Raw genomic sequence first — 72,089 nt, 5'->3', positions numbered from 1 at the left:
GAGCACGTATATACAATATCAGTGTTTCTAACATTATATTACGCAATTATTATGGCGTCATTATATTTCGGAACGTTCCACTTAATCTGTTTAATATCCACTTTGTAGTTACAACAACAACAAATAAAATAATTAATTAAAATGTTGTACAGAAGCTGAATTGTGTAGCGAAAACTAAGAAATCTACCGAAGTTAAATAATAAATAAAAATCAAACTCTTAAGCAAGATATGGCGTATAAAACATAATTTTGTTTCACATTGCATAAATTATAGATTCATAATTTTCAAGCAACATATAGAGCTTAAATAATTATTTACATTCTAAAACCAAAGACAAACACATCTCTCTCTGTCTGGTAGTATTACTGGACTACAAAATTTTAAAAGAAGCAAAATTAGTTGTGAACTAATCGAATTTCACCGCCAGCTGTACAACTGTAGATGCTTATCTCTAAGCTATACAGTAAGCTATCTTCACTCTGTCCATCATGAGGAATCGAACCTTGAATGTTGTAAGTCCATAAATCTTCCGTTAGGTCACCACGGTTAGTGAGGTCGTTTTATCTACGAACCTGGAAACGAAAGTAACTTGTGGAAGAGACATTTCTGCATTTCGTAAAATATAGATCGTAGTTAAAGTTACATTAAAAATATTAGTAATTTGGTGTTTTACAGAAGTGTGGCAGTTTCTTTATATAAATTTACTACACATATTAACTTTGGCCATCCTACTAAACCCAGCTAAAACATACAACTTGTATAACATGTTTCGAAACTTAAAGATCCAATTCGCCTTCATCATTCTACAATACCCATTAGAAATCAATGTGAACATAACATCTTACCTCAACCTTTTCACTCTTTCGCGAACTTTTGTATGGAATTACTGCTAATTCGTCATATGATATTAACAAACAAGACAGACACACATGTTGGGTAAGAATTAATCATTCAAAACCAGTAAGAGTGTAAAATTGTACTTGTAGTGTATTATTTAACAGGTTAGTAAATAGGTAATTCTGCTCAAATTCTGAAGCATCATTCATTCGCATCAGCACAAATATGAAACACAGGAAACAAATCTTACTAACGAAACTGCTGGATTAATAGTAATTTAATAATATTAGTAGAAGTGTCGAGATGACATTAAATTAGCTAAATTAGTACAAGTTCTGTAGTTACAGCACCCATTATTGGGTTGATTTCATCTTAAAAATTAAATGCATTCACTTCCTACAAAATTACAAGTTGAGAGCAATAGAACTGAAGTGTCATTTTAAAACGACGTATGTTTTCCGTATAACTTCGAAAAGCAGAAAGCCAGGAGTATATAACTCCTTTTTTTTACACGACAAGCATTTAAGATAGTTCATTTTCATTTACTTTGGACGAAAATAGGAATAAAAACTTGTCGTTATTAAGGAGTACCCCGGAGAGCCAGCGATAAATTTACGGACTTATAACGCTAAAATCTGGGGTTCAATTCCCTTTGGTAGATACATATAGCCGATTATGTGGCGTAGCATCAACTACTAAACAAAATTGGATGGTTTAATTGTTTACTATTGTGTACAACTAATATTTGTTGTACAGCTTATCTAAATGTGATGTAATTAAATATTCAAGACACGTGACTTTAATAATAATTTAAAAATTCAAGCGCTTTTATGAAATATACACCAATTTTATTTTATGGTTATCGAGTAGAACACAACATTATCTGTTTTGTCAATAGATGGCGAAACCATCTTTTCTTCTTTCAAACTTGTGCTACACGATTTCGTTGAATAATACAGACAACCTAAGGCAAGAAATCTTATGTCGTTGAAAAAGATACAAGACCTTTGGCAAAAGGGTTAATAGTGTATCTGAATACCACATAATATATTCTATTTATTAATAGGAAGTTGTACACAGCAGTACGGCTGCAGACTCACACTGCTAGAAAACGGGTTTCGATACCTGTGCTTAATTCCAAAACAAACATTAACATATTGGTTAGAATGTGTGATATATCGAGCTTTATTGATGTTTATTACTATATTGTTATTAAACAAATTGGTATGTACTAATAAAAATTCTGTAAGTTGGCCGAATCTCGTGAAAAATTATAGTTTTATCAGTCCTATACTATAACACAGCTGAAAAACAAAATTCTCACACTTCAGGTTCTAAGAAAGTTGAGTGACGATCTGAAAATTGTGGTTGTAAATAATTTCGTTGTCTATACTATTTAACCTTTTTTATAAATATAATTTAATATATCAAGAAAGGTATGCTCAATAAACATAATTATGAATATAACTCTATGCCATCTTTTATTTACTCTGTTAACCAATCATATTTCATAACAGTGTATGTAACACAACAATAAAATAAAAAAGGCTTACGACCAAATTCACTTTCATAATATACTTTCATTGTTCAGAACGTATCCTAACGGTTTTATTACATCCGCGAACGAAAGCAAGAAAATAAAAATAATTACTGATTTGATGGTTAGCCTTTTTCAGCATTACTCTTCTTTCATAAACTACATTGTTTTGACTTTTATGTAAAACATTATGAAGAAACAAAGTTACTAAAGTACATAAATACTTATTTAACAATCAAATAGAAATAAGGTGTCTATTTAAGAGAGAAAAGGAAACTGGTGTGCAGGTTGGCTGAGCAAACATGTAAAACACGTCATCGCTTTTGTGAAGCGGTTAAATGGAGTGTGCTAACTTGACCTTTTCTCGTACAAAACGTATCCTTTTTTGTAAAAACCGATAAATATACTGATCGTCAGACTGTGCTAATCGACAGGTACGGCGTCTGTCTGTAGACAAGCAAACAAAAACGTTGAAACTACATACCTACGTATTGTACTTATCCCTTTCTCACCAATACATCTATTTCTGCTACGTCATATGTTAATAACATTACAGGATCTAGTTCACTACGGATCAATCGTAAATATTTGCTTCATTATACATTTCATTTCATGCATAGCATTGACACTTTTTAACGGAAACTAATCATTGGCTGACGCCCTAGCTCAGGAAATTCACACAAAGTTTACTTGTACTTATCAGGACTAGTTATTCGATAACACATTTCATGATCACATAAATAAGAGTTCAATTACAAGTCAACAAAAGTTGAAAATTCAAACGTTAATGATCCGTTTCTAAAATTCTAAGACTGCTAATAAATATTTTCAACCACTTATTTGTAAAAAAAAGTAAAGCAAGAAAACGACCCCACTAAAAATTAATTCTAATTGAAAATATAGTTGTTGTTTTTTTTGTTGTTATTGCACGAAACTCGTCCTTGTGGCAAGAAATAGCAATAGAAATTAGATCATTTTTGCGGACTTTAATCACATATTATTAATAAGTTTCTTGCTTTGTATAGTTTGGAATTCAATACCAAAAAATTGTGGTTTAATAATAATTGGTTTTATTAAGTGTTAAGTAACTTCTGACATCAGTAAATTATTATGTAGTAGACTACGACGTAAGAAAATGTTTGTCTGAGGTATAATTTATAGAATTTTTAATCTGACTTACCAAGTGATATTTTAGTACACGTTCATGGTATATGATTTTTGTTTACCTTTTCTTTAATTATCAATATGATTTGTAAGACTTCAGTTTCGTAAGTGTGTAGTAATTATAAACAACTACGACTGATGAACACCGAGCTCCTTAGTAAAGTGCAAGTATTGAACATCAGGCAATTTCTAAAATACGTGACAGAGTTACTGACTATGTCCTTACGCTGAAGTTATGATTCAAGGTAACTAGCTCCCCCTCACGTTTAGACATGTAAAACTAATGTAAAACTATGACATTGTTTAAGGAGAAATTGCAATCGTCTTATTTTCGATAAATTAGCTCATTTCGACAGGACACCACCATTAAACAAAATCTCGTCTGAGCCAGGTGCGTTTCTTGTGTGTACTATATAATTACCAACTAAAAAATTATAAATAAACACGCAATCCGATCAGACCGACTGATTCCAAAAAGCATTAAGAATCATGAATCTCTAGTGCACGTGCACGGTTATCTGCACACGTGCAAAGGATCCGAACACTTCTGATGACAACTGATGGGTTCTTTTATTTGTGCGGGTTGTAACGTAAAAAAAAAACAACAACAACAAAAAAAAAGATACATTAGTGTATCAAAAAATAGTAAAAATGTGGGCCGCAACACTCAACTCTTCCAGTTTGTTTGTTTCTTAATTGTTACTTGACTCGAGATCAAGGTTCGTAAAATCACGACACCGACCGATTGTAAAACTACCACAGTAATGCCGGTAGAATTAGCGGGCGGTAAGACCAAAGAATCAGGCTGGGAGGTCTATACCTGGTGGGTTATATTGAGTTTCTTCTAAGCGACCCATCAAAGGTTCCGTCAGCGCCACCTGCGGAAAAAACTGGACTGTGTTAAAGGTCATATACACCGGCATTTTACAGCTCAGACATCAAGAAAAGTTCCTTGTACGCAATTGACCATAACAGTTAGGAGTTCAAGTTTTTCATCGTCTTTTCACTCGCGAGCGTCATCTATGATTCTCTTTCATTGTTCATACATATAACCTCCATGACGTTTGACTCGTTTCCACCTTTCACATTAAAAAAAACGTCAACTTAACTAGTTTTTAAACTGATCTAATTTTCACCATTCATTCATAACCTTGATTAGCTAATACTAAAATGAATCCAAAAGGCACCTTTCTCGCTTTATCTTACAAAGCATTATTGTCACTTCAGCTTTCTTTATTATCGCTACGAAACATCACGCAACTAATTTAATTTAGAACAAAATTTTGCAACTAGTTTGTCCGTTTCTTAACCTTAGAAAACAATAAAAAATTGAAATTATGAAATGTGTAAAAACCTCACCTCTAGATTAGAAATACACAGTACATATATATATAGAAATAAAGGGGGGTATGCTTCAACTTTCTATAATACATTATGAAAAATGTATTAATTACATTAAAAAACGTCAACAACTAGTTGTTAAACTTATTTAATTTTCACCATTCATTCATAACCTTGATTAGCTAATCCTAAAATGAATCCAAAAGGCACCTTTCTCGCTTTACCTTACAAAGCATTATAGTCACTTCAGCTTTCTTTATTATCGCATCCGAAAGAACGTAAATGCCGTTTTTCGAACAATATAATTATAAAACAGCAAACAGATTTCGAAAGTTCACAGCGTCTTTTCAGAATCAAAACAACATATATGTGTTGTTGTTTTCATAAAATACTTAAAAAAACGTCACAAATCACCAAATTAATAGTTTGGATATTCCCATTAACATTTTAAAATGGAGATGAAAATTTTGTTGCGTAACATGATAACCTTTCGTTTCTTTATACACTTGTGTCCAAAAGTTTTCATATTTACACACAACTACCTTTTACAATAGTAATTTCAATTTCAACGCATGCCTTCTACGATTATGTACTTAAATTAAGTATTCGATGTGGAAATGAATGGTTAAATCCGTTGAGGAATTGATCTAGGGCGTTTATTCAAGAAAAAAGATCAAGTCTAAAGACCCATCAATTAAGCTGGATATGATATTATAGTTCTGGATTCTTGTCCATATTCTGTATGTTGATTTTTCCGGAATAATTTTCACAATTTTAACTTTTTCAGATTTGAGCTCCTTGTTGGATATTTATGGAGTTATACCCTAAATTACTACTATAATAACTTTAACGCCAAACACCTATCGTGATTTGGTAGTTTCTTTATTAAGATTAAAATCTTATATAAAACAACAAGACATGTATAATTACATAACCAGAGGTTTTGTTTTTTTAAATGTTCCTCATTTTTCTATTACACTTATTAACATTTCTGAGCTTTTTTTTTTGAAGTCACTGAATCATAACTCTCCAGGTCTCTTTCCCCTTTTCTAGTGTTATTCTACGTCGCTGCCCATAATAACTTTGTCTTTACGTTATCTTTGATCGTCAGTCATTTTTCCTCCAGATTTTCATTTGCAATAGTGTCACAGCTCCAGCTCTTAAATGTCTCTCCATTTTCATTCTACGCTGTGCCACTCTTCGGCTTTTCATTTAGAGGTAAAGGAAAAGGATTGGAGCACAGTAATAAATTTAGCTGTAACTTCCGTTGTGAGATAGTATCTTTTCCTTCTCTAACTTCCATTGTTTCCGTAATCAACTGCGGTACGTTGAAAAATTATATATAGAAACCCAAGATAACTGCTTGGTTGGTTTGGTGTTTTATGGCGCAAAGCAACTAGGCTATCTGCGCCAGCTAAGATAACTGACGACTTCCGTAAAATTAGTTCCACCAGGTAAAGATGCAATGATGCTAGCTAGGGAACATGAAGTTCCCTCAGGTGTCTTTATAGTTATGATCATGGCTTCGCCTTACTCATCTTTCTCCAAGACTTGATCTTTGTATTTAGTGTCCAACGTGTAGGCTGCTGAAAGAACATTAAATAAGCGTCCCAGCGGCAAAAAAAAAAAAAAAAGTAATAAAGTAATGTTCTTTAGTAACTGACCAGGGGATTGTTGCAGATTCTATTTGTAGTGCTGCTACATCTTTGTGAAGATAAGGACCACCTTAGACAGCATTGGTTTGCTGCCTTTAAACACTGGTGGCAAGAGAATCAACAATGTACTTACTTAGTGATGTCGAGAAAACCCACTTGTAGAGAAAAATATATATGTAAAAACGGCTCGTTTGGGTTGAGAAAATTTTTTACGTAGAAGAGCGAACAACGTTTCGACCTTCTTCGGTCATCGTCAGGTTCACAAAGAAAGAAAGAAGTAACTGACCCGAAGCTGACCACATGTTTGAAAGGGGTTGTGTAATTGTGTGTCGGAATGTAGAGGGCGTGTTTAGATGTATGAATATATAATTTTATATTATTTATTTTATTATTATTTTTTATTATATTATAAAGTCTACGAAAAACCTACTTGCTGATATTTTAGTAGTTTTAATAAAGGCCTTGATACAAAAATCATTATGTAATGTCTACGTCACAATTTTTGATAACTTTATTAAAACTATTGATCTCAGCTGTAAATTTCGTCAAAGCCCTACATCTATTAAATATGACTTATGTCCTTAATTTTTTATCATGTTATCAAGGTTTATAATTTGAGTCTTAAAATTAATAAATTGAATCTGTGATTTTATACATAAAAAAGTCATTCGAGGTATGATATAAAACCTACATTTCATCAACGGCTATTAATGAAGTTTTGATCACGTTTATTACTTGTACAAACTTCTAAGTACAGTATGATAAACCTGTTTTTTGACTTTGTTCACATTATTAGTGGTGTTACTTTAAGTAGGGACGAAACATTTCATCCAGGAACTTAATATCAAACCAGTGGGGAACTTAACTATGTGTCATGACAGTTTACCAAAATATATTAAACGTTCAGTTCGGTTATTAAAAGACGATCGGTTAAACAGAATGAACGCTCTCTACTACTATCCCGTTCTAATTCTCATACGTATAGTAATCGAGTCATAATGAAGTAATACTTTAACTCGTTTTTATGTTAATACACGAACAGCAATGGATCAAAACGTCATTTGTGAATTCACCGACTCTTGCACATGTTAAGTAAGTAAAATAAAAACGACTCCATAGCATCAAACCCTATGTAAGATTTCAAGCGGTAAATGAAACAGAGTGAAGAGCACTTTCGAAGAACCCTTAATTAGCGTGGCGCCTTAAGAAATTGATGACATAATTTTACTATAGACTGTCTGAGAGAAGATTTAAGTCCACGTGGCCTACGTCACACCGAGTCCCGTTATCCAAACAGAAGCTGAAAAGCGATTTCTATCTTTGCATAAATCTATATTAATTTATTACCAAAATGTAGCAGTCGCTCCACTACACTAGTCTTTATTTACAAAATTCATCTAAGCACTAAACTCCTTAAACGTTTTATTTTTTAACATTAAAATAAATACTTTATATTATTAGTATTTCATCGTGTCAACGTTCACGAAAATAATTAAAGCTGTGAATATACTGATTGCAATGTATATCATCCAACATTTATCAGCTAACGTTGTAATGAATTTGTATAGATTATGATTTGTTTGTTTGTTTGTTTGTTTTGGAATTTCGCACAAAGCTACTCGAGGGCTATCTGTGCTAGCCGTCCCTAATTTAGCAGTGTAAGACTAGAGGGAAGGCAGCTAGTCATCACCACCCACCGCCAACTCTTGGGCTACTCTTTTACCAACTAATAGTGGGATTGACCGTCACATTATACGCCCCCACGGCTGGGAGGGCGAGCATGTTTAGCGCGACGCGGGCGATAGATTATGAAACAGCATCTATTGTTTGTATAACAGCAGTAAAAATAGCTATAATTATTCGACACTGAAGCTACTCGACTTTCAACGTAGAAAGTAAACTATACTTCAGATTTCTTTACATTATTCTTACTGGTTTATAGTTGACAAATAAAAAAAATGAATGTGGCTTTTACCACTTTTATCTCAAATACAACCCATTTTTGAAAGTTGTAAGATAAAATTCTCATGTTAAGTTTAGTTGCCCAACTTAAATGTTCAAGAATGATCAAGGATAAACAAACACAACTTTGATCGTCTGAAACTGTTCAAACTAGTCTCTGTTGTATGTGTTTTAACAATGATTCATCAACTAACAGATAAATTTACAATATGAAGCTACATAAAAGAAATGTTTGGTGTAAGTTTATCCTGGAAATGATTCATACTGTAACTGTAGGACCACAAATAATATAGAAATAAATGGTTGTGATTGATAGCAACATGGCAACAAAAGACGTAACCATAACAAAAGAAATCGTTAACAATAAACATATGAAAGCGTAAAAAAATCATATTATTTCAATATTTATTCATTTTATTGTATAAAATATTCAAATATTTAACTTCGTAAATGGTGATTTAGTTATTAAATGCAATTCACGTGTTCACTGGAAGGAATCGTGTGTGCCAGTGCATATATAAGTACATGAGCGGAAAAAAAACACATTCCGGTTTCTATAGCTACACGGTATGTAAAAATGTACGAAACCGTTTTACAGCCTCATCATTCTTATTGTTTGTTTTATTGAAAATGAAACGCAAAATGTTAGCGTTTTAAGCCTTGAATTGAAGTTTACCATTGAATCAGAGATCAGATTTACATCCATCTTTTGTTTGTTTGAATTTAAGCACAAAGCTGCATAATGGGCTACTTATGTTGCCCACCACTGGTATCGAAAACTGTTTTCTAACGTTATAAGTCTGGAGACTTACCGTCGTGGTACTGGGGGGTGGAGGTGGAGCATACACTTTTCGAAGAAATACACAACAATAAAAAATATAATTAAAATAAAGTAAAAAGGATGAGTTAGTTCCAACGAAATGGATAACAAAATTATAATACATTTCATTGTTCAACTATGCTTTTATGTTTACAAGTATTTCCAAAATGGAAAGAGAAAATTAAGGCTGCTGTTTGTAATTAAGTACAAAGATACACAATGGGTTATCTGTGCTCTGCCTACCACGGGTATCGAAACCCGGTTTCGCAAACACACCGCTGTGTCACTGGGGTTGAAAAATTGTTTGTTTGTTTTGGAATTTCGCATAAAGCTACTCGAGGACTATCTGTGCTAGCCGTCCCTAATTTAGCAGTGTAAGACTAGAGGGTAGGCAGGTAGTCATCACCACCCACCGCCAACTCTTGGGCTACTCTTTTACCAACGAATAGTGGGATTGACCGTCACATTATAACGCCCTCACGGCTGAAAAGGCGAGCATGTTTGGTGCGACCCTCGGATTACGAGTCGCACGCCTTACGCGCTTGGCCATGCCAGACCCCCGGGTTGAAAAATAAAGGATGTTATTAATAATTTATAATAAAAGCTATTGTATAGTGTCTTACATAGAATTAACTTTTTTATTAGTTCTACGCATGCAGCGACTATTTCATATAAATTTTAGATTCTTCAATGAACCTAATAAAGATGTTTATGCAATAAACATAAGAATTAAATAATTCTGACAACAGAACGTTAGGTTCACATGTTCATTCACACGAATATTCTGTCTTGACTTCAGTAATGACGCGATTAGTATAGTTTCCATAGATGTATTATATAAACGATTAATAATGTTTCCATATACTTATATAAACAATTACTAAATCTTACATAAGTCTATTATATAAACGATTAACAATGTTTCCATAAATACATTATATAAATATATATATATCTTTTCTTATAGTACGGCCCAGCATGTCCAGGTGGTTAAGGTACCTCGACTCGTAGTCCGAGGGTCGCGGGTTTGAATCCCCGTCACATCAAACATGCTCGTCCTCTCAGCGATGGGGGCGTTATAATGTTACGGTCAATCCCATATTCGTTGATAAAAGAGTAGTCCAAGAGTTGGTGGTGGGTGGTGATAACTAGCTGCCTTCCCTCTAGTCTTATACTGCTAAATTAGAGATGGCTAGCGCACATAGTCCTCGTGTAGTTTTGCGCGAATTTCGAAACAAATCACACTACTCTTTTACCAACAAATAGTGGGATTGACTGTAACATTATAACATCCCCACAACTGAAAGGACGAGCATGTTTTATGTGACAGGGATTCAAACTCGCGACCCTCAGATTAAGAGTCACGTACCTTAGCCACCTGACTATTTGTGTCACAGTGTACACGTTTATTCCAAGTCGCACCACAATTTAATTGCGATCATAAATGGAATACACTTGTACCGAGTACAAGCAACCTTTGTATTGTAATTTTGTGATCTGAGAGTTCTTACTCGTGGTTTAACTAGTTTATTTTCATTGTAATAATTACACAATTATTTGTTTGCGAAAATTCGTTGAATAAAAAGAACTGTAAGCTTCAGATTAAGAAACTGTATAACTGGTATAAAAACAGAAAATTTATGAAAGATAAATTATTAGAAGTTAATTATAGGTTTCTTAAGTGTATAAACTGAAACACGTGATAACTGGTAAACATTTAACTTTCAGATTAATTTCAATTCCTAAACGGCGTTGTTAGAAGTTAAAGCAGCATTGTTTAATGTTTAATTTGAAAGATCCATTTATTAAACTACCAGAAGAGTGAACCAATTTCATTCAGAACTTTATTTCTTATTACATGCAAGCTACACAACGGGGTATATATACTGTGCTCACCATGGGCATTGAAAGTCGGTTTTTTAGTATTATAAGTCTTCAGACTTACCGCTGAGCCACTGGTGGAGGTAAGGAATTCATTTTGTAAGTACCGTTAAGGGAAGAAAGTCTAGTATTCTTTCGTGATTGTATAAATAACAGTAAAGAAGTAGAATGAAACATACAGTAATATTATTGAAGAATACACAATACACAACGTTTTGGCGTCGAAGCCCTTATCACATTGTGAATAATAACTAAATATTTCACGAAAATGAAAAACAATAACCAAGAACAACGTATTTAAGTAGGCTTTACGAAAGAAAACTGCACGGGTTGAGGTAGAAAGACTAAACGATTTTTGGACATGGGTGTTGCATTTATAGAAATGGCCGATTTTTATAAGAACAGCAAAAATATCCGACGACGTTTGGAATTTCACATTGTTAAAGTAATTACGATTAGAAAATAGCATATATTCTTATTGTACCGTCCCATTAGTCAATATAAGAAAAAAACAACTTATAGAGCTTTAATATTTGTTTAAATCAAAAACATTTAATAAAAAATCACAGTTTCAGGGATCGACATTATTAAGACAAAGGTAGTCCATAGGGTGGTCACATTTCTTTCAAAGAGTTTTCCCCGATTGTCCAGACCTGTAAGCCATACTTTTACACCGTTCCACAATTCAACTTAATTAGCGCCACTTCGACTTGCAATCTGGTTATACATAAGACAAATGAACCTTCAGAACTCACATCATACTATTTCATTAAATATATTCAAACAACTATATTCTAGATTGACGGTAGTCAGTGGAATGCTGCATATTAAATAAATGGTTCTTAATATAATGAATTAGGTAATTATTAACAGATTATATAACATAAGAATAAGTTAAATATGCCAAACACATGCATAACTCGGCAGTATGGTTTGCGCGCATTTGCGGGTTCTAAAATAATAATAATAAAAAATAAGGAGAATTCCACAATTTCCATGGTTTTTGCAGGTTTTCAGCTAACTTTATCAGCTCCCCGCCAGTACAGAGGTATATCTCCGGATTTACAACGCTAAAATCAGGGGTTCAATTCCCCTCGGTGGGCTCGGCAGATAGCCCAATGTGGCTTTACTATAAAAAAACATACACACGTACCATTTTTCAAATTCCTTGACTTTTTCAGGTTTATCAGTTTCGTAATTATCGTGGTAGAAATCAAACTTTATACAACTTTTTTTTTGTGATCAGAATGTCTCAAAATGAATATCCAGAAATAGAAACAACAAAACTGTAATTAATAATACTATTTCGGAAGAAGAAAAAAAAGAAATATACATTATTATTTTCCCGAAAGAATCAACAACATACAATGGAACTCTAACAGAAAACGATATCTGTACAGGTAGAGCAAGAATATATGTGTGAGAGAAACAGATGTTTCTGGGTTATAAAAATAGTGAGATGGAAGTCTTTTGGAATAAACTATGGAAACAACTTTAGTGATACACATCTTTTAGTGTTAGTGTCGCAGTAATATTGATGCCAGTCACAAAATGTCAAAAAAGAATTGAAAAAATAGGCTTTTTGATTGTTTGTTTACATCCTACAACATTATGAACTGCATGGGTTAATTACGTCATTGTTTACCCCTAACCTACTCAATGTTTGTTGAAATAATTTGTTGTTTAATAGAAAAGTAAACTTTTTTATTATTGCTAATCAACAAATTTTTGGAGTGAGAATAGTCATGCATCAAAGCCACTTTTTCTTTAGTTTAAGAATTTCTTAACATTAAACATTTCACCATCTTTTCATTATTTTCTGACAAACAAAACAAGAACATACAAACCGACAGAACATTTCTTAATGTCTACAAATAGTAGCACACCCTTCAGTTAATAAAGACTGACGTCACATGTTGTACAGAAAAATTAGTAATCTGTGAAATATTAGTGTTGTGATTGTTATAAAGTTTAAGAACAGAGAATAGATAAATTAAGACAATAGGTAAATAGCTAAATTTTGCTAATAATAAATTATATTCAACTTAACTTGGTCCAGAGATAACCGTTTAAACAATTCTTATTTTAAAAAAAGGTTATAACTATTATTTAATGCTGGAAAAAAAAAACTTTTATAAATTTCAAGATTTAGACTGAAATTTATAAACGTAAAAGTGATTTTAATAGAGCTAATTCAACACTGTATAAACATATTATTATTATACAAAAATAAACAGGGTTCTTATGAAACAGTTTTTATATGAAACAAAATTATGGTATTAATTGAAATGGCTACATCCAATAAATGATTTAACCAACTGAAGAAAACCTGTTATTAAAAATGTAACTAAAACGGAATTACATTTGTTGATACTGTATTAAATCCTATGTAAAGGTTTACATGTTAATCTTGCGCTTTTATTGATTCATTTATGTATTATATTTCCTATTAATCCAGGTATTAGTCCTTTCTCATGACGACAGATACCTACGTAACTGAACTGAAAAGCATTTTTCCCTATGAGATAATTTCATTTATTTAGAGCTTCTTTTGAAAAACCAAACCAAAAACTAATACATTTGAAGATTCTTTATTTAAAAAGTTATTTTTCTGATGGTTGAAAAAACATCTTAGTAGTAGATTGTGGTGACTTATTCCAGTGTTTACATTATATAAGTTACAGAATGATAAAATAATATGTGAGAATGTTATATTGTAAGTACTGGTAGTGTTGTCTATCTGGATGTTTTATGTCTTGTAGTTTTACGCTAGCTAGTTACTGTGTTGGTGTGTATGTTATTGGTATCCTGCTACGTGAGAAGAAAATTTAGATATTAAATATCAGATAAGTTACGCAAGTGTGTATAATTCAAATGGAAATAATGTGAACATAGTTAACACAATAGTCATTGTACATAGTTCAATAATAAAGGATATTTGTTTTTTTCAGTTATGTGAGCAAATTAAAAAACAATAGGCCAAAACAACACCGAACGATAAATTCAATACTAAGACAAAAACTAATTCTCAAAAACTAACTCAAAGAAATTAAAAACCTACAATGTTCTTACCCATTAAGTGAGATTAATCATTACAAGTTCATCGCAATTAAACCGTACAAACTATGCTGTAAAGCTTACGAAATAGAAATGGGTCAATAAATGTTATATATTAAACGTTTTTAGTTTAGTTTTATTGAATTATTTCGCTGTAATATCGCCTAAAATGCTGGTTTATGAAATTATAATAAGAACAACAAATGAGCCCTTTAGTATAAAAGTCAACAGACTTTTAAGGAGACCATCGTAGTTGTTAATCAACGTATGATAGCGTACTCTACTATAGTTAAATATCTAAACTTGAAACATTTAGGCTTACCGTTCTCATATGCTAAGACATATGAAGTGTTATTCACTTGAAAATTATATTTTGAAGATAAATTTAACTTATTTTTAAAATGAATAGAACAGGTGTTTACAAATAATCATAACAATCTGCTACACCGAATAAATACTACGTTACGAGTGAATAACGTTTTGATAATATGTTTACTATTGTCAACTCTCGAGATTGTTCCCCTGTAAGACAGTGGAAAAGTTTTCGAATTTACAAAGTTACAACCAGTGAACACATCACATAGCTTGATGTGGTTTTGCTATAAGAAAAACACATACAATCCTTCGGAATTTAGGCCAGGACAACATAGAAACGACTGTCAGTTTACTGACTTTAATATTGTACCAACAATGTCAGTATCTTGTACAAAAGATACTTGATTTTATGCATATCATAATTTCACACATGATTTTAAATACAATTATACTCACAGTAAGAGTTTAGCAAATTTACATTGTTAACACACATATTTTAATAACTGCAAACTACTACTTCTTCAGTTCAAAAGTTCTCGCATGCAGTTAGTAGATAGGCGGCTTTACTCTGTCGGAATCTTGTTTTCCAATAAAGAATATTTAGGTCAATGTAATAGGCTACGATAATCTGTTTGCTTTATTAAAAGCCACTCATTGTGTAGAAGCAAATTTCTAAGGTTTTATTGTATTCTAATTACAGGGGATCAGAACATCACTGTGAAAACAACCGCCAACTCTCACGAGAGACTGAGTTATAATTAATATTTATGTTGATTACAACAGAAACAACAAAACTAATTTAAAAAGTGCGTGACTGAAAATGACTTTTTTTCAAATGAAAAAAATACATGGTGTAACAATTTAGGGCAGTTTTGAGAGTAGAAATGTGTAAATATCATGTATATTATAATTCGTAGTTTGAAACCTGAAAGGTACATAGGCTAAATGGCCTCAATGTTCACACATAAACCTCACTGATTCTGAACTGCTTACCAGACACAGGGCAATTATTCAACAGCATTCGCTGCTTATACGACTATTGTTTATCAAACAATAGGAAACGATTTTACTTCAATGTCCACACAGCTGAAAAGAACGGAATATCGCAGCTCGAACATTGGACCTTACAAGTTGCAGCCCAGCACATTAATTACTAGTCCTCCTGTAAACTATAAGAAACTACAATGTACCCATAAGTTATCATTATTAACATTATTTTATTAGGAACCCCAAGACAAATTGAAATGGAGTATTTAATGGGGCTCTTCATGGCCAGGTGGGTTAAGGCGTGCGACTCGTAATCTGAGGGTCGCGGGTTCGCACCCCCGTCACACCAAACATGCTCGCCCTTTCAGCCGTGGGGCGTTATAATATGACGATGGTAAAAGAGAAGCCCAAGAGTTGGCGATGGGTGGTGATGACTAGCTACCTTCCCTCTAATCTTACACTGCTATATTAGGGATGGCTAACGCAGATAGCCCTAGAGTAGCTCTGCGCGAAATTCAAAAAACAAACAAACAGTATTTAATAGCGTGCAATTATACGATCGTTCTATTTTCAAACTAAAGAACAAACTTCGTTTGTCTGCTAAATATCACAACATTCGAGTAACCTAATAATTAAATAATGCTTTCGTTTACTGAAATTGAAACAAAGCTATTGGGTACTAATTAAAGCATCACATTTTTAACGTGTAATTAAAAGCAAGCAATTTACAATAAACCTATTAGCGATAAGTTGTCAAAAAATTTACAAGTGTTCTACAAAATTACTATTAAATAATTTTCATAGTGAAAATAAATAATTTTCAGACTTAAAAACATAAGCATAATTTACTTGAACCAAACAATGAAGCTTGTTAATTAATCATAATATTCTGATCAAGCAAACAAATTAATGTTGAACGACGTTATATGGAAATTTAAATAATTTCATTACTAATATACACATATAATGTATATAGTAAAACGATTCTGCGGTTGCATCACGTCGTTACAATCTATGTTGACACGTCTGGTCATGCTCTTCGGCTGTGTATTCTGATAATAGCCCTACAGCGTATTTTTCATTGCAAAATGGTTCCGTCGTAAAGCTGTCTTGTCAAAAACCCACGATTGACCCCTGAAATACCTACAAACTCTGATTTTCTCCGTTTCAGACATAACTAGCTTCTACAGCTTTTACTCCGTTACAGATCTACCCGGGCACAGCCCAGGCATTCTATCTCAGCGCTTGAACTGTGGAATGGGTTTTGTCGGATCACTCCCTGCACAACTAATTCTCGGGCATTGGATCTATTAATTCTAGTCAAGGCATAGTATTTACAGGCCCTCGCCTCCCCTAAGGACCTTCCGTTTCACAGGGGCCGTTTGAATTTTAGAATGAACAGAAGAGCACCTGATAGTTTGCAATTATAATCATGTGGAGAGGTAACATTCAAGTACCACAACATCCATGGATTTCTCGGACTTCTTGAAGCCGCTTCACTCCATGAGAGATACGTCCTACTACCAGTAAAACACTTACAATGATCATTTTAAACTAATATCGGAGTAATTTTCCAAATTTTGACACCTGATCAAGCTGCTGCAGTTGACGGTGAACTGTTGAATGGGTTGAATTAAGCTTTTGTGCTAGTTTTTCAACTGTTACAGCACGATCTGCATCATGTGCAGCCAGCACCAAGTCACCATTAAACTCAACAGGACAACCTGAGCGTATCACATCACTTAAGCCGTAGTCACTTGATCTGAACTTCTGAAACCACCACCTTCGATGTTTTCTTTCATTGAGAGACTCCGCGTCATAAACATATTGAATGTTTCGTGTAGTTTCTGCTGCACTATTACCTTTTCAAACTCATAAAGCAGTATATATCTAACGTGCTCCTCAGACACATCCATCTTCATAAGGGTTTATTTGATTAATGATTTGAAAAAGTAGAATTGGGTTAGTTTGTTTTATTTGTTTGAACATTTTTATACACATACTTTAGTCGTTAAAGCCTTCTACAAATATAGAAATGATGGTGCACTTTCTGTATTGAATTTTCTGACACTACTTATGGGATGACCTGACATTAGGATTGTGGCCGAAAATGTCGTTTATACCAAGGATATCCAATTTATGATCAATTGTCCTTTATTAATTGCAGGTTTTGCTTTTGTTGCGAATTGTTTTATGATATTAAGTATCCATAGTTGGTTTATTATAAAAAATCGGTTCCATTAAAATATAGTTATGTTTAATTTTTTTATCCATGCAGTTAGTTCACTTTTTAAGAGAAGTTATTTAAGCAGTTTTGTATATATATGCTAGGGTCAAATTAAAAAAAGTACATCTTTGAAAGCATTTGTCTAATGGCCATTGAAATAATGCTACAGAGAAATACCTACAATAACAAGTTTAAGCATATTAAGTGCATATGCAATACACATATACATCTAGGGACACACTTTGCTTCAATAATTTATAATACATAAATTATGTCCATGGGAGTGCGGTTGAAGTCGGTTCGCCATGACGTACGGATACAAAAAGATTTTGAAAAAGTTAAAATTAAATTTTGTACTCCTAACCTATATAATCAGGTGAAAGTTAGTGTTTTTAACCAGATACGTAATATTGAAACACATTGTTTATGATAATGGGAAAAATCTTTCTTTTCCATTTCTTTGACTTGAGTTACCTATGAACAAAATAACATTTTATATTCCATCTAGTCACTTCATGAAGTGTAACATCACAATGACGTACTGTTTGCTGTGAGAAAGTACCGATGTTTATATTTGCGTGTAGTTAAGTACAAAACTATACAATGGGACGATATATGCTATGCTCTCCGTGTGTATCGAAACCAGGGTCTTAGCATAATAATTCTTCAGACTTATCACTGAGTCACTGCGGAACGTCTTCATACTTAATAGTAGTTTTTCACAAACCGTTATGTACCGATATTTATGCTAATATAGACGTAGTTCAAGTACGTATCTGTTTTGTCTTTTATTTTCGTTTAAAACAAACAAACGAGAAGTAATTAAACAACATTGTGTTTAGTTTGTTTTCAACATGAACTGAAGTTGGAGTTTACAAAAACCCACTTCTAGCTGAATAATTTTATCTTTACTCTAGAGTTATATAGTTTTGTACTCAATTTTGGATATTTTTTAGAACATATTCAAATATCAACATGCATAATTTACTACTATCTATCAAATTTAAATTAAAAAAAAGAAACATAAATGGCACAGAATCTGTTATATCTTTCACTATAAAAATAATACAAGTTAACTGAAAACTCCAACAATCAGTATAAGAAGTATGTCATGGTATGTTCAATGAAAAAATGTTTAAAGCTTAGAGAATCGACCCCCTCATCAGTGGTACAACAGAATGTATGCGGACTTACAACGCTAGAATCATGATTTTGATACCCGTGGCGAACAGAATACAAATAGCCCATTGTGTTGTTTTGTGCTTAACTTCAAACAAACCAGCAAATGTAGATAATGCAAAATATATGAATGACACAGATGCTGACAAAATCTAAAAGTTTTTCATTCATAATATTATATGTGATCATTAACCTACTAAGATAAGTTCCTTAGGAATTTTACTTTAACAATTTATACTAACTTTTGTGTTTATATCGTAGACGATATGACGATAATAAATCAGGTGATGTTAAATCATTACTTCAGGAGTGAAACCAAAGAAGAATATATTAGGTCGACCACACTACACCTGCCTTATCCACTGCCAACGAGGCCCTTCGTCCAATACCAGTGCAAAGAGGTAAGATGTGTTTTTATTTAAATTTAAGGATCATAGTATGGAAGGAGTCTGCTCTTGGAACTTAAAAATTCGGACAGTTTAAAATAGCAAGTTAATTGCATAATAGCAATTTTATTAATATTCTAGTAACATGAATTGCAAAAAAAAATCATATTTCGATGGGCAGATAGAAAAATAGATATTGATATAGCTGTGCGATAAGTATTAATATGAGTTACAGGAAATATATATATATATTTTAGTGATGAGAAATCTCAACATGCTTTGACAAAATTTATTCCACGAAAAGAAATAAACTGCATGGGTTAACATTAATTACAACGTTAAGTTTTCAATTTTAAGCTATTATCATTCTGCATGGCAAACGAAGCAAATTGTGAAAGAGAAAAGGAGCCTTTAAAAGTTTGGAGATTTTTTGACAATTATATCATTTTTAAGATTGTGTGCTGTTTGTAAAAACAAACAAACAACAAAAACATATATGTATATTTCTCTTTCTTTTTTTGTTCTAATGTATCAGGGCGTGGTGAGGTTTTATTGAACTAACAGTTTGTTTTATGAGTATGCCCGCAGTTTAGTTGTATGTTTTACTCATTTATTTGCATAACATTATTTCTCAAAAGTGACGACATTATTTTTTCTTACTATTGAGTTCGTTTCTAAAGTCTTAAGGAGTACATATGTCGGTTAAGCACATGGTTTGTCATGCTTTCTCACCTTTAAAACTGAATATTATATAAACGCTTTAGTGCCTTTTGTCACACGTGGGTGGTTATAATTTACACTACTCAGAAATACACAACTAAGCGCTAAATCATCACTTAACATAAACTTTCCTCGAATAGTGAATTACTAGGTTTTAGACAAGATTGACTGCTACGATTGGAAAATCCCAGATATTTTTCTGTAAATCTCTTAGTTTTTATGGGGTGAATGGTGTAATATTTGCTGAAGTAGAGCATAATAAGTAAGCTTACTTGCAAGAGTACATTTTAAATACATAATAAAAATAAAATGAATATTATATACGATGAAAGTATTGCGAGAAATGTTCATGTTGAAACATAGTCGTCAGGTTTGGTTGACACGCCTTGTGTCAACTATTCATTGCACTGACTGAAAATTTAACAAAAAAACATACTCGGATACCTTATTCTACGCATAGACGAAAGTCAGTCCACGTGAAAGACGTTAAATGAAGTTTGTCAGATCCTTTGTCCTAACTGAGGAAAATGAAGATTTAGGATTACCATATGTAACTTACATTTGAATAACAAAATTAAGCCTGAAGTCTGGATAAACAAGCATTTCTCTTGTATCTCAGAATGGCTGGTTTGGGTGTTAGCAATTTTAATGATAAGCAGAGAACAACGTTTCGACTTTCCTAGGTCATCTATTTGTTAACCTGAAGTCGTTCTGAGATACCTTTTTATTTCAAGTGGGTTTCTCGTCATCAAGAAGCATTTCTTTTAATATTAGATATTATGCTAATAAAATGTAACTCAATGGAGCAACAATTGGATGATATGTATAGCCATAATTACACGTTTTGCATTTCTTGCACATATATGTGAGATTTTGTTTTTTAATATGAGCGTATTATATAAGTAAACACCTGTGGTCATTTGTAAGGTCTGTGTTATGGCGTTTTCAACAAAATATTATAAGTGTCATACGCCATCTATGGGAAGAAAACGCGATGTTTACGACAGATTAAAAGTCGATTAAAATTACGCAGCAAAATACAGTACATTGTGGAAAGTGTGTTTAGGAATTAAATATGATAACCTTAGATGTGTCTAGAAATATGTTAGGATTCTGTACACATCGTAATTTTTATGCGGTTAACCTTAAAAATATTAAGAATTTAACCATTTAAGTTTCATATTAGTAGGTTTATTTTCAACATTTGGTCCTAACGATTTTTAGATTATGTTGTTTTGTTCGTTTAAAAGCTAAAAATATCTAAGAGACTGCACTAATTGTTTTGCTCGAATTGTATTATCTAAATTTTATGAAACGTAGTTCTTAAGTATTGTAAAATATAAATTTATTTTGATAAATATAAATTTGTACTTATTAGTATTTCTAGTTATATTTAGCGCCGTATCTCAAAATACGAGTGTTCTTAATTTCTACAACGTTGTTCTACGAATTTATGAAAACAGTCTGATCATCCTGTTTTTACTGGTGCCTTTACACAGATTCTCTTAATTCATAATGGTCCCCCACCTTCTTCCATTTTAGACTTCTTACTCCGATTTTTATCTCTATTAATTTTAAGAAATTCGATAAATAATTTTCCTGACTTTGTGTAGTAAATATATTTGAAAACTGTAGTTTAATTTATGTCTTCAACAACTTAATAGTTTATTTAATGAAGATAATACAAGTTGCCATAAGATAGGTAGCGTTATCAACGAAGGTGTACTAAATTTTGAAAGACGCTTATTCATTTACACTTGCATTACACTTTCATAAGCACAGTAAATTTATTAAAGGACAACCTACATGTTTGGTGAGAGTGTGTTCTCACCATCGCCAAGATTTAACAAAAAAACAAATACTATATTAAAAAAATTTGTCAATCTTACTTTGTTTGTAATGTTATGCACACCAATAATATCAATAATGGAAACCGTACAAATTACTTGAAGATTATTCTCTTTTTACCAAAAACAAAAACACGATATTTTAAGGTTAGCTCAGAATATAATTAACATTTCTGCTTTTTATCTAATAATTTTTAATGTTTTTCTAGAGTTTTGTTTGCATTTGTTTCTTATTAGACTGATTAACCGAATATAAGACCGGTTTATTCTATGAAATGTAGTCGTCACGTGTTCCGACAAATCAATCTATTTTTTTTTTCGTGCTATTTCAATTTAAATTTCAAAACTCTACTTTCTGTCCTATATAGTACAGCCCATATGTACATGACATTTTATAAATACCTAAAACTTAACTCCCTGATGAACTTTCTTTCAATTCATTGAAAGTGTTGTATAAGTTAGAACGTGGAGAATACATTAGTTGGGAAACAGTAAATATTTAAAAGATATTTCCTACTTAGGTAGAGATTGATTGAATAATGTCAAATAAATCATCATATTAGTCAACAGTCATTTTGTTTCGGCGTGATAGTTAGGACGCTGGTTTCGCGATATGTGGGTCACGGGCTCGGATATAGCGTTAAACATGCTTGCCCTTTCAGCCGTGAGATATTGTAATATACTATTTGTTGGTAAAAATCTAGCCCAAGAGAATGCAGTGGGTGCTGCCATTCGGCTACCTTCCTACTGGTCAGCAGTTCAGAGACAGATCCCTACAGCACCTTTTTCTTAAACAAAACCAACAATTATATATCAAACTTGTACACTGGGAAGTACTAACGATATTATGGAATTTCTATATATTGTAGTTATGATGCTGGGATTAAAACTTCTATCAGCTTCAGCGGCACAGTGGTATGTCTGCTAACTTACAACGCTAGAATCTGGATTTCGATACCTATGGCGGGCAGGTCACAAACAGCCTATTGTGTTGCCTTGGGCTTAAATTCGAAACAAAAACTCCGTAACTGCAGTGTGTCAAAAAATTTAGTCCTGGCACCGAGTCTTTAAGATAAGTAAGTACACATTGTCATGGTTCTATAAACAAATGTATAAATGGACGTTAACTTTTGTGAGAACAGATGATACACTATTTTATGGGACAAAGAAAGTGGTTTCCAGTAAACCGATGTGGTTAAAAATACTACTGTTTTTAAACATTAATATGTAAAAAGTTCAAAACATCTTCAGGTTCTAGTTTCACGATTAATTGAAGTATTATTTGTTTTCTTTTGTTTTTGAATTTCACGCAAAGCTACACGAGAGCTGTCTGCACTAGTCATTCCTAATTTAGCAGTGTAAGACTAGAGGGAAAGCAGCTAGTCATCACCACCCACCGCCGACTGTCGGGCTACTCTTGTACCAACGAATAGTGGGATTGACCGTCACATTATAACGCCTCACGGTTTAAAAGGCTGGCATGATTGGTGTGACGGGGATTTGAGCCTGGAACCTTCAGATTACGAATCGAGCGCCCTAACCACCTGGCCATGCCAGGCCTAATTGAAGTATTTAAATATTTTAAAGTTTTTGTAGAGTGTCATTGTCATGTCGCCGAATCGAAAACGCATCCTCAACATGCCTAAACCGAATTACACACATACTAGTGACACATACAGCTGAGTGTATTTGTATAGTTATCATCATTTTTTGTGTAACGTTCCTTATGCAGATAATTTTGTGTTCACGCATTAACTTCAATCCTAAAATTATGATAAATTTGCTAAAAATGTCCTTTTGAAAGCTTAACGGATTATAAGAGTTTATTTAAAATGGTTCACTTACACTAAATATTCTCACTTTCTGACACCACCAAACCTTAATAGATTAAACATCTAATACATTTCAAACGTAAAAAAATATGCATATTTCTGTAAAATGTGTTACAATATTTTTTATAGCATTACAGATATCAAGGGTTAAAACAAAGCATTAAAAACATAATCACTATTACACTACGTACTATAATGTTATGTAAAAAAGCAATTAAATTCGTAGTTCTTTGATACGGTGAATAACACTTGAAGAAGAATTGTTTCTCCAGATGTAAGAAAAATACATTTTAATTAATGTGTTTATAAACTTTTATATTTGAATTGGCTTCTGATAATCTTTAGTTTATTATTTTAATTGTATGTTTAACTTCGCTGTTGTATCATTTCAAGTAAATATAACGAAAATCGCAAGTGAAATATATTTCATCTACAATTGATTTACAGTTCCTACACATTGTTCAAATAAAGAAGTCTTAAATGGAAGTGATAATTTACATTTTTCCAAATTTATTATAATTGAAACTAGTTATTACACCCTTAATAAATATCAGGAAATTTCTGTGTACAAATATGTACAGCGATTCATCAGAAAGTTGGCTACCATAAAATATCTTACAAACACTAGAAAAATGAAGTAAGATAGTTACAACTGGTTACTCATTTGTCACTAAAACAATACAAGCAGTAGTTTGAAATTTTGTAACTGAATGAGTGAGTGTTTTGATACTACAGGTGTGTTTAATAATACAAGAATGAAGTTAAATAAGTTTAGAAGAATGTTTATGAAATTATGACATTGAACTACATATAATGTTTCCATAGGAATATTTCTTTATTAAGAGCTGTTACTTATCATATGATTAGGCACATTATCTACCACAACGAAATATACTGACAATCAATAATAGTTAGTTAAGTGTGTAAAATTGTTTTGTTTAGCTTGTATTAAAGTTTTCATCTAATTACTTAACTGTAATTTGCTAAACATTTCTGTAGATATTTTAAACTTATTTTCTTTTCTTTTGTTTCTAAATTCCAACTCTAACAAATAATCAAAAAATATTTTTGAAATCAGTAAAATCCAAAAGAGGACAGCACACGACCTACTATTTCTGCTTGTTTTATATGTTCTTTTTACTTTCTAATTTTACCATTCAAACTAGAATTGTTCAAATTTGATGCTTTTAATTTTTACAAAGAGAGAATGAAATATCTTCTGCTATGCAGACCTAAAGATTTGACTACTAAAGCTTTCTTTATGCACATAAGAGCTACTTTGTTTTTCGTCGTATATTTACCCAAAATGTTTTTTCTTTTGATAGTACATTGTAATTTTTTAAAGAACTTGGTTATTTATGGACCACAAATCATCCTTAAACATTTCCGAGAAAGAATTTATTTAACAACACTTTACATTTGAAAAGCTGATTCAAAATACCCTTATACAGAGAGTTGAAAACGTTACACTAAAACAGTTTTGAACATGCAATTCAGTGAGGCATTTGACATCTACAGCCGATATAAAGTCACAGTAAAACAGAATGTATCAGAACTTCATTTTCACATTTTTTTGGCACTGTGTAGATAGTGTTATGCCACTAAAAAGTTATTGATTTTAAGAATGTTGTATAACAATACCTTCCGACGTAAAATATTCAAACATTAAAACATAAAAACGTGTCCAGATGGGAAATTTAGAATTTCCAAGTCAGAGATATTCTATGTTATTAACGACAATACAAAGCAAAGGAATGTGGATCAACTTGGGACACCACAGCATTCAGAAAGAGACTTACAAGAAGCTGTAGTTTAGCCGTGGTAAGCAAGCGTAGCATCTTGAAACAGGTGAACTTCCACAAAGCAAATAGCAGTGACAAAGGCCGTCCACATGCTCAAGACAACAATATATAACATAATCAAGAAGAATCTCCGTCCGAAAAAGAGACAGTTTCTTCCACGATATATTCAATTAACTTTACACATCTCAAGCAGATAAAGAATGAAATGAGTATTCATGTTATTCCATGAAGAGATAATTCAAGATATACCAATTTACTAATCGCGACTTAACCAGACGCAGTGCCTATGGATATGTGTGTGACCAGACTGTTGAAACGAAGACCGGAAAATCGTCATCATCGTACACTAGATGGCTTACGGTAAGCGACAAACAAGCCACGATGCAGGGCTAATGTCAAGATACACAGTCATCAAATAGACCAAGATCGGTCGTCATGATATGGGCTTTCACGACGTAGTGAAGCACCAAAATCGTTTTAATAGAACACACTCAACCTCTGTACTCTACCTACAGGAAACTATATAAAGAACAAAGTACTCAATCACACATTTCACTCATACGCCACCATTACACAAACAAATTATTATATCAAGTGCTTCAGAACCATAATAAATTTTATGATAGCTTATTTTCAATTGCTTGAAAAAATAAGAATATTATAAAACCAGAGTTTGTTACAGTCGTAAATCATAGTAGATTTATATGTATAACAAACTTATATTCATAGCTGGGGCAAAATTGTTTTATTAGATTTTTAAGCATAATAAACGGTTTTACTGTCTTTATCTATTAAAAGGACGTTACACATTAAGTGATAGTTTTTATTTGGTCTGTAATTGAATTGGACATTGGATGTTATTTTTGCATTAATAATTGAAACTGGGTTTTACAAATAGGTTATCAATAAAGTTTTCTTTGTACTATTTTCTGACGCATAATTAAAAACTGAAATAACAGAGGCTAATCATTTTTATCAAAATGTTAGAGAAAACGACATTTAAACTCCAGATAATTATATAAGAACTTTTTATTTCAACCAACGTTTCGCCTTTTCATTAGGGTTAGTACATAAAACTGACTGATACTAGAATCTTCGTTAAATTATAAAACTGGTTGTAATGTTCCAGAGGGTAATCGTTTACACTATTATAGTTTGAGCGTTACATATTATTGATACTATTTGAAACATTATTTTTCCTTTTTTACAATATACGAGTTAAAAATTATTCTGTAACTTAATACTTGGTTTATAGACTACATAATAAGCCTATCCAAGCTTTTATTAGGCCATTTTAAATTTCTTTCATTACATAACTTAATAGTAAAATATTATTACTTTCTGCACCATTACTACCTTTAACCAGAATTTTATAACACAATCTTCTGAAGAAAATCTGTGTTTGATTTTATTCTTTATTTGAACTTCTTAAATCTATCTTATATATTTCCTATCATCTTAGTTACCTACAATTAAACTGAATATAGAACCCATATTATGTAAGATGAGAATGCACTTCAAAACTCACACCAGGTGCACCTTGCAAATATATTTGACATTGATGTCCATTGCAAATGAAAAAAAATTGCATTTTTCTTTCGGATTTACATTGTAAAATAAAAAAACAAAATATGTTTCAACTTATTATTTATTGGTGTATAAAGGACATTTTAATACTAGAGATAACATCAAATTGTTGTTTTTGTTTAGTCAGACATTCAGAGTTTCGCTTTATATCTTCCACTAAAACACAAACCTTAGCTTACAATACAAACCTTTAAACCTGAAGATCTATACTGTCAGTTTCAGTTTGTTTTAGAGGAACACTCCTGAAGAAACTGTAATGTAAAGTAAAACAGTTAGTGTCTAATGAAATAAAAACGATAATTTAATGTTATAGGGCCGTTTATTTCTAGTATTAAAATATGTTTCAACATTTTATTTGTGTGATGAATGTCTTCATGGCACTTAGGCCTAAGTTCTATATCTGGATTTATTCACAAGGTGCAGACTAATTAAATGAGGGTCGAGCAACACATTCAGTTGGCATGAACGTGCTTTATAGTCAGTATGAGAAAAAACAATAATATAATGGAAAGGTAAAGTGAAGAAAAAGAACCATTGGTCACTATTCAGTTCGTCACATCAAATAGCCGCAAAATAGCAAATGCTTTTCGTTAGTTTATCTCTCTTTGATTAACTTGTATTCAGGATCATTGATGAGAAGTGGAATTCTCCGAAACTATTATAACCCAATAACACACGTTGATCAAAGCGTAGATTAAACTGGACCTCTCTTGAAGTTAGACTTCGAGATTAAACAATTTTCAGAATATAAAGTTTATTTATTGAAAACAAACATTTAGATAAACAAAACTTTTGAACTTCTTACATTTTCTTTATACATCATAAAATAAGGTCTCTTGTAAAAAATGCACGAAAGTTTATGCAACGTTTTTTGGAAGCCTAAATTTCTTTGGTGTAAGTCTGACTACAATTATTTAAGCAAGCCTACAGGAACGCTAGGATTTATTTCAGGACCGTTATAGCTGGGGCATTTACATGAGCGACATCGTTATATCTAACTTTTTAAGAATTAACAAGGAAAAATAAAAACGTAATATGGTAAAATGTTGTTATTCTAATATAGAGGTTAAAATGCTGCAAACAGGAATACCACGAAAGGGGCATTATATTCTTCATATAAGGTTGTTTATGTCTAATGTTACTTGTATTAGGCTGTTTTAGGCCTTAGAGGGTTAAACATTGCGTCTAAGGCCTAATGCAGTAGTATCAAGTTCGTTACGTTTATTAGCCTTCATTTTAAATTTTCATGCTTTTATTCCCCCAAACATGAAATCATAAATTTTAAATCTAATTTGGTTTGGTATGTTTTAAATTTCGCGTAAAGCTACACAAGGGCTATCTGCGCTAGCCGTCCCTAATTTAGTAGTGTAAGATTAGAGAGAAGGCAGCTAGTCATCACTACCCACCGCCAACTTTTGGGCTACTTTTTACCAATGAAGAGTGGGATTGACCGTACCATTATAACGTCTTCACGGCTAAGAGAGCAATCATGTTTGGTATGACGAGGATTTGAACCCGCGACCCTCGGATTACAAGTCGAGTGCCTTAACCACCTGGCCATGTCGGGCCTAAGTCTAGTTAAAATTGTATTTTTCTTTATTTGCCTCTCTTGGTCGCAGAGAATTGGTACCAATGCAATTCTTACAGAGCATATTATAAATACTTAATAGGAATATTATGAACGATTTACTTTTTAAAAGAATGTTTGGAGTCAGCTGTTATGTGTAAAGATTAATACCACGCATATTCCAGAAGAAGTACAGTTAAGTTTAACTTAAATCAGGTCTTGTAGCTCTTTTTACACTATACTCTGACGTAGCACTTTAGAGTTACACAGTATATATCTCGTTAACGTTATGGATCTATACTGACTTTTGAATAAACATCATGGTTCCAGCTTTCTTTGTATTATACTTTATCTGGAGGCAATATTCGAAGGCAAAGCTGTCTAAAACCAACTTCAAAAAGTTGAAGTAATTAATAACTGTTTGTACATGAACTATACTAGACCATCTTGTTAATTGTCATTTAAATCGTGTCCTGACAAAAAGTGATAAAACCCTATCAAAGCCTAAATTCGTTAGGTTTTCACAGTTTTATTTCGAAAACAAACCTATCATAGGTACAAACAGATGGTGATGAACTGTTATTTTGTTAAAAACACAATTCTCAAACTTTTAGAAGCAAAAGTAGGAATATTAGAAAAACATTTAGCAATTAAGAACAGTAAAATTCCAGTAGGAATCTCTGCAGGTTTAGAAGTAAAACTCTAGTAGCAATCTCTGCACGCTTAGAAGTAAAATTCCATTAGGATTCTGTGCAGGTTTAGGACTGAAACTCTAGTAGTAATCTCTGTATGTTTAGAAGTAAAAACTCTAGTAGTGATATCTGTATGTTTAGAAGTAAAACTCTAGTTGGACTCTGTGCAGGTTTAGAAAGTCATTTACTCTTCTGTAAACTAGCACCGTTTAATACTGAATAGCAAGAATGTTCTATGAAAATTAATATTAGTTGACAGGTGTGAATGTGTAACCTATAAGCGTGTAAACGTCACTCAATCAAGTCATCACATTTTATACTTACTGATACCATTATTAACAATACTTGTACTAACAAAATCTCCTCAAAACATATTAAACCATTAAAGGAATCTCTTTACACGAATAACCGATCCAAGTAACCTTGTTCTGCATGTGTAAAATATCAGAGCCACTAGTATACTACCAGTTCTAAACACATGCAAAACAAACTGCAAAGCTAAATGTGGGCAGATTTCATCGGTTGTTTTGTAGTGTTATCTCATTCATCACAAAATTACATAAAAGTTTCAGTGATGTCGAGAAACCCACTTGTTGAGAAATTTATATGAAAAAACGGCTCGTTTGGGTTGAGAAAATATTTTACATAGAAGAGCGAACAACGTATCGACCTTCTTCGGTCATCGTCAGGTTCACGATGACCGAAGAAGGTCGAAACGTTGTTCGCTCTTCTATGTAAAATATTTTCTCAACCCAAACGAGCCGTTTTTGCATATAAATTACATAAAAGTTTGCCCACTTCTGAGTGATTTTTCCTCACAAAGAAAGGTTTAACACGTAACAACAATGGAAACAAAATGAAATAAATTCATTTGTACCATTATGCATGCAGTTTTACATAGGTGTTAATAATCACAGTTTCTACGAACGATTTCTATATGGTAATACAGCATCGTGGCACTCACTAACGAAAGGTTTGGTACTTAGGGGTTTGGTTCACGGCGAATTTCCGACTATTCGGAAGTGCGTTGTCGCCATCATTAGATAATATCTAATTTTTACAGGCTATAAAATCAAAAGTCACCAAATTTCTAGAAAAAAGCCTTTAATTATCTCCTTAGAAGAGGAAAAAAACTCTCACAGTATCACGTTTAAAACAACACTCCAACCGGAGCAACATTCTCATTTACAAATTGAAGACTATGAGTACAAATGAGAACTATCCAACCAAACTATGCTATTGCGATAAAATTGAATATATCTTATGCTATTGTAAAAAACAAACAAAATAACTAACTAAAGAAAGTCAAACGTCACTATTCACAAGTTTCCAGTCCCTCGAAAAAATCATTTAGAATGACAACAATTCCGTTACACTACATACTTATTAAATACTAACAATGTAGATTCAGTGGATTTTAGTAACACTGACATGCTTAAACGTCGCCTTAAAGCAGACATACACATAAAATGAAGGGCTTGTAGAAATTATACTGAGATGTGAGATCTAATATCGAATTCGCTGCTCTTCCAAGGTTAGTACAGAACGTGGAATATCGTTCTTATAAAGCACAATTAACCCCAATAAAACAGTTACTGCTTAAGCGGTGTTTGTGGTAGTAGTGCCTTTTTCATATTGAACATATACAAACAACAATATTGCTCTCATCAATAAAACATCCAAACCGATTTTGTGGTGATTTTATATATATATATAAATATATTAGAAAATCACTACGGTTCACAATATATATATAAATATATATATATATATATTAGAAAATCACTACGGCTCACAATATATATATATATATATATTGTGAACTGTAGTATCTGTCCTAGCGTTCGTCTGTCTCCCCTTTAAAAAGCTTCGCATGCAGGCAAAGGTCAACATTCACTTCTGAAATGAGGGTTTGGTGAATTGGTTTGGGGTTTTATGGCGAGAAGAAACTAGGCTATATGCGCCATACATCCGGTAAAATTATTAAAAATGTTTGTTTTGAATTTCGTGCAAAGCTACACGAGGGTTATCTGCGCTAGCCGTCCCTAATTTAGCAGTGTAAGACTAGGGGAAAGGCAACTAGTCATCACTGCCCACTGCCAACTCTGGGGCTACACCTATACCAACGAATAGTGGGGTTGACCGTCACATTATAATGCCCCGACGGCTGAAAGGGCGAGAATGTTGGATACGACGGTCCGGCATAGCTAGATGGCTAAGGCACTCGACTCGTAATTCGAGGGTCTGTTTTCTTTTACAATTAAAAACTTAAATAGCGTTAAATCCAACTTTTATATCTAGTTTACAACAGTGAGAGAGAAAGTACAGTTATACAAGTTTTATAACTTTCTGTAGCATAATTTAAATTATTATAACTCGCCAGAATGACTAACGTAACAGGTAAGTTCAAACATCAGCGTCAGTCACCTGAAGTTGGTTTTTCCAGTTCTAATTTCGAGTTATTTGACGTAACGGTCATTTTCTAATTTCATATCGAACTAGTTATACTTTAATTCGTAAAAAGGAATCACATTAAAAAGGGTCTAATTTAAGAATTAAAAACCTAAACAGCAATAAGAACGTCAATGGCCTTTAAACAATTAAAAAGATTTGTAAGGTGGACAGTGTTACCATCACCAATGACACTATCCTGCGTTATGGATAAATCTTGGGACAAAACATGTATAAAATGGTGCCGTCGTTGAGAGTCATAACGACAGCAAGACAGTAAAATTTGGCTTATTGTGACACTCAGGTCAGTCTAGTTAGGACAACGTCCTCTTTCAGACACTTACGGAAACAAGATGGCCAAAGTCCAATAGATGATTTTATTTGAAAAAGCTTGTTTTCACGTTGCTCACTCCAAGTTGACTGCCAACTAGCACAGAGCCGAGTCTTGAATACAGGACCACAGTCCATGCATGGAACAGGCACAGCAGTGATAGTGACAGACCAGACAGACTTAGCTGCGGCGTCGATGATCTCGTTTCCACGATTATCAACGTGGCCTGGTATCCATAAAAACTGGATAGAAGTAGATGTTAAAGAGAAATGGGCCAGTCAGTTTTAAATATCCGCGAGACCAGAATGAGAACTAACGTGAAACGATTCCAAGGCCAATAGAGAACTAAGCGAGTCAGTATAAATAGTGCAATTCGAGTACTGCTTAGCTTCTACATGATCCAGGACAAGAGAAATGGCATACGGTTCAGCAGTGGACACAGATGCTGTAGAGGTGATTCTAGGTGCAACCACAGAACCACAACAAACCATGACAGAGCCCACACAGTCACCTGATTTCGAACCATCCATATAAATGGGAATTGCTGGATGGTTCGAAAGGTATTCAGCAAACAAAAGATGGTACTTTCAATCGGGAGTGTCTGCTTTTCTCAGATGACTTAAAGAAAGGTTATATTTGGGGATTGTAATAAGCGACGGTGGGATAAGGTGAGCAGTGGATACAACAGCGATATCCAAGGATAGACCCAATTCATCCATCCATGCCTGGTTACAAAGGCCAAAAGGAACTATGACAGATCGTCTGTTTTGAAAAAGCATGACCCACTGAGGAAAGAAAACACAACCCCAGGTTGGATGCCAGAGCCAATGTCCCTGATAATCAATGGGGTCCAGCATCTTCAAGGCCAAGGCTCTAACAGAGCCATAGACCAGTGATAAATAGTGTAGTTTTGATCAATTAAGAGCATGATATCTTTAGCACAGAACATTGATCTGCTCCCCAAGTGGTGGAAGAGAGAACATGGAGGATGTTCAGTGCTCTTGTACATTTGAGTCTTGGATGGTTCATGTGTGATATAAAGGTCAGCTTACGGTCAAAGATAATCCTCAAGAACTTTGTATCAGAGACTACGAGTAGCATAACTTCACCGACACGAAGCTGAACGTGAATACACCGCTGGCGACAACAATGCATGCAAACGGTTTCAGAAAGAGAGAGAAATTAAAACCATTTGCTGTGGGTCCACTTCAGTGAACGATTGAGGACAGTCTGTAGCTGCTGCTCAATATGCCTCATGTTCGACAGCTGACATGAGATGTCAAAGTCGTCAATGTAGAGCCCGTTTGCAATAGTAAGAGGAAGTTGTTAAGTTAAATGGCATTAATCTTTATACTGAAAAGTGTGACACTCAAAACACATCCCTGAGTTACACCAAGTTCCTGTAGAAAAGAACGGGAAAGTGTTGAATCCACATGAACTTGAAACTGCCTGTCCATTAAAAACGTTTTAATAAAAATGGGCAAATGACCACATAACCCATATAAATGGAAGTCTCGCAAAATGTCATGCCTCCATGTGGTATCATAAGCCTTCTCAAGGTCAAATAATATTGTCGTTTGAGAAAGGCTTCTCTGATTGACGTTTCAAGTCGAATCAGGTGGTCCATAGTGGAGCAGTCATCAGAACCCACACTAGGTGAATGAGAGGAAGTTATTTGATTTGAAGAACCAAACAAGACGAGCATTAACCACCCTCTCTAAGGTCTTACAATGACAGCTCATAAAAGCAGTTGGACGGTAGTTTGAAGGAATATTGAGATCCTTCCCAGGCTTAGAGAAAGGTAGGACAATAGCCTAGTGACAGGCGTCTGGAAAAACATTCTCCTACCAGATCCACTTAAAACAATCAGAAGAACAGAAAGAGAAGCAGGAGATATATGGTGCAGCATCTCATAGTGTATATCATCAGGTCCAACCGATGTACTACCAGCCAGATGAAGGGTCAAGTTTGAGTTCCACCAGCGTAAAGGGGCAATTTTAATCATAGAGACAATCAGCTTGAAAGAAAGAGATGATCGCTCTGCCCGAGTCTTGTTGACTAAGAAATTGGAGGATGAAGCAGAAGTGCTACAAACTCAGCAAAAGCTTTCACCTGGGGTATCGGCGATGCTCCGTGTATCAGCTACTTCCTGGCCATCAGAGAGCAAGATCGAGAGGGAGACAAAATTATACTGCTTACTGACCTTTCGAATCTTGCACTATATGACTCTGGAACTGGTGGTTGAAAATATGCTGGTTGTGAACTTTTTCAAAGATTTCTTCTGGTTTTGTCGTCTCACCTGCAGAGCATGTGCATGGACCTGCTGGATAGAGATGCAGTTCGAGAGTGTAGGATACCTACCGTTTTGAGCCATCCGTGCCATGTGGCAAGGATGATTCCACCACGGGCGAGGATATCGTAGAAAACGTGTTGAAGTTTCAGGAATACACTGAGCCTGTATAATACAGTCAGTCAGTGCTGCCACGCAGTCGTCTATTGATGGCTTACAGACGATGGTAATATCAAGTTCTGCAAGAGCAGTAAAAAGAGCCAGTTGGCTTGATCCAGCTTCTACCGGGGTTCGCGGGTCGGTGGCATCGACTACGACCAGTCTCTCTCAAAATGATAAGAAAGCTTCGTGGGTTACTGTCAATCCTCCATGAAAAGTGGGAGAATAGTGAAGAGGAGCAAATTAAGATATCAATAGCAGCAAAGGACTGACTAGATGCATGAAAATAAGTATAAGAACCAGTATTAAAAAAGAAAGTTTGTGATCTGAGAGCATACGCTCTACAGAGCGTCCTTTCCCATCAATATTAGTACCTCCCTAGAGGAGATTGTGTCCATTAATGTCCCCCAGGATTAAAAATGGAGATGAAAACTATTCAATGAGAGCATCAAGGTGTGATTGATCACAGGTTTCTTCAGGAAACAGGTAGAGAGAACAAACAGTCATGGTACGACCGAAGGAAACACGGATGGCTACGGCTTCCAAGGATGTGCTGAGTGGTAAAGACAGTATGGGTACATGCTGATCAACCAACAGTGCCACCCTTCCATGCACTCGTCCATCGCATAACCTGTCTTTTCTGTACAAATAAAACTGCCGAAAGGTGACTGTACTGGAAGGTTTCAGAAATATTTCTTATAAGTAAAAACATACAGGAGGTAAAGAAGCAATCAATGCTTTAATGTCTTCCAGATTAGAACGTAAACCTCTATGGTTCCATTGTATCAAAGTGTCCATTTTTATTTATGTGTAGGAGAATTGAGTGGAGCGCCCTTCTGTTTTCGACCACATCTTTTTCTTTATTTTCTTTATCCGAGGGAGGTCTGTTGACCTCCATTGATCCTGCCCTGGGTCAACTAGGCTGGTTTCTATCGTTGGAAGAGGATTCCAGCGATTGAGGACGTGAACGAATAATCATTTTGCATCTTGGGACGGGAGAATAAGATGCAGCCAAGGAAATGCCCGTGCCCAGAATCAGAGGAAGTGGATCTTGGGATTTACTGGAATGAATGTTACGGACAGAGAAGGGTGTTGATGTTGATTCATCAACTTTTTTAACCATGGAAGTAAAAAATGATTTGATATATATATAATGATTACTTTAAAGGCACAGAGAGATCCGTCTGCATCCTACTGTAGTAGTGGAACGAAGTACAGCAGCATACGTTCAAGATTAAGTGGTGGACAATAACTTTCGATCGCCAGGTTAAGTAATATTTTGAATCGTTTTGAAACACTTTACCTCTGTTTCTTCCAACCACTTAAGGCAGGAACGAAAGTAGAATGGGTGACAGCCATTACCATTAACGCAATAAAGATCTATTTCACACTTACAGGTATCGTGGTCCTTGCTACCGCAATGAGCACTCGTGATGGAACCACTATATGATGTCTTAGTGTGACTAAACCGCTGACGTTAGAAACATCAGAAGATTTGGAATATATGGCCGTACCTTGCAATAAGATAACATGCCTGGATGGTGGAAGGTGGACGTGGTGATGTAAATGTTAAAATGAGGATATTGGTCAGCATCATAATTTCATCTTTGCGAGTGGAGATACGCCTCACTGCAAAAACCCCTTAGGTGAGAGACCAGCGAGAATCTCCGACTCGGGGATGTTCTACAAATCCCTCTAAACATTTTCTCGTGACGAATTCAAAGTAACATAGGGAGTAACCTCAATGGGTATAACCCCAATCTCTTTCTACTGTAAGAGGAGTTCACTGTGTTGAGGTATGGATGTTTCCACCAATATGTCACCAGAGCGAAGCTTTTTGACTAACTTTGGAGAGCCAGCAAGTCCCTCTAATCCCTTCTGAATAAAAAGGGAGACATTTGCCCTAAAAGTTTGTCTGAAAAAGGATGTAATATAATAAAATGAGGTACAGGTGTTACGTATGTTGAAAATTGTTGCTCAGAATCTTCTAGAAGTGGTCATTTACCTGTGGTCTGTTTTTTCACTGTTTTATTTAAGTTTTTATTTTGGGAATCAATAATAAAGAAAAAATGTATCTGTGCCCACTGACTTCACCCACCATGGAACCCTACGAAGGGATGCACTATAATCCCAAACAAGAACATTGCAGCAACGCCAGTTTCGTGAGAACTATACCCAAATACTAGCATCAGTTGAGAACATCCAACACTGGTACTTGGTTGACTCTAGCCCAAGTGGACCAGCCTACTGACCCTAGGGGGCTATCAGATGGTCGCCCGTCTACAGAAATTCAAGGCCAAAGTGGTGTGTTAGGGTTGGACCCCTCAACCACCAGGATCTTCTCCACCCCTTCACGGGTCGCCACGCACGGCAAACACGTGGGTGGATGTTTAGATCGTAGAGGAGGTAAACTGAAAAATCAGAACTTTCTCTGGGAGGTCCCCTCACGAAGTACAGGAATCCATACCGAGGGGAAATCACGGAAGAACAGGCATGAATATATATAATGTTGATGTCAAATTTTATTTCACTATCAGGATATTGCACACTAAATTGTTATGTATTAATCACACAATGATTCATATTTCAAAATGTGACGCAACTTAAATAATAAAAATGTAGATTTACTATATATTATAGATGAGCGGTTCTTAGCGTGACTGAAATTCTCAACAATTACTTATCACAATGGGCAATATAAGTTACTCAGAGCTTTAATTCTGAGGAAACAAAGAGTGCAACACAATTATTTTCTTTAAAGTCCATGAATATTTAAACTGATAGATTGATTTAAACTTTTCTCGTCAGTGGGGGCAGGAACATTTGCTTGTTATCTATAGGTTGAAGTAGGTGGACATTGTTTCCCAAGGCGTTCAGCATAATTGTGTAATACCAGTTCAGTTTGGTTGCGAGTAAAAATCCCTCATGGTGAAATGATGTTTGAACACAATGAGACGTAAATGTAACATACTTCAACGCTGTGATATCTTATTGTTATAAGCAGCCCAAAGAATACACCAGTCAACTCTGATGGTTCAGTTTTCAGTCTAAGGTTTCACTCTGTTATGTTTGTTTGCTTTTAATTTCGCGAAAAGCTACACGAGAGCTGTCTGCGCTAGCCGTTTATAATTTAACAGTGATAGACTAAAGAGAAGGAAGGTTGCTAGTGATAGTTCCACTCACCCCCAACACTTGGGATACTCTTTTACCAACGAGTGGCCTTCACATTATAATGCCCCACGGGTAAAAGGAAAAGCATATTCGACGAGGAGGATGCAAACTCGTACATTGCGAGTCGAGTGTCCTAACCATCAGGCTATGCCAGGCCTTTGAAAGGTATGTGCGCTAGTTCTATTTACTAAAAACTTACGGAGATACAAAAGAGAACTACCTCATTCTCTGGTAGTTAATCCTTTCAAAAGTTAAATAATTTTATAAATATTTTTAAACAGAGTAAACTTACAATTTACTTCAAGTCATGTAGTATTAGTTCAAACCGAAAACAATTTGCTTTAGACAAATGTAGAATATTTTTAATCAATTACATTTTAAAATTATAAATAGCAGTAAATTCAGTCTAGCTGCGGTTGAGAATGTCTCTACTGGAGTTTCTTTTACGGATATTACACATTGTTTGATGTGCTATTGTGATAATTCTTGATCCCCATTTCGTCTAACGGTTTCCTAGATTCTGCAGACACACAAAAGGAAAGTGACACCAACTAACCACTTGTCAGTCCCATTTAAAGTTCTTTTACAGGTGCTGGATGAGGCAATCAAGTTTAATAAAGGGTAGAATTGTTACACAATGACGTTTCTATGAGGAACTTCTCACTCCTTTGTAACAAAGTATGAGAGCCACTTAAGTCAACCCTTCAAGAAAACATCTGCACCATAAGACTCTTTGAATAGCCTTACGTCACTGATGTTTGTTGCATTAAAAAAAGCTTATTGAACTTAGCCGACCTTTCAGAATTACCCAATGCTACAGTTTATTAGGACACCTGTGCAACCACAACAATAAAGCAATTCAATGTTTTGAAAACAAAACGTATTATCAATTTTTTTTTTTTACTTTTTTATTTATAATACGTACACTGGCAATGCATAAGTATTACTTCTGGGCGTAATGTAGAATGTGCTTCTGAAAGAAAAGAACGTCTGTTTACTCATTAAGTTCCCAATTGTCTTGAAAAACATGCCGGTTTAGACAACGTGACAAGAAAAAAGTATTTTGGTCGTATTTGGGCTTTCCTGAGAAGCCCAGATAAACAAAAGTTTGTAAAGGCACGGTAATATTTCCGGTAATTAAAGTAAAAGATCAAAGTTGCCATAAAACACTAAAGAAGATGAATTCTCTTTTACAACTGATCGTAATGATAAGTTTGCACAATAATAGTAGTTGAAGAAACAGGTGCAAAACATTTTTTTTCAGTGTTTCCTTCGGGTATAGTGGCATATCTTTCAAGTTCATGTGCGCGTGCACAAATTCGGAACTTGCATGCCCCTCTTTTCTCTCAGGTGACAAAATCAACCATTTTATGATATAAACTTACAATTCGTAATAATTATTAAGATAATAGGAAAGCAAAAATGCATGAAGAAAATACATTAACAACTTGAAGATTAAATTTAAAGAAAGTAATAACGAATATTTCTCCTAATACTGTGTGTATAATGAGCAGAACCGTTCTGGTTTTTTTTTCGTATTTTTACAATGTAAATGTCCAAAGATATGCAAGAATAATATAAAATAATGCATTTAATTTTAACTAACTTTCTAAAAGGCGACTAAAAATACGCAATTTCAATGAAATGAATAATATTCATACAAACTGGTGATTTTTATTAATGTTTGTTGAGTATCAAGTCACTAAATTAATTCTTGTCACATTTTTACTTTTGAGAGCAAAATATGACGCCAAATTTGTCCATCTTTTTGTATATCTGTATACTTAATCAACCGAAGTTTTTTTTTTTTTTTGATGTAGGGTCTGATAGCAACACTATATCTATTTAGGTAAATTTATTGTGGATAACTTTAACGCAGCTTACAGTAAGGAATTATGAGTATCTGGTACAAATCAGCAAAAGTATCAAATGTTTTATTCTATGTATTTGGATAACGAGTTTTCTTTTTCCTTTCTTGATGCCTGAAATTACATACGGCGTTTTTGGGCAAATTTGAATTATTAGAAATTCAATAGAAAACTCACCAGAAATGTCTAAATATATGAGAAGTAACTACAGATTACAGGAGTCTATTGAGGTCTGTAAGATTTTTAACGTTATTGTATGAGCTTTAAATTTAAGAATACCAATAATTAGAAATTGAGAAGGCTCATAATATAAACAATTCTACGAACGTCCAATATACAGATTGATTTAGAGACACGTTATGAATTCAGCAATATTCCAACTAGAATCTAACTTTCATTAGCTTTTATTCAATTACTATTTGCATACAAAAATCAAGAAACAAACAAAGAAATATTCTCTATCAAATGAAGATACGGAAATACAGAAATGGGAGATTTACTTTTCAACAACATTTTTCTTACATTAAACAGCCAGTTATGCTTTTGGGAAAGGTGTTAACATAGAAATTAAACGATAAACAATGTACAATATAATTAACAAGTAACGTTCTGGTTTATGAACATTTCAGTTTTTTTATTAAGCATATTTCCATAAGTTGGAAGACTGGTAGAGTTAGCATGTAAAAAAATAATAAAATATATACGTGACGTTCATACTGAAATAGCCAAGCCTAAATTACTGCATATAAAATGTAAGCTTCCATTTCGGGATTCGTAAGTACGTGTTTCTCTATTTCTTCAGCAACCTTTTGTGACGTAGGGGAAAAAAATCTTATTTATGTAGATGAATGAACCTCAGACATAATATGAGCCTAAGGCATAAACTGTAGTACTGTATGCGTGATGAAAATATTCAATTGATAATAAAAAGAATACCCTCTAAACATCTAATAACCTCATCAAGGTCAGTCATTTAAACCACTTATAAGTTGCTTGAAACACCAACGAAACGACAATAGGTAATATAAAAACAGCATTTATCTATCAGTGAATTTGAATCAAATCATTAACAAACTGAAACATTGTTTATTTTAAACACAAAATAGTTAGTACTCTTTCTTAACTAACGTAACAAAATTTCTGGTTCAAATAATACGAACAGCTCATAGGGAAGCTTGAAAAACACAGAAGTAACGAATTACTTTATTCCTTAAAAAATGTTTAGAGGATTATTACTTGTACACGTAATTATATAAAAAAGCACCGGCTTCTTTAATGAAAGGTTCTTCAAGGTGAGAACGATTGATGAAGGCCTAGAGTGAAGGAATAATTATGACAGCGTCGAAAAGTCGTTATAAAAGTATTTAAACACTTCTTTTTATTACAACAGCAGTTAAAAGTTTGTGGAAATACTGAACATGTAAACTTGTACGGAGACGCGGAAAACAATTGTAAACAGTAATCAAAAACGTACAAGAAAGTAAAAATAGCTGCAGACCACAAAGCTTCAAGGTAATACTTAATACGAATTTATTTATGGTTACTCTTGTTATTGAGGTGTAGAAGATAGTTCGAGAGTTGGGTTTCAATGTTTCTTACAAAACGCATTGCAACAGGTACAGAACAGCATCCAAAATCTCCCGAAGAATGTACTCAAGGTAAGAACGAGGTATACACACGATTTTTAGTCTCTAGGAGATTCTAAAAGAGATCGTCTTTCAAAATTCGCTCAGTAACCTTTAAATAATACATCTGACTTACTTTTCTGTCACAGAAACCTTCCTTTGAGTAATGTCAAAAAATAAAAGAATAATTTTCTTCAGGGGTACCGTTTAATTCAACCATGATTTACTGATGTGAGATCAGAATTACCATTCATTTTTTTGTTAAACATAAACCGTAACTAATCATTTCATAATCTTTTAAATTTTAAGAACAATCAAACAAAAGCTGGGAATGAAAAATGTAGTAGGCAAAATATATTTTCACTTCTTGCGTTCGTTTAAAAACATATCTTTCTAATTAGAGAAATATGATTTATAATACTTATCACCGCTATTTAACTAACGTATACAGCACGAGACAAAATTATTTTTATTAATTTAAAAGGGTTCAAACTAATTCAACTTCACAGTTTATCGTTTTCATATGCATGATGAATATGTTATAAAAGTTAGTAACACTTCCAAATAAGAGCAACTACATACGGGTGTAAGCTACTTCATTCCTTGCACACTGTCTACTTTTTCCTTTATATTAATAACAAATCAAATATTGCTTCGAAATAAACCTAATTGATGTTTGATTAAGTGGAGCAGTGATGGGACACTGGAGACTCCCCACATTATGTATTTTAGCTAAACGCTTACATTGGTTAAAGAATAGGAAAATATTGTGATAAAAACGTACTAAGTTTTATACCGTAGAACATGTCGTGAATTGTGTATCACAGTTGCTAAAAATTATTTCATTGATCTGGAATTAATACGCTTGTAAACGTGTAAGTACAGGAATGACTAATAGAAAATTATATTATTAAGGTGTTACATGTGTTAGACCATGTTTTGCTTGAACTTAACTGCCATATACATATTAGCTTCATCAGGTTTATTAGGTCAAAGTTATGACCAACATTGTGTAACATAAATGTAGTGAGTGTCTTGCTTTAATTACATCAAATAATAATGCAGTAACATTTCCTGCACATTTTTATACCGAGTAGCAGAATACATAAATAAATATTACCATTTTCAGGCAGAAGGGTTCTGTTTCGATCTACATTTAGTGTGTTTGATGTTTGCTTTTGTTACACGGTATTTCAATTATTGTAATAAATGTTTAATTACAACTATCTATAAAATCATGTACGTGTAAGAAAATTATGAAACTTTTGACAACAAGTGTTACACAAAGTATTAAAAACTAGTTATGAAGATGTCGAAGACAGTTAAAAAATAGAAGTCGAACTGTTAATGAAAATGTTTAAAAAAGCTGCATTACCTAAGCAAACTTAATTTTATGAACAATCCTAATCGTGACAACGGAATAGTTGTTAGAACACTTATGAAAAATACAGAAAATAGCTGAGGCAGAAGAAAGAATCTTTACATTACTTCAATGATAACGACTACTGTGAAGTGTTGATTATACTATGTAGTAACATATTTGTTACGAAAACATCGAAGAGAGTTACAGAAAAATACACACAAAACGTTAAAAACTATAAAAGACGAATGCAACATAGCGTTCGTAAGTGTCTTTGGAAAATACTGAAAACAGAAGTCCTAAGATGGACTGGAACTGCAGTTAAATGTTTCTTAAAAAAATATCGAATACGGATTCAAAACAATGGTCAAAATATTTCTATAAAATACCAATGTCGGTTGTAGTATATGGCAATTAAAAATAGTGGATATGGCTGTAGCAGGTTAACTAACGTATTCTATTAAAAAGTTCATTAAAAAGTATAGAAAAACAGGAAAATAGTGTTATCAAAATGCCGAAAACAGTTGCAACCTTGTTGCAACCTATGAAAGTTGAAACCTTGTCATGACACGCCGAAGATTTCTGGATCCGGCTCTCAAAATGTTGTTGTGACAACTTTGAAGACTGTAATAAAACTTTAAAATGTTCTTACCAAAATTCTCTTATTAGTTGCAGTACAGTATTAAAAATATTTGAATCGAAGAATTCAAGTCAACAGTGTTTAATTTTTGTCGGTTGCAAAAAAACAAACAAAAACAACAAACAGCATAAATATGAAAAGAAAATATTATAAACAGCAACTGTATCGTCAAACTATAATTTCGAGAATACTAAAGCTGACAGCTGAAGATCAGTCAACATCTTATGAAAATAGTAAAGAGAGGCTGCAAAAGAAAGCAGTCAAAAACAAATTATGAAAATGGTTTCAAGACACTATTCGATAGCTTAATTTGTTTAGAAAACGACTGCTATGGATATTTCATAAAGTTTCAATAATACCAGTCTAAATACTGTGACATAAAAAATTGCCACGAATTACAAACAGCAAACACAACACAGTTTGAATTTTACAGTATGAAAATCATAAACATGTCATGAAAATAAATGAAGCATGTTCAATAACTGTCAATGGTTTGTTGTGATGCGATGTAGGACTGTAGTACTCCATGACACAGGACATTTAAAAAACTTTAATTGTCAACTTTCTTGATATATAGCCTGGTTGTTAGGGCGTTCGACTCGCGATTTGTGGATCGTAGGATTTGGGGGCGTTATAATATTATGGCCAATCCCACTATTCGTTGGTAAAGAGCGGTTCAAGAGTTGGCAATTGGTGATGTTGACCAGCTGCCTTCCTTCTAGTCTGTTACATCAGAATTAAAGACAGCTACAGCAGATAGCCATCGAGTGGTTTTACCCGCCGAATTAAAACAAAACAGAATCCTTCATGTATTTACAAAAGCAGCTACCCGCTTTTTGGTTCTACACATTTTAGTAAATAATTAAAATGGTTTCTTTGATAAAAAGAATAAAAAATAACATTCAATCATACAAAAAAGTAACATTTAAAAATCTATGCAATGCCATTGTTTGTCCTTATTAAAAAATAAGTGCATTAAGTTTCCAGGCGAAAAATTATTCTGGCATTATCATCTGCATCCACTTTCTCTTCCCAAATTTTTAAAGTTAGGCCTAATCTGTATTAACAGCCTAGTTATAACTTTCCCCGACATGACTGTAGTTAAAAAAAAATTACCAGTTTTAGTAATGTATCATGGACATGAAAGAACTTGAAAATATTGTTTCAATAAAATGAAAACTGCTGCAGATACAAATACCTGGAAGGAATAATACAGAGGCGGAGATCAAATGATTCTGCAAGTTCATAATACGTGGAAATATGTACAACAAAAAATATTCGATTTCTTGTATCGATCAAAATCTGGAGCAGTTCGACAAAAACTTTCAAAATCTTCTTCGACCAAACATCTTCCAATTAACATTGCGTTATTGTTGCACTGACCACTGTGAAAAGTTTACCATTGATAATATATAAATATATGTATGTATATATATATATATTTGATTGTTTTGTATAAGTATTGCTACTGAAAGTATTTAACGATACCTTCATGACGCAGGCACATGACGTTAAACAAATATAACTTTCATTTCGATAAACGTTTCTCACATTACTAATTTGTTATACGTTATAATGGTGTGTGTGTTTTTCATATAGCAAAGCCACAAAGGGCTATCTGCTCAGCCCATCGAGGGGAATCGAACCCCTGATTTTAGCGTTGTAAATCCGGAGACATACCGCTGTACTAGCGGGGGGCCGTTATAATGGACACACCTTTATAACATGTTAAAATTGTAATTATGTACGAGTGTTTTAGAAACACACAAACACGCGTGGGCATACATACATACAAATACACGTAGTAAAATGAACACTCAAAAGACTAGCAAAAATATTTGTTTATTTGGAATATTAGCGCCAAACTAAACTTGAACTTTTAATGTTAGCCGTCCCTAATTTTGAATTAATAAACTAGAGGGAAGGTAACTAATCAGCCACTTTAAGGAAAGCATCGGTTCTGTTGATAATTCCCTGTAAAATGTTGGATTCTACTACTGTCAATAGGCCCCGGCATGGCTAGGTGGGTTAAGGCGTACGACTCGTAATCTGAGGGTCGCGAGTTCGCATCCCCGTCGCATCAAACATGCTCGCCCTTCCAGCCGTGGGGGCGTTATAATGTGACGGTCAATTCCACTATTCGTTGGTAAAAGAGTAGCCCAAGAGTTGGCGGTGGGTGGTGATGACTAGCTGCCCTCCCTCTAGTCTTACACTGCAAAATTTGGGACGGCTAGCGCAGATAGCCCTCGAGTAGCTTTGCGCAAAATTCCAAAACAAACAAAAACAATACTGTCTATAGCAACTTGTTCCATAAGCTAGTTAGAGAAACTAAAAGCAGAATAAAGCGCAGAGAAATTTAAAGACCCTTTTCCTACTGACACCCCCTCCCCATTTCGTTATTGTAGTCTTGCAAACTTCAACATTATTAACTAAAAATACATGTTTCTTACCCAACATAATTATCTCAATTACTGGTTTCGTTGGGTTTTTTTTATGATTAATGTTTACTAATTATTGTTATTTATTTGCACTATTACTTCTTAGTTATCTCATAATTATATATATTATCTACTCAAAAATAATAATTTATTCTGACATAAGATCCCAAGGATGTTTGAGAATATAAAAATAATATTCTTCTGATATGAGTGTATATTATGCAAGAAATATAATTATATTCTATACAAAATTATTAATCAAAATGTATGATTATTTCACTGATAAAAATATACGGATTGGATTACCATTCCACTTTTCACTACATTACCAAAAAGTCTCTCGATCTTGAAAAGTAATACAAACAATTTTCTGTTCCTCTTTAAGTTGTTATTGTAATTTAATGGCGGACGAGAGAATATACAATGAAATATATTCTTCAATTGCGACACGTGAAATGTTCTTAAACGTAAATTAAACCATGATTGATTATATATTTTCTTGTCTCAATAATAGATGTTTGACTTCTTGACTGAGATGAAAAGATTCCAATATAGTACCTAGTGTAAGCACAGAAAACGTCATGGGAAAAACCATACTTTTGTGGTCATATATTTGTGTCAAACATCACGTGAAAAGGGATAACAAACACTTCCAAACAATAAAGTAGTGTTATTAATAAAAGCTACAATGGTCAATAAACAGCATAAAATTACAGTACTATTATCGAGTTACAGACGTATGCCATATTATATTACACAAATATTTTGTTTTATTGTTTATTATATACGTCATTTAGGTAGAAAATTGTTTAAGTGACATCGAAAATATAAACTGAAGCTAAATAGTAGCAGCAAAGTTCACAAATGAATCTTATACAGAAGTCTGTAATGTGAATGGGTATAACAGTATCTTCTTCCTGTTAGGAAATTAAATTTTACGTAAGGGGTTAAAACAAAAAGCTAATAAATAACACAGTATGAATAAATACTACAACTTTAACACATCTAATTATGAGGAAAGGTTGCAAGTTGTCTTTTAACTCTAGACTGAGATACAAATTTAAAAGCATTCGCATAAACATACTCAAGCTAAAAGAAAGATTTGAACACTTGTACCACGACCCGCACACACTAATTGCTTCCGAGTGATACGTGGTGCATTACAACAGAACTTAATTATTAGTAACTTCTGATAAAAACTGAGTAAGCTATATACACCTGAACTCATACATAACATAAGGCAATTACGGATATACTTGTTTTAACAAACGATTTAGGCTTACAAATAAAGTTCGCTTAACTAATTAGTTGTATTGGTGGTTTGTTGATGTAGTAATTAGGAACAGTATGACGATAAAAAATTCCTTATAATATAAATTTGTCTAAACCTGAACGCTGAATAAGAATTTTAAAAAATTAAACGCCAGAAATAATTTACTTAAAAACTCCTAGTAACACGACTGGAATTAAAGTTGGCCTCCTAAAATATCTGTTAGCAATAATACTATTTTATTTCAAAATAATCAATTTTAGATTAAGAAACATTTTCTAAGTTATCAAACCTATAAACATTAGTGTGCTTCACCCTGTGTCAAGTATTGCCTAATAAGCGAAGTGACGAAACTCCACTGAGGTTATTTTTTCACTTACCTTAATAACTAATAACAACTCAAGTTGCACGTCTTTTTGTATCTTCCCCCAAAAAGAAAAAAAATGGGAAAAATAAACGTTTTTAAAATCTGCTTACGTATGAAACTGACACCCTATGTAATAAGAATGCAAAATTTAATTCTTTATTAGCTAAACAAATTATAGGAAAGCTTTTTTCGAACAACATTCAGTTTTTACATACATAAAATTTTTATTCAATTGAAAATGTTATCAATATTAACGTATATTTCTACTGAGTTTAGTTCAGCATATTCTCTATTACAGTATTCTTCAATACAACACTTAGAATGTATAAAGCGTATTATTAAATTACGAAATACAAATTGCAGTAATTTCATACTAACGAATGCTATAACACTTGTTATTTAATCTACAATTTTGTATGATCCGAACCTAATAATTTACCTGGTAGAACTGACCACTACCATGACAGAAAGTTTTATCCAGTGATAATCAAGTGTTTCATCAAATAATATTAACAACCTTTTCTTCTTTTTTCTTATACTGAATATTGCCATCTATCTACTTCAGAATCAGTTTTAATTTATTATTATTATTTTCATAATTACCGATTCACTTAATGACTTGTAGAAAGTGCTTTCAAACTCACACTCGTTTTGTGCAAGTTATAAATTGCAAGCCTAAAATTGACATTATACCTCTTAATTCTAGAATACTAACTGTTATTTCATACTATGGAAATGATTTTCTGCTAAATTCTACTGTTTTATGTTGATGAAAATGGTTTACATGTTCACTTTTTTAGAATCAAGTTCTTATCTAACTCAAGCTTAGTTAATTTTTGTGGTATGGCATATACCTTCAAGCTTAAATTAGAATGGAAGTATATACAATCCATGATTAGAAAGTTTTGCTAAGAATATAACAAACATTAACAAACGTTAGGCCTAATTATAAAAAATGCATATAAACTGTAATAATTTTTCATACCCATCTCATCGCGCTCATTTATCTCCTTAAAAATAGAACATTATAAATAGCGGATAAGAATCATAAATTTGACTTTTTTTTTGATATTCTAATGCTATAGTTAAAAGTAACATCAAACAGATAAAATGTTTAAGTCCTAAACGTATCTCGAGATAGTGACGGTGGTACTTCAAAACTAACTTGCTCATTGACTATATTTGCTAGGCCGAAACTCACAAAAGTACTTCAAAACTTGCTCATTGACTATATTTATTAGGTTTAAACTTACAAAACCGTAGGCTTTGCTTTTTCATTTACATTTGCCAATGATATTCTTTAATAAAAAGAGTTCGACTAAATAACAATGCAAGGAAGTTGTATTATATTTCAAAGAAAGCGTTGAGTTCAGTATAGTCCATTATTTATCTTTTTTGAGTTTCTAAGCTGGCAGACTTTTCGTACTTGATAACATGTTTCTTTCAAATTGTGTTTTAACTTAAAAGTAAGTCGCAATTTGGTAGTTAATTAGCCGATCAAGAATCCATAATTTTATTTTATTTTTTTAAACTAGCCAGGCTTGACAGGAATATTGAACTTCTTTCGAGTCTACATGTACATTTACATATTAACTGAAAATTCGGAACATCTAATTTTGGTTTTTCAGTACACAAAAGGTAGTTATAATATTTTTTAAAGGGATAGACCAATTTTTTAATAAGCTCAAATGAGAATATTTTTTAATTACTTTATTTCGTCATACTTTGGTATCTTACTCTTCTGGCTCAGAGCTTAAGCTTGATGGCTTAAAACGATAAATTTCAGTTATATTCTCTTCGGTGGGCACAGGGCAGATATAATTTCAATGTGGTTCGTTGTGCAACTTTGCTGTTAAACAAACATCTCTTATGGGTAACTTAATGAAAATTAAATGTAAATCTCTTTGTACGCAGTCTAAGTTTCTACTAGTTGAATGTGTCAAGTGTTATTATATATCCACCCTCGTGTTGGAATAATAAGCTATAATCAATTCGTTACTGAAGTACCTTGTTTACATTATTGTTACTATTAAGAGTGTTTGTTATCTTTCTAAAACATTTTGCCTTTCGATTGGCTATTCTTAATGTTATACACTGTCTTCAAAAGAGTTTACAGACTTGTAACAAGTAATTGTCAAATTCAAGAAGGAGTTAAAGTGATTCTTCCTAAGATAAAACTGTGAGACTAAAGTTTTCCTAAAATAAAGCGAGACAAGTATTTTAGTATAGTCTCCATAGTGTTCGCACTCACTAATTACGTGACCATTGCAACTACTTTTAGGAATTCCCTCTTTTATAACGTAGAATCTATGCATAAAAAGTGACTACAAGTCGTATGTTATTTACCATGACACTATACAAACCCTTGTTCACGTTTTTCACCAATCGTAATGATATCTGTTAATTTTGTGACTTTTTTTTTTAATACAAAGGGAAGTCCCGGAGACTTACTTTATCGTTTACATTACAGAGGATATATTTACGGGTGAGAGCTGGTATTTGAACAGTTCCGGAACTCAGATATAGCATAGGTGCCAAAATCATAGAGAAATTTACGGGATTTCCAAGAATTTAAGGGTCATGGTCTATACAGGAACATTTCATAGTTAGGTGTGTTCGTCAATAAAGAAAATCAGGTTTACTACTGACTTTCAGAATTATAACCTGCACCTTTGGTTTGGTATAAACATGTTATTCACAATACGTCGAAATGTTGTACTTAAAACTAATCTGAGGACAGCTAAACAAGTTTTAATGTAGGGGACAACGTGCTACTCGTTAAGAAGTTTTAAAATTCATTTCGCACATTTCGCTACATATGTGGTTATAACCCTTCGCTTATCTGACCAAATAGTGGAATATGGCTGTCAAACTTATAACGCAATGGTAGTTTCAAAGTACTAAGGAAAATTTTGCAGCAGAGAGACGAAAAACATGAATCTTCAGATTCAAAGTTCGGAGATACTAACAATAAGCCACACTTAAGATTATTTAGACGTGAACACATTAAAACAGTATTATCAATAATGCTACATCAAATATAGAATATAATCTATAAATCATAAATTCCTTGATAGAAAGTTTATATATGACATCCATTCGGTGACATATTTAAGCAAAAACAGTTAGAGCATCTTAATACATGTCCGTCAGTATTTTAAACAATAAAGGGGGTGATGACAGTTTTTACATTCGTCAAAGTAATGATTAGTCCATACCGATATAACCGTTCTACAGATAAAAAATGAAATGAAACGAATATAAAAACAACGGGTCGGAGTACGTAGTATGACTCGGTGAAATTAACTTTAATAATGTCCGGTAGCAAGCATGCCTAAATAGCGTAGCATTACACGACATTGTTTCTTTGTTGTTTTTTTTTGTTTCTAATGTGAAATACTTGAACTTCCCGAGAAGTACATCATGTATCGTAAACTTATCAGAATTTTAAAAGAACTGATTACTCATACGACCTGCTGTGAAAGCGAAACCACCCAGAACTACTTGGATTACGAAAAAAGTACATGACAAAAGTCTCGTATGAGGTCTGTCGCTAATCGCTTGCAGAAAAGCAACAAAATTTATTCGTGTTAAACACTCTTTAGTTGTTAAATACCAGCTTTAGGCTTAGAGACATGTGGGTTTAAGAAAGATCGTGTATTTGTAGCAAAGTCGCAGTTTCAGATCACTTTGTCAGTAAGACGTAACTCAGTAATAAACTAGAAGAATAAAAATTATTTTGGAACCTAAAGGAATTACCAACAACAATAATAAATACACACGTACACAGTATAATCAAATATGTTAAATAAACATGAAATGAAAACATTGTCAAGTATTAATAATATATATTATTAATTGTATTAATTGATATTATTAATAATAATATTCAATTAATAATACGTATTAATTAATTTAAAATTTTGTTATGATTTTAGGACAAAAAGCAGTAATTATTGTTCACAGTATCCGCAGGAGGTCCTTAGTTTATATACTTGAAAGTTGTTGACCTTGACTAAGTCTGAGTTACGTCGGTGGTGCAGTCACAAAGTCTGATATCACAGTGCTTGCTTTGTATTGTGGCTGAGCGGCGTCATCAAAGACGTAGAACGTCTATGCAGCGCATCGCACAGATCATATGTTGAAGCATTTTGTCGTGTTCTCTGTTTCTAGTGTTGTAAGAGAAGAATTAGCACAGTTCTTAACGTCATGTTTCGTACTTTCCCTTTTCGCCAGGGGTGTTTATTTTTTATTTTATTCTTTTATTTTTTGTAATCTGAAGGTATTTAAGTATTGTTTGTATATATCATTTCGTAGTACTAGAAAACTCAAATGGCAGTTACGTCATGCCTACGTGAAGGGTAACACCTACTTCTGAACTCTTTCCAACCAATTAGATAACGAACACAATTTTTAGTTTTATTTAATTTTTTCAAATATACACAAACCTTACGCACTCCTCTCTTCTTCCGGTCCTAGAGTATTTATTGAGTTGTCGAAGCTGGCCAGGTCAGTATTCAGATTCAAATAGTGAGTCACAAACGTAAGCGTGCCTTACAAGTTTACTTACAATATTAACCTTTAACTCTTATATAGCGCTCGCCAACGAACCAGTCAAACGAGCATGATTCATCTTAGCAAAGGCTCAAGCAACAGGTTGTTTTCCGTTACTGTCCTTAAGGGGCATCCTATTTCTAGTCTTCAAGGGCACAGAAACCACTGCAACGCTAAATGTAGGTGTTAAACACAATAACACTTGAATCTTGTGAGTCAGAAAACTTATATTTTTCACAATAGTTGAGCATTATGACGTCTAGGCGAGTTCAGCAGTCAAGGTCGTATTGTAAAAATCAAGGTCATCTTTGTTGTTTTCTCCTCGCTATATTTTCATTAATTAAGAAAGCAGGTTTTGTCAAATTGAAAAGCAGTTTTGAATTCATAGGATAAAGTTCATGGTGTTTATAATTTCAATTTCAGTAGCAGAGGCCAGAATTTGACCTTTTAATTGGCAAGTGTTTTTTGTAGTTAGGAGTCTAAAGACTAAATATATCATTTTTGTTGTATAAAGTAAAATTACTCTAAATGATCATATTTTTGCAGAAGAAGAAAATTAGATGTATATACACAAACTGTAAACTAAATGGAAGTCAAATCAATTATATTTCCACAGGTGTTACGACGTTCCTGTACATGGCACTTATCTACGGTCTTCTACCGGCTTTTACGGTGAGTGCTCCTTTACCAACAGGAAAACCACACTGGATTAACCCTTGTGACCTACCTGAACAACTACTTGATCCAAACGAAGATTTCGATAATCTTCCTCCAATTTCAAAGAAAGATCTGGTGTCTCACGTGATTGAAGCAGCCAACACGGCGCGGAAGCACGCAGGCGTCGTGAAGAATCAATTTGTAAGTATATATACTTATGTATGCAATTTTGTACTACGTCTACAGGGATACGTTCCTGCTTAACTCGATAAGTACAACACTACGTAACAACGTTTGAATACAGTCATATGTTAAAGAAGACATCCGTTCACACCGAACAGAATGTAGAGAATATATATATATCACTTCAAATAAACGCAGATGTATTTAAGGCCCTGTATTTACATCTTTAAAATAACTTTAACATGTAGGGAAATAATAATGATTTGAAATGCGTAGCTAGAAGTCCAAAGTATTGAGCAAAGTAGAGATTTGTACGAAATTCATATCAGTTTTAAGCACATAAAAAGTTGTATATGAAACGTATCTCAAATTATTCTTCATGCTGTATTACCGAAATTATATATGTTTAAACGAACTGAAACAACTTAAGTCAATGATTTGTGTTCGAAACTGAGGTGAAATTGTAGTTTTTGTTGTTGTTTTTTTTACATGCGAAAGAAATGTACGACTGGTGGCTTAAAAACGCTATCCAACAAAGTAAAACTTCGCTAAATATTCCATATAATTTTTTAGACGTTACTTATTCAAATATTAAAACTTGGACAGAAATAGAACATTGAATTATTGTAAAAAAAGTCGCTTTATGAGATATGAATGCATTATGTTTTAATAAAAACTACGATGCACATTTCCAGCGGTCATTTAAGATATTTTAGTGTCAAGAACTTTGTGTAGGTGCTTCGTCCCGCATGCCGTCACGAAAACACTTACACGTTCCGTGGAAGGGTAAATGTATCAGGTGTTATTCAAGCACACAACGATTACGTCAGTCAAGTTATAAAGACACGCTTTAAACATTTCTCTTCAAGCTTGTATTATTTGTACAAAAAAACAAAAAAGCGAGATGGGTATTGTATAAAATATATTCAGACAAAGGGGAAAATGATAATAAAAATATTTTTGGTGTGAAATAACAAAGGCTTCATAAGAATTATTTGTTTATGTGTCTTCAAATTTCGCGCAAATCTACGCAAGGGCTATCAGCGCTAACCGTCTTTAATTTTGAAGTGGTAGACGAGATGGGGTGGAGCAAGTAAACCCAATCCACCGTCAACTCTTTCTCTACACTTTTATCAAAGAAAAGAGGGATTAATTGTAAGATTATAATGCCTCCTCCTCCCACGACTGAAAAGCTTAGTATGTTCGTTGAGGGGATTCGATCCCCAGATTTGTGATTCAAGCGTCTCTAACCATCAGGCCGTCTCAGCTTCATCAGGAACATATTACGCACGAACATACAGAATTAATAACAGATACTATTAATAACAAACAAGCAGACAACATAAAGAATGACCCGAAACAGAAATAAATGTATTCACGTTCCTTGTTGTGAATGAGGGCTCACTCTAGAAGTAAAACTTTTGGCACTTCCAGGGTACAAGTGAAACTCTGAAAACAACAATAAAAGACTAAATTATGCCTTACTTCTACCGTGAAAGATAACAACATAAAATAAGTTTTGTGATCTTCCAAACTTCTGGGTTCCACGATCTCTGAGCATGAAGGCTGGTAACGTGGAAACAAAATTCTTGTGGGTGAAACAAAGAGTTAGTTAAGTTAGATGTTTGAGTTGTATTGATATGGCGAAACGATCAAATAAGTGATGTGTTTTTTTCAGTATAAAATGCAACAAGAAGGAACCAGTCATATATTTCAAAGTACTGTATGGTCAGGTGGTTAGGGTGCTAGACTCACAATATGAGAGTCGAGAGTTCGAATCTCCGTCCCATCAAACATACTCCCCCTTTCAGCCGTGGACGAGATTATAATGTTACAGTCAATCTCCCTGTTTGTTGGTAAAAGAGTATTCCTAGGTTTGACGGTAGGTGGTGATGACTAGCTGCATTCCCTCTAGTCTTATACTGCTATATTAGGGACGGCTGTTGTAGATAAACCTCTTGTAGCTTTGTTTGAAATTAAATATATATATATTGATATATTTAAGAAAATAATTGTTCCGGCTAAGGATTAGATATAATAGGTAATGAATACCTTTTGTGTCACGGATATCAAAATATTTTAGTTTCGAATATCAGTATTGTATTTTCACCTGTGTGAAACAGCATTCGCCTTTGTTAATTAAGCATGCTTACTTGTTATATTTTAAGCTTTTAGTATAAGAATAACGCTATAAAAACTGTAGCAGTTGCTAAAGAAAAATGTTACTGATTTGCAGTGTACAATATTGTAAAACATTTAATACGACCGTTTTCGTTATGTAAATATATATGAACATCCTGTGACGTAAATTGTTCAAAAGCTTGTTAGTAACAAATCAAAGCGTAAGCACGTAATGTGGTTAAAAATTTCATAATTATGTTCACCTATAGTATTGTATTCGGAACATTATACAACTTTGTTAATTTGAAAATCTTATATATTTTCCGTATTCTTTTTTACTTTAAGGGGTCAGATAGTGTTATATTGTCCTATTGCTCAATCACTCACACTCTGGTAATTAAACTAAACTAGGTTCTTCAATTATTTTGATGCTGACTTACCAGACGATTTTATTTCACAATGTGGATAGAGATCGGTAAGCCAAAGACTGATCAAAATGTAGAGATCAGTAAACCAAAGATTGATCAAAATGAAAATATTAGTTGAAACAACTGATTAGTTCCCCTCTTAATGTTGAAAACTTAATACGCCTAAGAAGAACTTCCATCGTAATGGTTAGAGTTATTCAAAAGTAAGCAAATTTTATTTTAATCTTAAACTTTTGCATGCAAAAGAAAATTTACTTCTGGTTGATGTTTAGTAATCATTACTTGCAATTCAAGATCTTACTTTACGTGTTTAGAATAAAACGAAATATTTGGTATGCACACGTTTTGAATATTTGCCAGATGCGTTGAAATATAAAACTATGTTAAATGTGCCAGTATAAACAAAGATACATAAATCATAGTATTTGTAAGTGTAAATGATTTTTGCAGTAAATGAGCTAAAGATAAGTTATTATTAATCTGATAAAATGAAGGAATATCAAAATGTTTTTCAAGAGATATAGAAATTTTTTTTCACATCTATAAGTAGGGTTACATTTTCAACTATAGATCTTCCCAAAGAAAGTAGGTAAACAGGAGTGCTTCATTTTGCATAGATAAGTTTGTTTGTTTGTTGTGAAACTTAAAACTACACAGTGGGCTATTTGTGCTATACCAACCGCAGTTGCCCAAACCAAATATTTAGTGCTATAAGCCCTTAGGCTTACCACTGAGCCACTGGGAGAGGTGCAATTTCAGACTGATGTAACTCATGGCAAGTTGTTGCAGGAATGTTGTTTATTTAGTGTTGACAAATCAATATCAATAAAGTTGCATAATAAAGGCAACATTAATATTGGATACTCAAATAAAAATTTATATTTGAACATAGAAATGAAAATGTAATGTTAATGCGCTTACATTTTACTTACTTATATTCCACATTAAGTGTAAGGCAACAATAGAAATGTCAATATGAAAACATTATGGTAAGATATGTCAGTTACATTATAATTTCGTAAATTACAGACAGATAAGTGCTAAGATTAAAAATACGTAAGTGTATTCTTATACAGTGGACGACGCAGTTTTGAAATTATAGCAGTTAATTCGAAAAAAAATTAATGATATGAAAATTCATAGTTGGATTATTATTTGCCAAAAGAAAATTCGTACTTTATATTTTGAGAACCTATAACAGAACTGAAAAAAAAAAGGTAACTTAACACAATGAAGTAGAAAAATACATAACAAAGGTCGTGAATTGTGCTGATGTGATAGAACAGTGACACCCACGAGATGAAATACCACTGATAACAGTAATACTTGTTCGACCAGAAACACCTGGTCATCAACTTAAATAAAGCACAATAAACATCATGGCTTGAAGTGATGGAAGTGGAACAGTATTATTATTCAAAATATGGGCAATATTCCAAATTTATAATAAGAGAAGGGTGAAAACAAGGATGATGTAAGGCTATCACATATTATTATAAAATAACCGGTTCCTGCTCATTTATCAATGTCTGGAAGTACAAGAATATTTAGAGTAAGACAGGTTCTTTTTCATCATTAAATTAACGTCGAAGACGATAATCTTGGTATTTATGATGTTCATGATATAATGTTCATGATACCTTTGCCAAAAGTATCATGAAATTGAAGTAAAATCGAATTGTCTTCTTACTCATTCATTATCCTGGTATTATTGAAGTATCAACTACATAAGCGATGGTGAAAGATTAGAGCGAAACTGAATAATGTGATTTACGATATGATACACTCTGTTTAGATAAGCTGAAGACTTCATAGTTTTGCTTATACCATAAGTTATAACGCGGTTGAATAGTATGATGATGAAAGATCGTACTTAATGAAGTTAGATAGTTTGATTATATAAGGTTATTCTATAAGACATAGAAAGTATTGGTTATATACGTTATCGCTATACTTGTGATAAAAATTAACATATTATCACTTTTCGTAACAAAACTTAGGAAAATATTATATCATCTTGCTATCAGGTGTATTTCTGTTGAAGTAAGTGAGAAAAATACTACCGTAATACAGTAATGACAAGGCACGTTTTGAAAAAAAATGTTATCAGTACCAAGACGTTTCGTGTAAACACATATCAAAGCTTTGCTGTATACTTCTGATTGTAAGTGTATGTCACCAACCACCCAATATTTTTTCTAACATTATTTGTAAAAGAACACCCAGCCGGCTGGTGAAAAGCAACTACATTCTTTTAATTTAACATATATTAAAGGTGATAACCTTTCAATTCATTAGTGTTTTGTAGTTCCGCTGATGTTGAAAATTTCGATTTGAATGGGTTACCAAACTGAGACGAAAGGATACAATATTACTTGGTGTTTGTTGTTGCTGACATGCACAAAAATACTGAGGGTTAATCACACTTTATAAGGTTGTTGTTTAAGGTCCCATATTACCCTTAGAGAAAGCATATCCACTCTGATGACAATTATTACACACTATTTATTATTGGACATTGCACTTTTTATTGTAATAACCTTCTACGAAGGACTGCGATATTCATCACAAATTTTACATATTGAAAAACTTTCTACTGACCCTTCTCTCAACGTAGACATGGATTTTCTAAAACCACATATATACAGATCAAAAGTACAAAGGTTTTTGACTGGCTTTGATTCCAATTTCTTTATCCGCTTCTCTCTGGAAAATATATGTTGATTTCTAGTGTGGCTAGAAGATTGTGAACCTTGGTTTATAATTTTTTTTTCAGTTTCAAGTGATTGTTTATTATTTTATTAACGACGCCAGAGTTTATATGTAACTTTATTTAGCCACAATTTTCACTTTGCGGACCTTACTCCGGAATGGCTCGTGGTTTCTAGCCCACTGCTTTGCTGAATATCTGTTGTAAACGTTTCTCGTTTCCATAGTGAAGAGTGAAGGCTGTTCTTTTCTAAACACTGTTTCCTTTGGTTCTACATCATTTAAAAAAAAAATCTCGATGTACGGATTTCCTTCCTTGAAAAGAACATTCCATTGCGAATGTGAATTTCGACGATATACTGTCCACATCTGTGTTATAAAACGGGAAAAACTCTTCGTTCTTAAATATATTTTAAAGACATCATTACTTTGCGTACATATTAGTTGTTTGATGTCTGAAAAACTTTACCTGAAGAAACTAACTTTTAAATAAAACTTCTCTGTGTTTCAAGAATTCTTCATTTGGCTTAATTCATTATAGTTGTATGTATGTGTATATATATAATATAGGTTTTTAAAAATGCCTTTACATTTTCCTATTGACCTTTATTGGAAGTAACACGTGGCATCAAAACATGGAATAAATGTATTTGCACTTTATATAAGTTAATAAATGCAGTTTGATTCATTGAAAATTCCCTAAGGTTAGTTTATTTTAACACATAAATATTTGTTTTATTCGAGTAAAATATTACAGTTTATGCTGATTCAGACTCAACTAACTCTATTTTATTCAACTATTTTTAATCTCATTTATCCATTTTCGTACCCAACAATGTTTAATTGATTTTGCTAAAATGAATTACTTTCGTGTTCTTTATCACCCGAACTTTTCTTTTTACATTATTCATATTTATTCGGAGTGCATTATTTCTTAATCAATAATTGTGTTTGAAAGTTGATGTTTTTGCTCCAACGGCTTCAAAATATTCATTACAAGTGTATGCTAATCTGTTTATCTAATGATTCTAGAACTAGAATAAGGCGTGTACCCAATCGTGCAAATGTAGGTCAGAGGCCAAACTTACCCTTGTACCGACATACATATCGTTCTTGCATCATTTATTGTTTAACATCCTGGATTTCATACAATGTACTCTTTCTTTAATTTCAGTCTAAAATCTGAAAAATCAGGATTTTTGTGTTAAAATCTGCTATCCACCACCTTGTAAACATGCCAACTAAATTTTCGAGTTAAATTTTATGTTTTACGTCTGCATGTATGTATATATATTTATACGTGTAAGTCCTGTTTTTATGTGGCTGTGTTATATATTTCAATGACTCAGCACAAACGTTAAGTAAAATGTGTGTCATTTGATACTGCATTTTATAAATCTACTTCCGCTATGAGAATAAAGCTCCTTGGACCAAAATATCTGTACAGCTAAAAGGCCGTCTGATTTTACTTGACTATCTGATTCGGTCTTTTTCTAAAATAAAGAAAACTGGGAAAGGAAGCTCGATCAAAAATGTTAATAAGGCTTTTAGCAATTTTAATTAATAGCTATTTGATTGGCTGTAGAAGAAAAGGCTGTGCTATTGTATCATTGTACTCTGTCCGAAGTAGATGCAGTTACTTGTATTAAAAAGTCTTAGCAGGTAAAACCAAAAACTACTAAGGCAATAAGATGTTAAATTCCACGGTAATTTAATATGATTGAATGTAGTAGTATTTTATTAGTTTCTTGTGGAATATGTATATGTACTATTATTTAATTTTATTCGTATTTAAAAAAAAATGTTAATTTATCCTATACTGTATTAACGAAACGCTGGGAAAGAGGGTGTTGTTAAGGTTTCGATTTAGTAAGGAGTGAGATCCATTCTTTAGATTAATCACAACTTGTCACCGGCCCCTGGTACACTTTTGATGGGTTGTACCCTCACTTCTTTTATTAAGCAGTTGCGAGTGTACTAGTTTTCGGGTTATGTCTTTCCCATTTCTCTCACAAGACATTCTAAAACGTGTCAGAGCGGTTCAGTAGGGTTCAGGTTGTGATTCTAGGCTGACCAAGCAGGTTGTGCATGTTATTTGTCTCAAACTGCTGCGTAGCTCCTTATACGCAATATCACAAACGGTTACACATCCTTTTGTTTGTTTAAGAACTGTTGAAATTCACCACTTAATTTTATTACAAGATTATTTATCTATTCCAGAGGATAATAAAGTAGGAATAGATGTTAATTTTTTCTTTTGTGAGCTGTTAATTCTGAAATATTTTTGAATGGAATATAATAGAAGAAATAGCTGGTAATATTATTCTATGCGACGTTATAAGTCTTATTTCACCTCAGTTTTGTTTTGAAAAAGATAATGATTATTGATTTATTGTTATGTTATGCAGTTTGTTTAAATACATACATAATTACTGGCAATTTGCAGTCATTCATCATGGACTATTTTTAAGTAAACATAAGAAAATAAGTAGGTAACACAATGCAATCATCTAGTCTCCAGTAAACTACTGTCAGATTCTGAAAGCACAATTTTGATGTTCGGAAACGAGTTCTCAGAGCCCTCTGCTCTAGATGGTTACAGGTGGTTAATGTTCCAGCCACATGTATATCAGGACGCATTATTAAGTTTAATAAATATGTATGCTTCTTCCCCATTATACAGCCATTACAACACTGTTCAAAATATGGAAAGGTATTTATAACTCTCTCAACTGCTGCTAGTGAACCAAGCTTAAACCAGGTAAAACAGACCTACTGTAATACATGTTCCAAATTTTTATAGTTGGGACGATACGGTCTCATTCTTATCACCATCAGACACAGAAATATCCATTGCAACATATAGTTAGTATTAAGATTTATGACCCTACATGAAAGTTCTTTGTATCCCTTTACCCTAATTTCAATATTCTATTGGGCTTCTGCTCTCTCTTTATCAGATTATTAACAGAAGACTGGTGTACTATTAAGTAGGTAGTAATGTCTCGGACCCGCACACTACTATCCATTGCAACATATAGTTAGTATTAGGATTTATGACTCTACATGAAAGTTCTTTGTATCCCTTTACCCTAATTTCAATGTTCTATTGGGCTTCTGCTCTTTCTTTATCAGATTATTTACAGAAGATTGGTGTACTATTAAGTAGGTAGTAATGTCTCGGATCCGCACACTACTAATGCTGCTTTTAGTGAGTATTTCTCGTGAACATTTTAATTCCGGTTTGCTGTCTGTGGTGTCAGCTGACCTTTGTAAACATTGTGTAGAAGTGCTTCATAGAATGCACATGGATATTCAGTGGAGACAAACGTATTATAGCTTAAAGATGCTAGAAGCCCCGGTAATTTTGATAATACGGTATAAATAAGCTATTATAGACGGTGTTAAGAACACATAGTCAAACAAGGCAGCTCTGAGGTAATTATAATCTGTGACCTAGAGTTGAAAAATCTAAACCCTATACGTTTGATTACTATACTGTTCATCTCTGTGTATTATGTTTTTTCGACTTTGCTCATTGTGTTATTTTTTATTTATAAATATAAATCAAGTAGTCATTGACTAATTGACAGGTTTAGTCAGGCTTAAATTCTTTGTCTTAAAACAATTTTATTTATTTGTTTTTAGCGCAAAGTCACATTGGGTTTTATGTTGTGTAAACACATCGCATGAAATAGAACCCCAGATTTTAACGTTTAATATTATAAAACATTTGACAAATAATTTGAATTTATTATTTATGTATCTTATATAAATGTATCTAAAATAACAGGGTGCAAATTTTTGTGTTATTTAGTTAGTGTGGACCTTATATAGAGGTGGGCCTGACATGACCTAGCGCGTAAGCCAAATATGCTCGCCTCCCAGCCGTGGCAGCGTTATAATTTGACGGTCAATCCCACTATTCGTTGGTACAAGAGTAACCCAAGAGTTGGCGGTGGGTGGTGATGACTAGCTGCCTTCCCTCTAGTCTTACACTGCTAAATTAGGAACGGCTCGGTGCAGTGGACTAACAACCTACTCACTTAAATACTTATTGAAGAATCCGCAAGCGATTGTGGCCCTATGTTCCTAGATGGAATCTAATGGTGATAACTAACTAACTTATATAGAGGTAAAGGTAATCAGAATGTACTGATTGTGGAAGAAGTAAGTTGAACAGATTTATCCGAAACATAGATTGACATTGGGTTGTACAGCTAGTATTCTCTCGTAGCAGCATTTAAAGAAAAATAAGAATCCAATTTCTAAAATACATGTACATATTAGTGGAATATTGTGCAATAAAATTGAATATAAATATGTAAATACTTAATCACATGTTTAAATGACTGTGTTGCTAAGGTACAATATAAATACATATTTTCAGATAGAATTATTTTTACCTCCGATGTAAATTTTAACAGGTTATACAAACGCTTTCTTTCTCTTGGGATGAAATTTTGATTATTGCTATCAGATAATACTCAGAAATTTAAAATAAAGCAATGGATCCGCATGCTAGGAAACTTGTTTGCATATAAATATACTTCAGTGTAAATAAATTTTATTTTTCTCTTTACTTTGGTTTCCAGCTTGAAACATATTTTCCAGATGAAGAATTTAATGTAGACTATATGAGGCAACACTGGCTTCCTGAAGTCCCACCGACCACCTTTGGACATTTCAAGTCCATGAATGTAAGAATTTTTAATTATAATTAAAATAGTGGTTCATCTTGTACTTTAAAATCACTTAATACTATTTGTTTTGTTATTAAGCACAAAGCTACGCAAAGGGCTATCTATGCTTTGCCCACCACGGGTATCGAAACCTGGTTTCTTACGGTACAAGTCAGCAGACATATCCCAGTGCAAGATAATGGGGGCTTTTAATTCTAATATCAATCGACAGATTTACAATGGAGTTTTATTAACAAAATATTTCATTTTGGGTATAAACGTGAACTTAAAATATTTTCAGTGCAACCTATTTATTGGAATATTATTATTATGATTATTTTATAGCTAGTTTCTGTAAACATATTATTCAAATATTTAAGTGAAAGTGAAAGATGGAGTGAAAAATTTTAAGAAATGCAATAATTAAAAATAGTCGTAAAAGTTACAGTAACTACTGTTTTAGAAAGAAAATAAATATGTTGTTTGATTTTCTAAATATGAATAATACTTAACGCGTTAACCATACTCTCAATGCTATATAAATTATAAAATTAAAAATACAAAATAAAAAAAATGAATAAACAATTTTACTAAATCTTGTTGTGGTATCTATTCCTTCTCATCATGTATATTGTGAAGTTTAAAAGTTTAAAAACCACAGATAGCTCTCGAGTAGCTTTGAGCGAAATTCCAAAACAAATAAACAAACAAACGAAAGTTAAAAAAAAAAATTGAAGGTATAAATACGCACCAAGATGTATACTATGTTGAATACAGCATACATTGATCTGTCTACGTGGCAAAATATCACAGACAAATATCAGAAAAGTTGTAACATTATAGCTTTTCAGCTTTGTACAACACATATTGTTTACCTCTTTTCACTGGGTATTGTTAAATCTTTGGCAATTAGGTAAGATTCTTTCTCTGAAATATTTACCACTAATGAGATCACACAATTTGTTGGACCTAATCTTGAGAGATTCTTTTGAAGTTTACGTTATAATATTGACATTAACGATGCTTTTATTTGTTTCTGTTAAAGATAAGCGGAGCTTACAAGCAGACATTTGAGTTTATGCAGTATTACGCTGTTGGGGTTGAGGAAATGAGACTAGATCAAGATCTTCATCCTGAAAGTGGTGCCACGTTTCAGGAGCGATTCCAGGAGATCCAGTTTAATGCCCGTACGCTCCTCTGTAATTTGCAATTTGGAATGATAAACATGAAGATCAAGCAGAATCCAGATATCCTGAGACAGGTAATGCAAGAAGAATACCGAAATATTGAAGAAGAGAGCAGACGTAATCTACGTGACTTTATAATATTAAGGGATTACGTTAAAACTGTTACGTACATTTGGGAGTTGTTTACGTATATTCTTAATAATCAACTTTTGCAAGCAACTTAAGAGAACGTTTAACAATAAGTTGCACAATATGAACGTAGTACGAGGATCCACTTAGTGTGTCTCTAGAAGTTTGTACGCCGTATATCTAAGAACCGGATCAAAATGGATTAGAAGATTAGTTGGAGAATTAAAACCAACAATGTCGATCAGCTTACAAGACGCCTTTCTGGATTAAAATATTATGAGAAACATCTTCAAAGTACTTATTGAAAATTTAAATCTTCTAAACTGAACTTCAAAAACGAGAGAAAAGGAAACGAATCACAACATGTGCAGTAATGTCAGTTAGATTTTCTAGAAATACTCATACATATTTAAAAATTCTTGATCATTGGAATGTTCTTTAGTGTTTCTTCAGCGTGCTGCTATTTAGAATTGAACTGTGACAGTTACTAATTAATTTTACCAAAAATTCCGTGTTAGGACTATATATAATTTTTGCTAATGTTTTAGCGTTAAAATCACTGTAATATAGATTCATACACAGTATTTGTATTTTAAATAATTGACCATGACAGTTTTGTCTGTGATGTTTTAATTTATTGAAGAGGGCGCTAGTCCTTAATAAAGCCATATGTTGACTGTCAGAGAGGTATGTTAATAGAAAGTATTATTAATCGGAACATATACCATCTTTATTTCTTGTAAAAAAAAAAAAAAAGACTTGTTGTTAGCAATACTTTTATCAACTAAAAAATCACTTCTGAAAAAGATGCGACATTCGAAAGCGTATTGTGAAACCGATGTGCACGCACATGTACCTGTGTGTGGGTATGTAAAATTAACATAAGAGACGATAAAACCACGCTTAGAAGGTATTACTCAGTTTTTATTTCACCATCGTGAGGAGAAATTATTATAGTGTAAACACCTTCACTTTTACATTCTAGTTTGGTTTACTTCAACAAATTTATCATACGAGTGTAAGCCTATTGACGACCGACTTTTACAACCAAACTTCATTTGTCTATTTTTGTTTGTTTTTGTCACAGAGGTAATTTTTACGTTGATAATGACTTAATATATTAACTTATTTCTCTACTGCTGAGTTAATTTAGGTTTTCTGTTATTTGTACTGTGCTTATGAACTTATTTATTATTATTTTTTACTCATTTTAAGAGATGAAGCGCAAAAAGATGTTTAGTTTTGTAATTATACGCATTAAGAAACTTGTATTCAACTCTTTATGTGTTGACGAGAGTGTCTAAATGAATTTTACTTAGACAGAGGTGAAAATCACTTTAGCTAATGCGATGTAAGACTAAAAAACTTTCTATGCATGCTGTTGTATTATAGTGGTTCATGATTGTGTATATATTTGTAGGAGTGAGTGAATGAAGGTTTTCGTTCATTTGTAATTTATTAGTGCTTCGTAATGCAGCTACTACATAAATCTGATTAATTTAAGATAATAACTGAAATACTTTTTCGTAGTTTAGTTCCTTAGCAGTTAAATAAAATGACAAGTTTCATACGTCATTCATGAATATATAATATTTGCCTTTGTTATCGCGGTTTAAAGGTTACAAACTAAATATTGCCAATTTTATTGATTCTGTGTGTACTTTTAAGTGGATGTATAATCAAAGTCATAAAATGATTTCAGTGAAAGTTATAAGAACTGGTGCTATCAGTGTTTTAAATGTCTGATTTAGATACTTATATCTTTTGTGCTATCAAGTGTATTGTGAAACGGATGTATGATTTTAAAGGTAAACGTTATAGCTAATAGCCTTCTTCACTACGTATACCTTGAGTTTGTTTTAAAACTGAAAATGTAAAAAAGTCATATGTGTACTTTAAGACCAAAAATATAAATAATCTGATAATATTTTATTTATTTTACTATGAAGTCATAGAAAATTGTTAACTCCGTTATTTGAGCAAAACAAATATTGTTTAGGCTTGGAAAAAGAATTGATCGAAAACATGGCAGGTTTCCTTTGTGGAATATTAAATTAACGCGAAACTGATTTGCTCTTCAAACTGTAATGTTTACGACATGTGTCAGGCCTACAAGGGTCTTAAAATATAACTATGTAAAGTGACAATCGACCTTAACCAAACGAATCTCAAAACCATTTTAAAACGAAAATTTTTTTCTTTCATTGTTATTGTATCAAAATTGACTATTGTTATTTGAAAATAAACGTTTTAAAACAAAATAGGCCCAAGTGTGCTCGAAACCGCGTATAACTGTGGTTATATGTATTCTACACTGTGTCTAGCAACTAACAAGAATGTATCTGAGATTACATTTTAATGTTAAATTTTAGTATTTAAGAGACAATTACGAAAAAGAAAAATATTTGAATAATTTATACGACAAACAGGGCTGTAATAACATATTACTATTTGTTTCTTTATGATTAAGCTGAAAGCTACTCAATGGGTTATCTACTCTGTTCCCACTGTGGGTATCGAAATCCTATTATATATTATTATTAGCATTACAATACCACACTTTTACTGTTGAGTCACAGAAGGTCAATATGGTAATGGTGTTTATGAATTTTACGATGACAAAATAATATATAAAAATGAATATATACACTTAAAACAAATCAAAAATAAAAGTATCGAGTTTATATAATAAAAGAAATAATTTTGCAGAACATACTTGAAGATTTGATTTACTAGTATGGCAATCAGCAGTCATTTCTTCGATGTAATTGGTGCACCTATTAAAAAAAATTATATTTTTCTCTGCAGAGCTATCAATTGTCGAATGGCATATCTAAAAAAAAATCAAAAAAATCCTGTAATAATTACTTTGTTATTTATTTGTAAATTTACTATCTAGAACAACAACTCCGAAAGCTTACTGTAAAAAATTGCTTTTCTTTTGTAAACTTTCAATCCATGAGAATCATTTGTTTGTTTTGAATTTTCGCACCAAGTTACAAGAGAGTTATCTGCGCTAGCCATCCCTAATTTAGTATTGCAAGGGTAGAGCGAAGGTAGTCATCACCACCCACTGAAAACTCTTGGGGTACTCTTTTACCAACAAATAGTGGGATTGACCGAACATTATAACGCCCCCACGGCTGAAAGGGCAAGCATGTTTGGTGTGACGGGGATTCCAATCCGCGACCCTCAAATTACGAGTCGAATGCCCTAACCACCTGGCCATGCCGGGTCTGCTATAAGAATCGATTGGAATAACACACATACAACGAGAGTCTGAAATTTTCACTTCTATTTTAAAGATATCCTTTGAACATGGTAATAGAAAACGTTTGTCATGATAGTGTTTTGTAAGCAATGTTATATGGATTTTCAGAATCAATCAATGAAAAGTGAAAATTCTAAAAATATTATACTAAATAATAGAGTAAATAAAACAGTATGGGGAATAAAGAACTTATGTTCATTATGTTCTTATTTATTTTAGTCTTCGTTTGCGGTTATTTCATTATTGACCGCATAAAACTGTTGAAAAATATAATACTATATTCCGCATTTGAATTATTTAAGGTTCCAAAAATGTATTATTTTTATATTCCGGCTTTACATTCAAGCCTCTTTAGAAACAATTTAAGCCACAAAGTCTTCCTTGAAAGATATATTTCAGTTATGAATCAAACATAATATTTATTCTATACACTTGAGGCACAAAGTCTTTAACATTTCATGTTCGTAAGTCACGCAACCGGTCACTAAATGAAGTCAAAGAACTATCAAACAATTAATTGATTTAAGGTAATTACAGATGCTTGTAAGAAACATTTTTAAAATGAACATAAGAAAGATCCGATGATTGTTATAAGAATATTTAAGTATGCTGTTTATCTAATGAATTATTCTCCTGCAACGCAAACAAATTGATTAAAGGTGAAATAAAAACGTTGCGTTATCGTTTGAATTCCAAACTTTATTATAACAAGGACACAGAGAGGTAAAACGAAATATCGAAAAGTTATTATTATGCTAAGACCAGCCACGCGGATTACTGGACCTTTAGGAAATTCGTTTACTTGTAATTAAGCACAAAGCTACACAATGGCCTATCTTACAGACGTATCGCTGTGATAGTTGAAGACCGTTCAGGAGAATCGAACACACTGTGGTTATTTTACCTTTAAGTTACTTCAGACAATTTATTATGATAGTCTTGTATACGATTGACGTTAATTCGTATTTATAGCAAACAAGAGGAAATACCAAATTTCTTTCTAGTAACATACATAATATGCTAAGTATTTACGTCGCTTCTAGACACAGCGTATTAAGGCACTTGAACTGCCTTATAAGCTTAAAAATAGAGCAGGATAAAAAGTATAATAATGTATACTAAGGTAATTAATAAACTTTCGTTGTATATCCACTAGACAGATTACGTGTGTGTTCCATCACGCGCAAATCATGGATACTTACTTAAGTCTGTGTGAGGGGCAAATGTGAAAAATTGGGAAGAGAACATATAAGTTTTCCTCCATAATACAACAAACCAAGAAGAATCTTTGGTGCCAAACCTGAAAGGGTAGCGTAATTTCTAGTATGAAAAATGCAATTTTCTATATACAAACAGAATACAATAGTTAAAAAAAGAAATATCGATTACTTGTGGCGCCATCTAATGTAAAACGTAAAGAGTGGTTTAGTTAAACATTTGGTTCCAAATTTTCAAACAGTTTTGAAGAGAACGAATCTCACAAAAGTTTACACACTACAACAGACAATATGTATGTAAGCTGTAAGACTAAATAATAGTGCTAAAATATGTTGCGTTGTTTGACTTATAAGTACACATAAATTTTCAAAAAACTTTACAAATATTGCCCAAAATCAAAGGAAAAAGAGTATTGTGGCCGACCGAGAAGTGACATAGAAATTTCAATTGGACAATTAATAATGGATGGCGTACATTAAGAAGGAGAAAAATATTCTTAATTGAAATAAACGAGTTTTATGATGTTCAACATTATCATTTCCATCTTCTCATAAAGGTAAAAAGAAACTTCACCCATTCTCCTGGCCTTTAATTGAATATTTCCAACAAGGTGTAATTATAATAAAAGTATGTATTTGGAATCCATTGTTTATTAAAACAATATTTGTTTGTGTATATTATAGGTATTTTGTTTGATGAAATATTTCTAAGACTGAATTCAACATATACTTTTACTTGCACTTGAGGTGCATCTGCCAGAAATACGACTGTGTTTTCAATGTCTTTATCGTTTTATTTTCTCTCTTTCGACACTCACTATACGCCAGGCTTTAAACATTTATATTCAGCCTGGCCCGATTTTTATTTTGACAATAATTGCCTTGAGAATGATCCATAGTCTTCGATTTGATACAAATTTTCTCAACAATGTATAAAATAACTATAATATATTTGCTTCAAACATTTTTATTTAAAAATCTTCTTTACCATCATTTTTTACTTTCTCTTGTATTTTGAAACATCATTTAAAATTTATTTTAAACCAGGAAGTAATTCTGTGTTCAAACAATAAGGCACCTTACCTTTGGTTTTGCAATATAAATATCTTAACTTGACAAAGAGATAACTTTGGTCTCTAATTTTTGTATATTTATAAAGTTTTTCTTACTTTGTAATGGTTAGTTATTACCTTAGAGTAAATATGAATAATTAAAATCTTCACTAGCAAATCTAAATAAGCCTAAAAATATTTATGAGGCACATTTCAAAACATCCAATTTTTTGAAGTGCTTTATGGCCCATTGTATCTGTTCACATTGCAAACAACCAGATAGCTCCTGTGTAGCTTTGTTCGAAAATTCAAAAACAAACTTAATAAATATAAAATCCAAATCTGCACAGAAGAAATGGATCACTACAGATGGAACAGTCACTGAAAGCAATTGTAATGAATGTAACAAACTCTAGGCCCGCACAGAAAAACAGAATCATTTCAGGGAAAGTGGCTATTCGAAATGTTTGTAATAAATGAAAACCACAAACCACTGTAGAAAACTGGATCGATACATACTGATCACTGCGAGCGACTTCAATGAAGAGAAACGCAGGGACTGCTTGAATGAAGTAAAATAATCACTCCCGATTATTTTCGCGAGAAGTGTTTCATTTTATATACTGGGGCGTCCTAAGGTGATCAGAAGTATTAAATGTTCACAAATACGTTCTGAAACCGTTTCAAAAAGACAAACTGTCATCAACTGATCCATATATTTCCTCTCTCTCCCGAAAAAATTGTACTAGTTTGACCAGTTAGAGAAATATCTGTGCAAATAAATAATTAATTCGGTGACTTTTCTCGACCTGATAAAATCTAATAAGATAAAATGTATGAGAAAATTCTTTATCAAACTTTTAATCTCTTTTTAACCCTTGTGGATAAAGTTGTATCTCACATTTTTATTCATTTATTTTCAGAATATATACCAAAAATTGTAAACTTTTCATTTATCGTATTGTCATGGCTTAGACCTAAAAGTTTGTTATCGTTTCATCTGTGGTATTGTTTTGGCTTACAGTTGAAATATTGTTAATCTATGACGTATGATATTTTCATGGCTTAAATCTGAAAATCTGTTAGCCTCTACCTATGGTACTGATATGGCTTAGACTTGAAAATACATATACTGATGACACAGAAATTAACGTCTGAGAGAACTAATTCCTGTTTGTATTTCCATTACTTGTATACGAAGTTACAAAATGCTTTCATACTCAAATAAAATGGGAAAGCACCGCATGTAAAATTTACCTTCGTGCCTTTTTTTTCAACAAATGGGAGTTTCCCTGTGTTAGTGTGGAAAAGATGAAAGATTTACAGGTTTAGAAGGTAAGTCACGTTTCACATATCCGAATTGTATGAAGAAACTACTGAAATCAAAACTGACGTCAGCAAAAAGGAAGCCGAAAATCTCCAGGTTAACGCACATGCTGACATATTACAATGTATCCATTTGCCTGTCTGTGTTGTTTTCCACGTGTATTTTCTGTGTTGAACATAGAAGTTTTTCTGTATTTCTATATAAATAATCTGACACAAATGAAGCGCGTTAAGACAAGGGGAATTCCCCCCTTTTTGTTATTGTATTTATTAAATGCAATTAGAATAAACTTTGTGGTACTGAATGAACCCGATCAAAACTAAGCGACGCAAAAATAAACTTTAAATATACGCAATTTTTGGAATAAGAGCTCAATTCCGCAACAACTATGATATAAGAAATTGTTAAGCTTCTTACTAAATAAAAATGATTGAGCGACCTTGACAGGATTAGTGTCACAGGTTATAAAGCGGCATATGTAGATTCGTACCACTGGATACAAGTGTTATTGTTGTCTTTACAAACGTGTTTTTGTTTTTAACCTTTCTCACGCACTCTATAATTATGGTAAAAACTCTTCATCGAAGTTCAATTACTACGGAAGAAAGACGTTAAGTAAAATCTTATTTTTTAAAAGCTTACAAGTTGTCGAAAACATTGTGTTAAAACTCAATTACTTTTTGTTTTAAATCGCTCCCTCTATAATCACCACGATTCATCACAATACTCAAAATTCCAAGCATCAAGCAAAACTTTGTAATTATAAAACACTACGATTATCGAAAAGTGATATTTTACTGACTGCATTTCATTCTAAATTTTTTATCAGTATTTTTTATCGGCTCATCACAGCTTTGATAAAATTCTCTTATTTAAATATGTTGTTTGTCTTTCAAAGTACAAAGTAAGACAATGGGATGTCTGAACTCACAGTACTGTGGTTATCGAAACCAGGTTTTTAGCGTTATGAGACTTAATGCTGAGCCACCAGAAGTCATTCGCTGTGCTACAGTGTTCACAGTTTTTAAAATTATTCGTAAATCATTCTAAATCTAATGTTCAAAACGTTGATGTTACCCCCAATTATTATTTTACAACCATATGCTGCGATTTGCTGTTCTAACATTGTTTTTCTCTCCTCTTATCAAACATAGCTAGATGGTTAGGACGTTCGACTCGTAATCTTAGGGTCGCAAGTTCGAATCC

The 72,089-nt window shown here is 32.9% G+C and overlaps 1 protein-coding gene across 2 annotated transcripts; it reads left to right on the top strand.

The window, feature by feature from the left end:
* Positions 1–37,847: 37,847 nt before the first annotated feature.
* On the top strand, positions 37,848–66,279 carry LOC143253143 (uncharacterized). 2 transcript variants are annotated; one of them, XM_076506493.1, is made up of 4 exons: positions 37,848–37,963; positions 52,537–52,778; positions 62,614–62,718; positions 63,746–66,279. In XM_076506493.1, the coding sequence occupies exons 2-4, from the start codon at positions 52,557–52,559 to the stop codon at positions 64,109–64,111; spliced, it is 693 nt and encodes a 230-aa protein (XP_076362608.1). In that variant the 5' UTR covers positions 37,848–37,963; positions 52,537–52,556; the 3' UTR covers positions 64,112–66,279. The 2 variants fall into 2 exon arrangements, with proteins under 2 accessions (XP_076362608.1, XP_076362600.1); XM_076506485.1 differs by lacking the exon at positions 37,848–37,963 and adding an exon at positions 51,845–52,099.
* Positions 66,280–72,089: the final 5,810 nt, after the last annotated feature.

The sequence above is a fragment of the Tachypleus tridentatus genome, chromosome 1 (assembly GCF_004210375.1).
Source record: "Tachypleus tridentatus isolate NWPU-2018 chromosome 1, ASM421037v1, whole genome shotgun sequence".
Taxonomy (NCBI): Eukaryota; Metazoa; Arthropoda; class Merostomata; order Xiphosura; family Limulidae; genus Tachypleus; species Tachypleus tridentatus.
Note: the sequence above shows the minus strand (reverse complement) of the source record. Positions and strands in the feature narration are given on the sequence as shown.

Bases quoted from the DNA above. Each gene is read 5' to 3' on its own strand.
- LOC143253143 (XM_076506485.1), top strand. From the start codon at position 51,991: ATGATTCATCTTAGCAAAGGCTCAAGCAACAGGTTGTTTTCCGTTACT. The intron at 52,100-52,536 runs GTAGGTGTTAAA...ATATTTCCACAG, and splicing joins AAACCACTGCAACGCTAAAT to GTGTTACGACGTTCCTGTAC. The intron at 62,719-63,745 runs GTAAGAATTTTT...TTTCTGTTAAAG, and splicing joins GACATTTCAAGTCCATGAAT to ATAAGCGGAGCTTACAAGCA.